The 71232-nt window shown below is 41.7% G+C and overlaps 6 protein-coding genes, 1 long non-coding RNA gene and 1 pseudogene across 7 annotated transcripts; 3 read left to right on the top strand and 5 right to left on the bottom strand.

The window, feature by feature from the left end:
* The first annotated feature begins 4735 nt into the window (after positions 1-4735).
* On the top strand, positions 4736-6108 carry LOC115680492 (cytosolic sulfotransferase 12-like). The gene has a single exon (XM_056316048.1). It carries the CDS (start codon positions 4849-4851, stop codon positions 5452-5454), a length of 606 nt encoding a protein of 201 aa, XP_056172023.1. The 5' UTR covers positions 4736-4848; the 3' UTR covers positions 5455-6108.
* LOC130139310 (cytosolic sulfotransferase 8-like) lies at positions 5521-6108 on the top strand. Its single transcript, XM_056316047.1, has one exon. It carries the CDS (start codon positions 5521-5523, stop codon positions 5851-5853), a length of 333 nt encoding a protein of 110 aa, XP_056172022.1. The 3' UTR covers positions 5854-6108.
* A 6305-nt stretch (positions 6109-12413) lies between these two features.
* LOC115680488 (pentatricopeptide repeat-containing protein At5g04780, mitochondrial-like) lies at positions 12414-15603 on the top strand. The gene has a single exon (XM_030604292.2). It carries the CDS (start codon positions 12701-12703, stop codon positions 15485-15487), a length of 2787 nt encoding a protein of 928 aa, XP_030460152.1. The 5' UTR covers positions 12414-12700; the 3' UTR covers positions 15488-15603.
* A 149-nt stretch (positions 15604-15752) lies between these two features.
* On the bottom strand, positions 15753-21130 carry LOC115680491 (MACPF domain-containing protein NSL1-like). Its single transcript, XM_030604294.2, has 7 exons — positions 20410-21130; positions 19126-19364; positions 18804-19008; positions 18174-18248; positions 17887-18070; positions 17360-17526; positions 15753-16594 (listed from the first exon to the last, which is right to left on the bottom strand). The coding sequence occupies exons 1-7, from the start codon at positions 20671-20673 to the stop codon at positions 15896-15898; spliced, it is 1833 nt and encodes a 610-aa protein (XP_030460154.1). The 5' UTR covers positions 20674-21130; the 3' UTR covers positions 15753-15895.
* A 13358-nt stretch (positions 21131-34488) lies between these two features.
* On the bottom strand, positions 34489-47682 carry LOC115680489 (MACPF domain-containing protein NSL1-like). The gene is made up of 8 exons (XM_030604293.2): positions 47533-47682; positions 40455-40776; positions 39208-39446; positions 38844-39048; positions 38171-38245; positions 37864-38047; positions 37349-37515; positions 34489-35381 (listed from the first exon to the last, which is right to left on the bottom strand). The coding sequence occupies exons 2-8, from the start codon at positions 40701-40703 to the stop codon at positions 34674-34676; spliced, it is 1827 nt and encodes a 608-aa protein (XP_030460153.1). The 5' UTR covers positions 40704-40776; positions 47533-47682; the 3' UTR covers positions 34489-34673.
* A 1215-nt stretch (positions 47683-48897) lies between these two features.
* On the bottom strand, positions 48898-52498 carry LOC130139312 (uncharacterized). The gene is made up of 2 exons (XR_008817552.1): positions 52465-52498; positions 48898-49462 (listed from the first exon to the last, which is right to left on the bottom strand). It is a non-coding gene; the product is annotated as an uncharacterized LOC130139312 (long non-coding RNA).
* LOC115666121 (uncharacterized) lies at positions 49555-50984 on the bottom strand (annotated as a pseudogene).
* Positions 52499-54436: 1938 nt separating the features above from the next.
* Positions 54437-67088, bottom strand: LOC130139237 (uncharacterized). Its single transcript, XM_056315770.1, has 3 exons — positions 66881-67088; positions 66169-66185; positions 54437-54610 (listed from the first exon to the last, which is right to left on the bottom strand). Exons 1-3 carry the CDS (start codon positions 67086-67088, stop codon positions 54437-54439), a joined length of 399 nt encoding a protein of 132 aa, XP_056171745.1.
* Between the last annotated feature and the right edge of the window lie 4144 nt (positions 67089-71232).

The raw sequence follows: 71232 nt of genomic DNA, 5'->3' as shown, positions 1-71232 counted from the left end.
TCAACTCCCTAAGATCAGGGGACTCAATAGTATTGCCAGGTACGACTGCTTTGTCATTTGGGTCGGTGCTGAAGGGCTTCGTTTGAATCATCACCCTTGGCCATTGAGGAAAGGGGCGGGCCATGGTGAGTTGTTTCAAGCAATCCGACAGATGCGCTGTTTGCCTCGAGAGTTGTTGGAGAATGATAGAGGCTTGCTTCAGGTCCTTCTCGATATTAGCGAGGCGGTTCAGCACTTCACTCTGATTACTTGTTTTCTCTCGTGGCCAGATGGGAACAGCCGGTGGTCGACGATCCATAATCACTTAGCTCGAGTATCAACTTCCTCGCGGTGGTAGCTCACAGCTAGGGGCGTCTCGGCTTGGCGGCTAGCAGACGTATGAGGCTCCGAGAAACAAAGACACTGACGGCGTTTATGTAGAGAAGCCGCAATCACCGCGAGAACAGCAAGTGGTGGACGGAGCTGCGGTTTGTGCCGGGCGGTGAGCTCACGGTGGCGAAGGAGCAACAATGAAGGAACTCGGCGAGGTTGCCCCTTGGCGAGGCTCGAGCGACGGATCGATAACTGTGGATGATCCGTAGTCACCTAATTCAAGAGAAATGAACCAAATAAGCACATGGTCAAGACAAGGTTGGTCCATGACACGCTTTCTAGTCTTTTTCATTCTTCGTTTATTCATAAAAATACTCGTATATGAACGAGACTTTATGGAAAAGTGCTCTAAGCAAAGAAATATAAATAACACTCTAGACACAACCTAGGAAATAGACACATCGAAATCCCCAATCATAAAATTAGGAAAACCAAAAATTAAGACTCCCTAAAAACTATGAACTGAAAACAAATTCTCTGAAGTTTTTTTTTTTTCGCCATTTTTGTTATAAAAACGATAACAACCTCTTGTGAAAATAATTACCTATGACACACCCAGGAAATAAATTCTCTAAAAAAAAAGGCTTTCTTTCTTTCTTTCTTTTTTCTTTTCAAAGGACTCAATGATTATGGCTTTCAAATTAAAACCTACCTAGACCTGTCATGGACCACCCAAAAAAATACGAGAAAATAAGTAAACTGCAAGATAAAGGCTCAGAAGACTTACTTCACCTGTTAGGACCATGGCAACCACATAGACATGCGCATGAAATGTGAGGTTCGATTTCTATCTAGACTCTGGCTTGCAAAGTGGAGACGCGAGGATTACCGAGCTAAACCAGTCATGGTGGTGGTTAGGCTGGGATTCCCCTGACTCCGGCTTAGTCAAGGAGCCGACCCGGGTTGCAAATGGTGCAACCGTGGTGGGAACTTAATGACACCGTGAAAGAACTTTCGGGACCAAGGAGGGCGACCCGTACCACGCGGGTGTGGTCGGGGTGTCCGCTGTCTCAGTACCATCCTAAACCTGTGCCGCCCAGGTCCGGCAGCGGGTAGTGTGTGCGGTGTAGTGTAAATGCAAGGCATGCACAACATGTTATATCAAACAGCGCTTCGTGCATAAAATAAACCATACATCCAAACACCTCCCTGCAAAACAAGGGCTAACAATCACGCCTCCCCTTATACCTCCCATTCTGCAAAAACATTTAACACCTAAAATGTTAGGGACGTACCTGGGATCCTCGCTGCCAAACAAAAATATTTTTTGAAAAGAAAAACTGGCCTAAGTCCACTAAGAGTTTTAACTCAAGTCCCCAGCGGAGTCGCCAAGCTGTCGCGACCTAAAATTTCTCTCAGGCTAATGGATTGTTAAGGCTAAGCCTAACTCGGGCCCTCCCAAGCCCTACCAATTCGCAACTTAGAGTTTAAGTTTTTAACATGCAAAAGTTTTTATGCTCGGAGTCGCCACTAATCTATTTATGGTAGGTCGATTAGAAACCTAAATAAAACATAGGGAGATATGTTTTATTCCTACGAACCAGAGATTCTAAGCCCAGGGACTTGATTACGCTAGATCTGGTCTAACGCCCTTTCGGTACCTTTTCTTTTCAAAAATGTTTTGACAGGCAGTTTGGATCCATTTCAACTTAGTTACTAACATGTGAGGTGTTCATGCGAGTGCGCAAACCACCAATTTAACACCCAGAAAGCATTAAATAAATTGCAAGTTTGGAAGAATTACTTACCTGGAAGCAACGTAAGCATCTGCATTGTTAGCTAGAAAATCACATTGACACCCTAATATGATTTCTAAGTAACAAGCAATTCACTCAATTTCTTTTTTTGGATTTTCACTTATTTAAATGAAATCTAGCCTATATGCAATGACATGCGAAAATGACATGCGATTAATGCAACCTAGCATGCAAACTATATGTCGTGCGACGACGTGACCTATTTCTAATGACAGGGACGAATGATTATTTTTGGTATTTTCTCAATTTAAATTCGGAATAATAAAAATGCCTAAATTAACATGCAAACTATGATGACTTAATCTACCCTAGCATGATTTCTTTTTAGGATTTTTTGTTAAAATTCGAAATAATGAATTACTTAAATTAAGAATACAATCTATCCTAATCTATCCTAAAACAATTCATTCTTCTTTTCTTGGGATTTTCATGGAAACTCGAAATAATAAAATAACTTGAATAATCTATTAAGATTAGAATATTACTTAATTTAAACTAGGAAATGAATCATCTCAAGTCCTAATTTAAATTAAATAACTACTCTATCTTCTAGATATATTTAGGATTCCTAGACATGCAAAAACTCTAATTCAAATCTAATTAATATTTTTTTTTGAATTTTCTGTTTATTTGAAAAAGGAAAGCAATTAAATAAACAAGGATAGCAACCACATTCAAAACGTCCACGGGATCCGCCATATTTGTTTCAAACTCGGATTAGGCACAAAAATCAAACTATCGGTCATATCTATAGGGTTATAGATATCGACGGAAAGCCGATTATTCAAATTTGGAAAGCGGATAAAAATCATTATCGTACCCAAGTGGTTATGGATACGATAATGATTTTCCGTATCGCCGCGTATCGAACCTTAGGGATAAGGTCGGATAGTCGTCCAGATACGTTGCTACATTAGGAAGTTTTCCTAATTTTGAATATTTAAAAATATTGCGGATATATCGAACATTATCCTAAGATTTCTAAATATCCACATGCTATTCACGAAATATTCAAACACCCGAAAGATTAGGAAATTGAATATTCTAAGACTGTAGATGAGAATCTTACCTAATTTGTGGATATTTCCAATTCGAACTTGGATCGGACTCGGGCTTGCGGATTGGGACGGTGACCGACGGCCGATGGCCGACGGCGGCACAGGGGCAGCTCGGCTAGGCGCTGGGCTCACGGACGACTGCAGCAACGACGACGTCGATTTGGGGGCGTAACCGCTGGAGTTGTCGTGGACGTTGCTGTAGTCGGCGAGGCTTGCGGCTCGGCAAGGCTCACGGCGGTATCTTGGAATTGGACTCCTTGACTTTAGTGGTCAGCAAAGCAAAGGAGTGGTGGAACGTGGATAACCTGCAAGAAAGAAAAAAAAAACAATCTTTTTCTGCCGTCTTTTATTGCTCCTTTATGCCCCTCCCTGTCTTCGTATCTTGCATGGACTAATGGCCGGACTACACGCCAAAGGAACTTCAAGGACGCTTGTGGAATTTTGGGCACGTTGCAACAAAACAAGCACACCAGGAGGAACATAGGGATTGGACTGGAAACTCGTTGGCTTGACTAGTGCAGGGCTGGACTGGAGACTTGACGACAAAGAAGAGTCCAGCTACAGCGGCACGGGACCGTCAAGGGCAGCGGCTCAACTACTTCGTCGATGGCATCAAAGGATCCCAGTCTCGGGGGCAGCAGATCGTGTGGAGCTTCGCGGCTTCGTCGTCGATGAGAAGGCGCTGAGTTGGGTCACTGTTTTATGGCAGCAGCAGCGGCAGGGATCGTCGTTGAGCCACGGCGACAGCAAGCTACTCACAGCCACAGGTATGGCTGTGAGCGGGCAGTGCGGACGCGAGCACGAGGCAGCGTGGCGATGAGGCGGCGCTTTCTCACTCTTGCTCTTTAGTTTCGCTATTTCCTCACGTGTATCTCGTGCTCTCTCTGAAGTTTTCAGATCTTGAAAATTATGAGAGCTCTCCTCCCTTGAGTGGGGGTATAATCACATATTTATATCGCAACCCTAGGTTAATTGGCCAGGCTTCCTAGTCCTAATGGGCTTTGGTTTAGGCTTTATCCTTTAATTTTTATTTAATTCCAAATTGACTGAATTAATTTGGGCTTTTCTTTAATTAAGCTTAATGGGCTGATTTAAGCTCAAATTAAGACAATCAAGGCCTTTTAGACTTGTGATTTTCGGCCCCCGTCTTCTGAGTGAGCCGAGTTTCGTTCAGTGCTCGAGCTCGGTTTGCGCGATGGATTTTCAGTTCACTTGCCACCGCCGGTTCGATGTGGAATGCAGTTAATCTATATAAACCTAAACTATATGTTTATGCAATTTAAATATTTTTTTTTAGGGGTTAAAAATTTAATCCCTAATTTTCTATGCAAATTACACTAAATGATACGCCAAAATTTAGGTGTCAACACTTGTCATGTGTCCCTTATGTTGACAACTATCTTTGGTACAAACACTTGTCGACCATCTTTGATTCTATGTCATTATTACTGAACCATCACCATGCACTAAAATGGATATCTGCGACGTGTAATTAATGTCTCCGTCATGCGTGTTGATAACTTGGCCAAATTTTGGTGTAAACAGTTTCAAGTTTCTGACCTTAACTCCCCAGCGATCTTTCTCATACGAGAAGCCTAGGTCATTGTCCCACTAAATCAACTAACTCTTCGCTCCAATTCTCCACCACCACCACCACCACCATGCGAGCCTCTCAACCTCCTCCTCCACCCCATTTGAGGTACTTGCGAGATGACGACATGCCGCTAGCATTCAAGGACTTGCTCTCCTCCCTCCCTTCGGAAGAAGACTGGGTCACCACCTCTCTCCGCTTGTACCAGGGCTTCTGGTTCCCCTCTTGGCTCTTGAATGGCGTCCTCACTTGCCAAAACCACTTCCAAGCTCACCCCTCTGACATCCTCCTCGTCACCAGCCCAAAACCCGGCACCACTTGGCTAAAGGCCATCCTCTTCGCTCTTTTGAACCGTGCCAAGTACTCCAACTCCGACTCACAACGAAGCCACCCTCTCCTAACCCAAAACCCTCACGACCTCGTGCCCATCTTGGAGATCAGGCTCTATCTCGAGCAAGAAAATCCCGATCTCACTGCTTTAGCGTCCCCGAGGCTCTTCGCCACCCACGTCCCTTATTCCTCACTTCCACAGTCGGTGAGGGACTCAAACTGCAAGCTGGTTTACCTGTGCAGGAACCCCAAGGACACCTTCGTCTCAATGAGGCACTATGCCAACAAGCTGAGGCCGGAAGAGAAGGGCCAGATTCCAATCCAGGACTGCCTCGACAAGTTCTGACGAGGGCTGAGCCCTTATGGGCCTTACTGGGACCATGTGCTGGGTTACCACAAGGTGAGCTTGGAGATGCCCGTGAAGGTGTTCTTCGTGATGTACGAACAGCTGAAAGTCGACCCGCATGTTCATGTGAGGAGGTTGGCTGATTTCTTGGGGTGTCCATTCAGCAAAGAAGAACTGAGAGACGGAACAGTGGAGGGGATACTGAGGATGTGTAGCTTCGATAATTTGAGCGCATTGGAGGTGAATAAGTGCGGGAAGTTGTTGACTGGTATGGAGAACGAGTGGTTCATCAGGAGAGGTGAGGTTGGAGATTGGGTAAATTGCATGAGTGCTGAGATGGGGGAGAGAATTGACGGTGTCATGGAAGAGAAGTTGCATGGTTCTGGTTTGAAGCTTTGAAGTTCGGTTAAATAGAAAAGGTATCTGCAGGCCATTGATGAAGCTTTGTATTTCTCCTGCTATAGGATGAAAGGGCTACGGTGGCATTGTCAATCGTGGCTTCGTCTACAAAGAGAGATGCTTCAAGGTTGTGATTCTAGTCTTCATTTATGTTGTACTATTGGCGCTTGCAGATGTCATTTGGCCAACACGTAGTTGGCTAATAAAAAGCTGCCATCCTTCTCACTGGGAGCTTATGGATTTTATCTTCTGTTATTCTGTACAATTCCTTTTTTCCTTTTTGCTGAGTGAAGCTTCGGGGTATATGGTCTTCTATATGTGTTGCATTCTAGTTTTTATTTGTTGGGTGGTCTTAGATCTCTCTCAAACCCTAAAAGCTAGCTCAAAGGATGAAAATTTTCCTCGTACTAATAAATTGACTATCAGGCCCTTTCACAACCGATGTGAAATAACCCCAACAATCTCGCTCTCACATCGGGCCCTAGGTCAAAGCAGTAACAATTCATACCTCCCATGTGACTGTTAGGTCCAGACTTGTTGGTAACCTAGGCTCTGAAACCAGTGTTAGGGAGAATCGGGCAACAATTCACCAAGAACTAACCCAATTCAAAATCAATTTCTTCCCCAAAAACTATACCGACCAAAATCGACTTGACCCCAACAACAACAAGTGGTATATTCTAGCAATATAACCTCAGAATTGTTAAAGACACAAGGCAACAACAATATAAAGATTTTTATGGGGAAAACCCAACACAGGAAAAACCATTGACCACTCAAAAACTTTCACTAATCACAAAGAATAGTAGGATACACAAAAGTTCTTCTCTAATCACACGCTAGATGCTCAATATCAATAATATAGCAGTATTGGGAAAAGTGTTAAAAAAATCATAAACCTTTTACATGGGTGCCAATTCAGTCCTAAATCTTTTTTTTGTGCCAATTCAGTCCTAAACCTTTTAATATAGCGTCAACTTAGTCCTTCCGGCTAATTTTGGCGTGATATTGTTGACGTGGAAGCCGACTGGATTATGCAGCACCGCTGACGCTAATGTGGATAATTTTTAATAATATTTTAATATTTTTCGAATTTTTTATTTCTTTTTTCTTTTTTCTTTTTCTTTTTTCTTTTTATCTTTTTATCTTTTTTTCCTTTCTTCTTCTTCTTCTTCTTCTTCTTCTTCCTTTTCCGGTGACCGGCCACCAGCCATGGCCAGGCGGGTTGGCCTTGCCTGAGCGAGGTCGCCGTCGTCTGGCCAGCTCAGGCGAGGGCCAACCCCGATGAGGGTTTCCCTTGCCAGATCTGGAGAGGCCGGGCCTCGCCAGGCCAAGGCAACCTCGCCGGGCGTCACCCAGGCGAAGGAAAAGCCCGACGAGGCCGCCTTGGCCTGGGTGAGGGCCGGCCTCGCCAAATCTAGCTTGGGCGACAAGCAACGGCAAAGGCAACTGGGTTGGCTGTGCAATGGTGTTGGGCGAGAGGGACGATAACGCAGCAAGTAGCGAACAGGAGACTGGATTGGCTATGCAACGTGAAGACTAGTGAACATGGACCGGATGAAGGTGGCGCGATGAGCGGCATGGCTAAACAGGCCCGGCGAGTGTCAGCCTCGCCAGATCTGGCGAGGGGAGCCCTCGCCGGGCAAGGCCTCGCCCTCGCCTAGCCGAGCAACGGCAACCCTCGCTCAGGCGAGGCCATCCTACACGGCCATGGCCGGTGGCTAGCCATCGCCAACCGGTCATCGGAAAAGGAAGAAGAAGAATATAGGAAAAAATAAATAAATAAATAAATAACTCAAAAAAGTATTAAAATATTATTAAAAATTATCTATGTCAGCGCCGGCGGTGCCACGTAAGCCGGTCGACATCCACGTCACCAATATATGGTCAAAATTAGCCAAAATGACTGAATTGGCACTATATTAAAAGGTTTAGGACTAAATTGGCACCAATGTAAAAGGTTTAGGACTTTTTTGACACTTTTCCCCAGCAGTATTTCATCACCAAGAAGGTAAATTAACACAAATGGAGCAGGTTTTCAACGAACAATACTGATCAACTTGTAGGTCTCATTTTCACGAATAACATATTGAAATTTGAGCCAATTTTGATAACATATGGCCGTAATCTTCGTCGGAAGTTGCTGCCTTTTTTTTTCTTCTCTGCATGCGTTCCAAATTGTGAAAACGCTCTCACTTCTCTCTCTCTCTCTCATGTACACTCCAAGAACAGCCCCTTCTTTTCTTTTTTTTTGCTTTTTGAATTTTTTACTCTTTTTTTTAATTAATTATGTTTGTTGGGTCCCACAATGAGGTGGACCCGGCCAACAAATCTCCCCTTTCATCTCACATGGGAAGCTCCAATACGTCCGCTTTGTTTCTATAAGAGTCAAGTTTCACCATGAGCAAAGCTTTTCGAAACCATTGTCATCGGTGGGAACTTTCTCAATTATGAAGAGTTTCTCTTCTAATTTCTCTCGGATCCAATAATATTTCATATCAAAATGTTTCAACTGAGGATACAACACTAGATTGTCCTCACTGTTCATCTTCCTAGAAAGAGCCAGCGAGGGTCGTCAGGGCCTTGGTGATGACCAGCGACCCTCGCCTTTGGTCGGCGAGGGCGTCATGGCAGCAAGGGTCTCGTTTAGCCAAACAATCAATGGTGCACAAGCTTGAGGGATCGAAAGAAAAATAAGTACCTGTGGCTCAAACATTGGTTTACCCTACACGAGCTGAGAAATCTGGTCATCGACATTGCCATGTGATTTCAAAGGAACCAAATCCAAGCTCATCTTCTTCTACTTCAACTCCCCCAACCTCAGATTTACAGATCGCCCCATGAAACTTCCCACCAAAACTTGTTTTCTTCGGCCAGAGTGAGGGTCGCAATGCCCTCGTCGGCCACAGTGAGAGTCGCCGGTTATCGCTGAGGTCTCGACGACCCTCGTTAGCTCTTGCCAAGAAGAAGAACAGTGAGAAATAGGAAAGACAGAAAAGGAAATAATTATATCTCAAAACGACGTTTTGAGTGAAGTCGGACATATCAAATCGCCGACCATGCCACGTAGAATGGTCGATACTTATTGGACGACCACATCAGCGATTTTCAATCTAAATTGGCCAAATGAACTACATAGAAAAATCATCAAAAGGTTTAGGACTACATTAGCCAAATTGGAAAGTTAAAATTGAATTTGCTGCCGTATAATTAGATGTGAAACTTTTTGGACAATTTTCCCTATGTTGTGGTGGACAAAATTAATTAAAATATAAATATTGTAAGGAATTTTGTATTTTTAAGTGGGATTTAAGGTGGGTAGAACAAATATTTAAAATGCGATTGGTGTAGTCTAGTAGATATCCATCTATGTGCAATACTTACATCCACTGGACAAGTTTTGTACTAAAAAAAAAATGATACAAATCGCCCTTGAACTTTGGTTCAATTTACAATGTCGTTCCCGGACTTTTACTTTGTTCAATGTAGTCCTTAAACTATTGATCTATGTTTAATCTAATCCCTTGACCATATAAAAATGTTCAATATCGTTCTTCCGTTAATTCAAGTTAACAAAATCTAGTGGCATAACTTCTACTCTGTTATATTTGAACGGTGGACGAAAAAGAGTTACACGTGGGCACTTCAAATTATTTTCTATCCGTCATCTTTTAATCCACCTAAATATACTCGCATAAGGTAAAAACGTTGAATCGGACCACATTTGAGATGAGATTTGCTCGATTTGGAAAAATATGCCTTGCTTAGGCACTTCGGATCCAAGAATTCTTGGAGGAGAGAAAGGGATAATTGGTTGATAAGCTCGCTTGGACAAAGATGGTTTGATGGGTTCAGGCCGATACCGGCGACTGTGCAACTTACATTCTCAAGTGATTTTCTAAGGCTTACTTTCTGCTTCTTCTTGCCCTTATGCAGCTTTTGGGAGACCAGTAACCTAGAAATAGAGAGTGAGAGCATAGTAGAAACTGAGAGAAGGAAGAAAAGAGATTACCTTCTTTTTCTTTTCTTTTTCCTTTTATTTATCGGTAGCCTTTGCTGCTCAGGTTTGAGCTCTTTCATAATAATATCCCCAAGTTAATTCCAAAAAAAGGTTTCAGCTTTAGGTCGAAGGACAATTCTGACTCGAACTTTTTTTTGTCCAGTAAAAAAGCATCAACTTTAGGTCAAGGGACAATTTTGGCCCGAACTTTTTTTTATCCCGTAAAAAGCACTAACTTTAAGTCAAGTGACAATTCTGGCCCCAACTTTTTTTGTCTCGTAAAAAGGTACCAACTTTCACTTAAATCCCAAATCTAGCCCCCATTGACTTAGAACCATTGATTATCTAACTTAACTATTTCATCTTAGTAATAAATCCACGTGGCTTGCTGACTGGATTTAAAGTAATATTCATTGTCTTATTCTCTGAGCCACAATTTGAAGAATAACGGTGAAATTGTTCGTCTCCTTCACTTTACCGACAATTCAAAAATATCTCCAAATTGAATCTCTCTAGCCAAACATAATTTGAAGCTGACCACCGCCTGTCGATAGACGTCATGGACGAGATTCGCCAAGCTCACCACCATAACCTTCTTTCTCAAACAATGGTGAAAGTCAACGAGGGGCCAGATTTGGGATCATGAAGAAAGTTGGTAATTTTTTATGAGACAAAATAAAATTGGAGCCAGAATTGTCACTTGACCTAAAGTTGGTGCTTTTTTATGGGACAAAAAAAAGTTCAGGCCAGAATTGTCCCTCGACCTAAAGTTGGTACTTTTTTATGGGACAAAAAAAAGTTCGGATCAGAATTGTCCCTTGACGTAAGTTGGTGCTTTTTTTTTTTAGTTAAGCCTAATATCCCTTGTCGAAATTTCTTTTCCAAATTAGAGCTAAATATTTTACACAGACAACTCACGTGCAATTTTTTTTTTGTCACCGTTCAAACATAATGGATTAGAAGTCACGTCAGCATATTCGATTGACTTGAATTAACAGAATGACGATATTAAATATTTTCATACAGTCTCAGAATTAAATTGAACATTTAACAATGACCCACGTTATTTCCACTCCCTTGTTGACTCCTGATATTCCATTTTACATTGAATTGACTACATTATCCTTTATGGTCCTACTTTTGATTTAAAATTATTCTTACCTTGTTTGCTTCTTTAAATTTTACTAGAAACCAAACTATTCAATATTTATGCTCCTCTCATATAATCTTTATCAAGTTAAATGCGGGGCCCATTTTTTATTTAAGATTTGCTTTCCCAATTTTCTTCTTTTTTTTTTGGTTTTTTTCCTTTTCTTTCTCCATTTATAAAAAATTTGGTGTGCCTCTTTCCCAAAAATATTTAATTTGGCATATAGCTATCTAATAATTGTGTTTTGGACAAAAAAAAACTAATTATTTAATGAGTTGTATATTTCTTCTTCTTTTTTGTGCTATGAAACTATTATTCAAACATTAACTTAGGCACAAGTAAGAGTGAAAAAAAAAAACCATCTCCCAGTTTTACTACGCATTTCGTTTAATTATAACTTTAATATTTGTCATTCCATTGTAATCCATGTATTTTAACTGCTCAATTTTCATTTTAGTCGATGAATCTAACAGTCCAATTATTATTACTTATTGTGTGATGCATTCTATATCTTGAGTGACCGTGATCCTTTCTTCTTTTTATAGCAAAGCACTTCAAAAAGATAGTCAAACGAAATCATATCTTTCTTCTTTGACGTGCAATAGAAATATTATGTCGATCACGTTTATTACTTCCCATATCACAAATAAGATGAATATATTTGTCTCTCTTTGACCTTTTTATAGAGACAAAATAAGCTTGAGCAAGAAGATAGGTCTGCACACTACTCAAAAGATCCTCTCGCGTTAGAAAATTACTTGATAAAGTTTCAAATGAACTTATTGAGATGATTGATTATTATTTTCTCCATTCGCAGTTTCATCATCAATTGATACATATAAGAAAACAATATTATTTTCCATAATGACCGCACTACAAAAAAAAAACACAATCAAAGATGAGTAAATTGTGGATCATGCATACGTTAACAACAGTATTCAATTGTTTAGTAAATTCTCGTAAATTTGCATCAAAAATCAAAGTCAAAAAATTCACAATCATGAAAATAATCTAGAAAAATAAAGTAAACAATTCGCAGATAAAACTAACCTTTCTTTACTCCACTATGTGATTAGTGCTTGCTCGGAATATAACAATAGAGAATAAGTACATGAAGAAAATGTAATGGGTGTGGAAGAAGCGGCTAGGCATGTAGGTAGTTTTATCTTTTAGTAAATTGAAAAAAAAAAAGAAGAAAAAAGATAAGAAATAATGTAGTCAATTTAATGTAATAAGGGGTGTGAGGAGTCAATAAGGGGGTGGAAAAAGTGCGAGATTCTACCAATACTTCATAAATCACATTAAACAAATTAAAAATTTATGAACGACATTGTACATTAAACCAAATTTCGAAAAATCATTTTAGATCATTTTCCAATTTATAAGTTTGCATCTTGTGATGCAATGGCTCCATGCATACAGTCTGTCCCCCGCAAAGAGGTTCTTCTACTGCACGTCGGCGGCTGACCTTGATCACCGAAACCGAGGATGGATCTATGGAGGGCCTAAAAGTTGTCCTCGTAACACATGCTTTTGTATGCGAAGTTGCCATGAAAATTAGCTTGAATTACGACGCGTAGGAGTGTTTCGGAGCTCGTTCAAACAGCTCTCTTGCATTTCGAATCGTCCGAGACCGATCGTCGGACGGACATCGCGTGAACCGCCCACCGTCAAACCCCGTGCGCTTGCCCGGACGAATGACCAGATGGGTTCTCTCTCAACGACTTTACCTGCCGTTTGAATCCACTGCTGTCTCAAACCGTTTCCTGAACTTCTCCAAATCCCTCCGCCGTGCATACACGGGATTCGTCCAGAACCTGCAAAACGTGGGCAGTGTCCTGCTCGCCTCCTCGTACTACGCCAAGCTGTTGTCACAATGCTGTGCGTCCAAATCTCTAGTTCAGGGCAAGTTGGCTCATACCCAGTTGACCAAATTCGGTTTGTCCGAGGACCCGAAGCTCCGCATCCATCTGATCACCTTGTACTCGAAATGTCGGGATTTCGGGTATGCCCGGAAGCTGGTCGACGAAAGTCCGGAACCAGATTTGGTTTCTTGGTCTGCTCTGATATCTGGGTTCGCTCAAAATGAGCATGGACAGGAGGCCATCTCGGCCTATCGCGAAATGCATGGAATGGGTCTTATGGGTAATGAGTTCACTTTCCCTACTGTTCTGAAATCATGCTCCATCAGAGAGGATTTGGTGATGGGGAAGCAGGTACATGGGGTTGTGGTTGTGACTGGACATGACTCGGATGAGTTTGTTGCGAATGGCTTGGTTGTCATGTACGCAAAATGTGGAGAGTTTGGGGATTCAAGAAGGGTTTTCTGCTCTATTCAAGTGAAGAATGTTGTTTCGTGGAATGGCTTGATCTCCTCTTACGTACAGAGTGACTTTTTCGGAGAGGCAAAGGAAATGTTTGACAAGATGATCTTAAGTGGGATAAGACCGAGCGAGTTTAGTCTGTCTTCCATATTAAATGCGTGTGCAGGATTGGGGGATCGTAGCCAAGGAAGGAAAGTGCATGGATATTTGATAAAGCTCGGATATGAATCAGACCGGTTCTCGGAAAATGCACTTGTTGATATGTATGCAAAAGCAGGGGATCTTGAAGATGCAATAACTGCCTTTGAGGAGATATCGCAACCTGATATTGTCTCTTGGAATGCTATAATTGCTGGATGCGTCCTCCATGAACAAAACCATCAGGCCTTGAAATTATATATGCAGATGAATAGATCAGGAATATTCCCAAACTTGTTCACCTTGTCAAGTGCTCTTAAAGCTTGTGCAGGTATGGAGCTCAATTATTTGGCCAGACAGTTGCACTCCATTGTGATGAAGCTTGACACAAAGGCAGATAATTTTGTCAGGGCTGGACTCGTTGATATGTATTCTAAATGTAGTTTAATGGAAGATGCAAGAATGGCCTTCGATTTGATGGCACAGAAGGACCTAATTGCATTGAATGCTCTGATTTCTGGATATTCACAAAACGGAGAGGATGTGCAAGCCGTGTCCCTCTTTGCTGAGACATACAAAAGTGAGATAGGTTTTAACCAGACGACTCTATCGGTCATTCTTAAGTCAGCCACCAGCATGCAGGCTATTGATGTTTCTATGCAGGTCCATGCCCTTTCTTCAAAATTGGGTTTTGATAATGACAGTCAGGTGGCAACAAGCCTCATCGATGCATACAGTAAGTGCGGGAACATAGGAGAAGCAGCAAGAGCTTTTGAGTTTTGTGCAGCCGGAGATTTAGTGGCTCTCACATCTATGATTGCTGCTTATGCACAATGTGGACAAGGCGAAGAAGCTGTAAAGCTATACCTAGAAGTTCAACGCAGAGGCCTCAAGCCAGATCCATTTGTTTGCAGTTCTCTTTTAAATGCATCTGCAAATTTATCAGCATATGAGCAGGGGAAACAGGCACATGTTCATGTCCTGAAGTTCGGGTTCATGTCAGACGTTTTTGCAGGGAACTCTCTGGTTAACATGTATGCAAAATGCGGCAGCATAGATGACGCCATTTGTGCTTTTGATGAGATACCCCTGAGAGGAATAGTTTCTTGGTCGGCTATGATTGGAGGATTCGCCCAGCATGGACATGGAAAAGAGGCCTTGCAATTGTTTGATCAAATGCTGGAAGATGGCGTGGCTCCCAATCATATAACTTTGCTCAGCGTCCTCTGTGCATGCAATCACGCAGGCCTGGTAGATAAAGCGGAACGCTTTTTCAAATCCATGGAAGAGTCGTTCGCTATTAGACATACACAAGAACATTATGCTTGCATGATTGATATCCTTGGTCGAGCAGGTAAATTAGAGGAAGCGGTGGATCTCATCGAAACAATGCCATTTCAAGCTACTGGCCATGTTTGGGGGGCAATCCTTGGTGCTGCGAGAATCCATAAGAATGTCGAGCTTGGGAAACGGGCAGCAGAGATGTTATTTGTTGTTGAGCCAGAGAACTCAGGGACCCATGTTCTTCTCTCGAATATATATGCATCCGCTGGCATGTGGGGAAACGTTGCCGAAGTGAGGCGACTCATGAAACGCAGCAAGGTGAAGAAGGAACCAGGAACGAGCTGGGTCGAGTTGAAGGACAAGGTCTACACCTTTATAGTAGGAGATAGAAACCATCCTAGGACCGAGGAGATATATGCAAAGCTTGACGAACTGAGTGAGCTTATGAGTAGAGCCGGGTACGTGCCTATGGTGGAGATAGATCTCCATGATGTAGAAACAAGTGAGAAGGAGAAGCTTCTTTGCCACCATAGCGAGAAACTAGCCGTGGCTTTTGCTTTGATTGCTTCTCCTCCTGGAGCTCCTATTAGGGTGAAGAAGAACCTCCGCATTTGCATCGACTGCCATAACGCTTTTAAGTTCATATGTAAAATAGTCTCGAGGGAGATTATCATAAGAGACACTAACAGATTCCACCATTTTAGGAACGGTTCTTGTTCATGTGGAGATTATTGGTGAAACTAAAATCTTGAGACATGCTTCTCGATCTTGTTCCGGGAAAGCAACATCATTGTATTCTTATGTCCTCAATGGATCATAAGTTGAATCCGAAAGTTCATGGCAGATTCTTTTTAGCTTTGTCTCTGCTACTTCTATGGTTCAAAGCAAAGTGATGGTTGAAATTTCTCTGGTCTCTGCCTGCTCTATCTGGAAGATTTTAGAAGCAAAGTAATTGCTGCTAATCATGAGATTATGTAAATCATCTAAATCGGAACGACAAATCTTCTCGAAACAAGAAAAATGTGATTGCACTAAAGGGCCACTTCATGGCGGACCGCTTCTTTTGCAGCACACCAAATATGTAGTGTACATACAACAAATTTACAATGTTTATAAAAAAAATTATGTTTTGTTCACTCTGTTTAATCACATTAGCATCATCGACTCTTCTGACATTATCGTCAACAAAGAATACTTGGCCTTAACCGAAATCCTTCCGCCTTCTATACACAGCTTGGCTCCGGTCACCACCCAATACCCAGGAGGGTCTTCCGGGCCCCTCACCATTTCTTTCGTGTCAACAAAATTCGTCATTCTCGGCATCTTCCACGGCAATGGTGGACCCCCAGGATAAACTGCCGAGTTCAAATCGACCTTCACTGGCCTGTCCGGTGGGATCGGATTCAGTCCCGCGCTGAACCTCGTGCTGATGAACGACGAAAATAACCCTGATTTTCGAGATATACTTGATGGTCCATCCCATTCGGATCTCCGGATCTTTGCAGACGCCACCATAGAGAATCCTAACCTTAGGAACAGAACCTTCTTCATGCCTAAGACCTTAACTTCGAACCAGGCCTTTGTCACAATAGAGGCCGAATCATCGATCCGCGAGCCATCGTATTGCACAGCAGCTGTGCACACGTGCGAGAAGATGCTCCACTTGACAGGTTCGAAGAAGGCTCGTTCGTCCGGACCGTGGTTAGGCTCATAAGTGTGGTCATCTGAGATCTCAAGGGTGTTGGGGAGATTCGTCAGGTGTTGGAGATGGATGGCTAGATGGTCGCTTTTCTTCCCTTCCAGGTACAAGCGAATACCTGTCACTGGTCGGTTTCCGGTGTCCACCTGCAAGTGGCAAGTTAGAGACACCATTGAGCAAATGTAGTAGTTTACTGTTGCTTGTATTTATTTGAAATCAAAAATATAATATTCACTACGTGTAATCACATAAATTAATAGCAGGACTAATCCAAGTTATTGTCCATGATAAACAATATATCTACACCGCTAAATTAGTGCCCATATCATTTAATCGTAAAAGTTAATAATATAGATAGGATTGCCAAAACTTGCAGTAAGCAGATTCAAAATCAAGATGATGAACTGGTACTGCTATACTAGGATCCTTCTTTTGAAGTGGTGTAAAGTGATACCAGTGATGATTCAAGTATGTGGAATCCCAATCGGCTCAGCGTTACGACCATCATGAGTATAAAGATAATCAAAAACACAAACTAAAGAACTCGCCTCAACATAAACCGAAAGCAAGGTAGGTGGACGAATATAAGGACACTGTAAAGTATTCATTGTTTCAAGAAGCTCGAGTTGGAGAAGGAATAAAAAGTGACATCTTCATCGGGCTTCTCATCAAGACTTATATGCAACGGACCAAATTGAAAAATCTAAGGAAACTACGTTAAATATCCATAAAAGGAGGCACAGAGCAACACATGATATTGTGCAATGCTATGTCATCATGTACAGGCTTAACTAGTCTCTACTCTCACAACGTATGCTTCTATTATGAAGAGGCATCCTGCATGCATGAAACTCCAATTCTTGGAATTTAGGCATGCGCCACATTTGTATACTTTTTGCAGAATGAATTACCCGAAAAGTATTAACATAGAGCTTAGGACCCATAAAAGTGAATTGAAGCGATGGAGATGGGTGCTTTCTCCTTCTTGGTCCAAGGGGAAGATCAGCATATACAGGGGCCCATTGCCGAGGCAACTGGAACTCTAGAAATTGATGGAGCTCCTCTATGGGCGGCTTGTCTGAACGATTTAGCAAAAGTAAAACAATTATTCAGTTGAAACTGACCAGAACCACTGTGGAGCAACATCGGCGGTAGATGATGTAGCATGTGAAAGACTTTCTCAGGCACACAATTAAAAAAATCAAGCAAATACGACTTTCTGAAAGACCATAATAAGATTGACAACACCACCATAGAAGTAAATAGGATGAAACCAAACACAATGAATGGCAGCAGATGAACAATACTGTAATTCAGCTCAAAATCAGTTGAATAGTTCAGTTGCCAATTGACACCAGGTCAAGGACATGACTAAACATGGGTCTATTAATCTTTAAAGATATAGTGATAGGGTAAGGATACGGAGAACTATACACACATCGGAGGTACAGATTGACCGCATGGCCTAGAAATCCATTTCCTCGTACGCCGCTCAGCAGCGAAGTTATAGGCACAAAGGACATTGATATAACGTTGGGAGACTGAGATATTGTTGAGAGCCACTGGTTATGACTTTGACCCCAATCATTCCCGCCCTTCCTGACACATATACTCACAATATCCTACATGAGAATTAGAGATGTTAATGAACACGAGAACAACAGAAACCTTATTCTTTTCAAGGCAAACTGTTGAGTGAGTGCAGCTCAAGACAGAAATGCTTACATTGTTTTTTGAGGGTTCAACAATAGCCGACCTAACATATACTCCATGGAAATTCCCAGGCATGAGGTTTTCACACTGCAAAAACATACATGAACATCAAGCTAGGATATGGTTGGATTACCACCTAGAATTTCTCTCTGACAAGACAAGCCCTTAACTCAGAATAGCGAACCATGATACTGCACAAAGCATTCCGGTGAAGCTTTTAGCAACAAAATTAGGTCAATGACGCATATTACATGTAATTATCCAGAACTTGCCACGTCAATCAATATGCTTTAAGAGAGCACTATAGGTCCAGAAAAGTAAGGCGAAGATTATGTCTTGCACTGCGCTACCTCAGTGCAATCAAATGCAGAGGAAATTTAGGAAAACAACGTAGTCTGATATTAAAGCAACTCAATGTCTAAGCAACAACTTGCTCACAAACGTCCTTTTTCACATACGTAAACTTAAGCTAATGAAAAACATCATCATAGTCCCAAAGTGAAGAAGTTCAATTATACGATATTTTGGTCGATTTCTCACAGAAGGCCAACATTGCATATGAAAGCAGTTGCATCCTTCTGGTATCACTTCATAATGGAAATACTTAAAGACGGATGTGTTGATTCAAAAGTTTCTGTGTACCTTCAATTTGGCTGATACTTGAGCAGGATCTGTTAACAAAGTTCCGTTAGTATCTTCAGAAAATCTCTGATCAGCTAATTGCTTCAGGTAGTTCTGAACGTCAGTGGGCTGAAGATGTGAGTTCTGCAACTGCTTCACGTGAACTACGTCTTTACCTCCCATCTTTACCCCGACCACAATATGAGTACCGTATCTCTCAATAAACCTGGAAAATAATGTCGTCAAACACCGGCACTATCTATGAGATGAGAAATATCATAAGGTCTTTTGATACTTTAGACTTAAAGGGCAACAAAGCAATCTCGTGCGGTTTAGAACTTACTCGGCAAGGGCAAGGGGGTCCCACGAATTGGGCACTTCTTGTTTTACTTGCTCAGAAAGCGTTAACTGAGATCTTTCCAACTCAATGCTGTAGAGGCTCATGAACCAACCATCAAAAGCGAGGCTTTTTACGGCAGATGCATCCTTCTGCCAGCAGTTCTTAAAGTCGAACATGGAATTGAAGATGCCTGACGGTATTTTACCAGATAAAGAAAGTTCCTGATTGAAATGCTCCGACATCTGCAATTTATAGAGAAGGTGAAGTGCTTGGGAAACAGAATGCAACAGCCAACCTAAGGGCACTACCTTAATGCAACAGCATAGCAAGGTTAGAAATCAACATAAAAGTGAAATGCTGCTCATGCTTCAATGGTAGTGGTGCTAAAATCGGTGTCCTCCACCACTGCGTTACTCTTACTATAGTTTTACACCACGAGAGTAAAATGCAAAACGATAAGTCAATAACAAGGTCGTCGTTCTTAATGGTTCTCACTAGGAGATTCATCACAGCAAGCTTAACAGTACTAGTAAGTAATATAAAGAAAATTGCACCGTCGTTAAGCAATGACCTCGGGCAGGACATAAATTAGGTGATTTGCAGAGTGAGTTAATCAGCTGGCCTGCGACAGTTGTTAACATTTGTCCCGGAAATTCAGTTTTTTGGTTATTCCTCATTCCGCAAGCAACACTTGTTCACAATCAATTGCAACCTCTCAAGATCAAAAGGCATCCTCTTGTGAAATGACATTAAGGCAGGCAAAATTTTTCTTCTTTGCAGGCCAATTAAAACCTCTCAAAACAGGACCAGATTACTTAATCACATTTTTAGCCAAAAAAAAAAAAGACTACTTAATCACATTTCTTTCGAGAGAATGCTCTTTCTTTATCGTTAATTTCGAAAGCTAGAAGTGTTAGAAACGATCAGATGATCAACAAGTTGACTTGCCCCAACTAAAAGCTAATTCTACTATATTCGAACAAATAACAATCGATTCATATGCACCCCAAATATCAGTCATCACTTCAGTAGGCACTATCCCCGGCCAACGTTCGTAAATCAAGTTTGCGCTCCGGTCAAAGGCCGGCCATCCCAATCATGGTTCTTCAACATGACAAAATGTGAGCAGAAGGAAGTGTCTGCACTTCTCACGCAAAATCAAGAACTCGACAAGTTTAAATCTTCACTGAAACTCAAATATTCATCACTTCACCAGCAAAGTCATGCAGAACAAAAAAAAAAAACACGAAAAAAGAAACACAAAGACCACTTCTTCTTTTGCTTCACCTGATTAAACGAGAGCACGTCGGAGCGAAACCTGGTGCGCTCGCCCTTATCGCACCTGATGCAGGTGGGCACGTCGTTGACGACCGCCCCACCAGGGACCACGAGGTCCCTGTCCTCCCTCGCCTCGAGCTCGATCAATCTCGACCCGGAACGACCCGATTTGCAGGCATTCAACCGGAGGTCGCTCGCGAGGTCGTACCCGAACCCGATCACCGACACCGCCTTCTCGGCGGCCGATTGCGGGTCCATCGCCGGAGCCATCATGAAAAAAAAAAAAAAAAAAAAAGAAAAGAAAAGAAAAGAAGGGAAGCTCCCTTTCTTCCTTGTTTTCTTCCCCTTCAGCTTCGCATCATTCGGCACTCCCTTTTGAACGGCTTCCCGATGAAGTGTTTCTGGGTTTTGACTCAAGAATCCAGACAGAGACAGAGACAGAGAGAGAGAGAGAGAGAGAATTTGAGCAAAGATAGTCTTCGTAGCGTTTCTTTTATGCTAAGCCCGTGAGAGGGATTCGATCCAACTGTTTCCAAAAAGCCTCCCCATACGAACCCAACAAACAAGAACCGCAAAAGCTCCTCAACTTTTCAAAGTTCAAAGATCGGTGGGACTCCGCGAAACCTCTGAGCAAAGAGCAGGGAGTCGTTCACACTCCAAACTCCACGACTTTCCCATTTTTCTTATGCGACTCCAACGACCGAGAGACTCGTTTATGGGGGCTTTTGACATTTCCGCTCGCTGTTTTGCTCGTTCAACCGAGGCGAAGGCAGGATTGACGTTTTCTTCGGGTGGTTCTTTAACGGCAAGAGATGAGAGAGGGAACAAAAGAGACATCAAAAGATAAAACAGAGTTAGGACAAGACCACGTAGCCTTTCGGCTGGCGGCTGTGGCCCTTTCGGCTGACACGTGGCGGCTCGCGGTGGAGAGTTTCCTTTTTTGTTCCATTGGCATGTTGGTCGGCAGAGTTCGGTTAAAGGGCCAATGTACAAAGGTACATCTGCCGAGCACGTTGGCGGAACGGCGACGTATTGGTAGCGTTCGGCTTTGCTTGCGTAAGTGGCCCGGAACGAGAAAGATCCACTCGCAGTTCTCTTTTTCTTACGAGGATTTTGCCTTAATTTATGTTAACTTAGGCTAAGAGAGCGGTCGGAAAAATGTACTCGTGACGAGATCGGGGATCGACGTGATGGGTAGGACAGAATTAAGCCGATGTCCGAGCGACATCTGATTGGCTGATGCCCCTAACACGTGGCAATCATTCGTTAGTTTAAGGGATAAGTATATCGGAAGTCTTAAAACTTGTTACGAAAGCGCAATTAAGTATTAAAATTTTCAAAAAGTGCAATCAAGTCCTGAAATTTGTCAAATTGATCAGATCAAATCCTTCCGTTAATTACACTTCTTGAGAGTTTTAATATTCGATTACACTTTCGCGACAAGTTTTAAGACTCAATTACACTTTTTGAAAATTTTAGTACTCAATTATATTTTCGTGACAAGTGAATTCCTTTTTGGAAGACCTCTGCCTTTTCTATCTCTATCGATGCTTTCTTCCTTTGTCCATACACCTTTTATCTCTCCATCAATGCTTTCTTCCTTTGTCCGCACATACCTTTTTCCCTCTCTTTTCCCCTTTTTGACAAGCGAAAAATTAGGCACGAAGACGAAGAGTTATCAATGAGACGAAACCCGCTTGCTAAAGGAATAGAGATGACGTGCATATAATTTGATTTCTCAGAAGATGAGGCCGCCTACACCTCCCTCTTTGACAGGCCTTTAGCCTCTATATGCACATCGCCTCTGTCCCTTGAGTCCGTGAGTTTTGCCTTGTCGATAATTCCATGTTTTCCGTGCCTAACAAATCGCCATATTGAAAAGAAAAAAAAATAAGTGACTGGCTGGTGCCAAGACGAGAGCTAGACTTCATCCTAATGGATAAGATGAGCTTCTAAGATTCTATTCGGTTCAAGACTTTTCTTTTTTTCAGTTTATGCAACCGAGAAAAGGTTTCTGAGTTTGAGCAATCCAAACAAGATCACTAATCCTAGTTCTTAACAGTTAAGAGGGGGACTTAGATCGTGATTTGCTTATTATTGAATCCGATTGACTTAGGCTTAAGCTCATATTCGGCATGCTAATCGCACATATCTGTTGATAAATGTCAACATATATCGTCATGAATCATGCAAACGCGAAATTGAGCATACTCATGACCTAATTCATAAATGTTAAAAGACTAGGGGCTCGTTTGATCGAACTAAAAAATAAGTGTCGTAAATATAAGTACTGAACAATACATGCCGGAAGCCTTAAGTAGATGTTGTGCAGGTTATCAAATGCACTTATTAAAATGTTCAACTCTTAGCACGATTGTTAAGCACAACCTAAATTTGATGGTATAGAGAACAAAAACATAGCAAGAAATAGAAAGAGAAGTTCTTTGTCATAGTTACGTAGACAAAAAGGCTTCGATTTTTTCTTGAAAATTTTGAATGTTACAACTTTCTCCACACATTTTATATCTCTAAATTATGACGCGAAAGATATTTTAGATATAAAAGGAAGAAACAATTAGAAAGGATAAATGACTTTGGTAAAATACAGTGGCTTGAAGTGTGTACGATATGTGTTTGTATCAACACCGTCGTCATTGATGTAGCTATTGGAGCGTTAGAGGATTTCCAACTAAGACAATAAAGTTATATGCAAACTACTCTCTGTCAGGCCCACCTGCGTAAATAAAGGCCAAGACTTCACCCGTTTATGGGATTGTAAAGTATTCTATAGATCTTTAAGCAGTCGAGCCTCTTTACCCGTATATAAGAAACATACATATTTGTATTTAGTCCTTTCGGTAGCTAAGAAATGGTTCAAAATTCTACATTTTTTTTTGTTTGGAACCTACAAAAAGAATTGGATGCCATGATGATGTCAGCCATAATTGATTTATCTTCCGAGAATTTCTCTTGTAAATTCAAAGAGAAAGAAGTCAATGATGTACCTAGTGAGCTCCTAGTCAAAGAAATTGAAGCTATGGAGATCCCGAATGATGATGATCATGATCCCGAAGTGGTTGAATCTCCACCTGTTGAAGAATATGAAGAGATTATTTCAGACACTTGAAAGGGCCCGTTTGCGTAATCATGCCAATAGTGAAAATTTACATTCTTTTGTTCGAAATAGTTTGGGAGCAATGCGTTTAGTAAACTTTTTGTTCCTCGGCACATTTTTGCAAAAATTTGTGCCGAGAAACGTTTTGGAAGAGAAACAAGAGTAAAAAAAGTTGTTTCTTGTTTCTCGCACAATTTTGAGAATCGAGTTTTTTCTTCTTTTTCTTTTTTTTCTTTTCTTATTTTGTGGTGTTGTTCTTGGTGAGCTGGCCGCCGCGACCGGCGGCCGGCGATCGGCACGGCACGAGGCCGCGAGGGCGTCACGGCCCTTGGCCGCCGCGGCGGAGGCAAGGGTCGCCTCGCCGGGGCGAGGGCGGACCCTCGCCTCTGGGCGAGCGGCCTCGCCTAGATCGAGCGAGGCCGAGCCTCGCCGTAGGTCAGCGACAGGCGAGGTCGGCCTCGCCCGGAGACGGCGAGGCTCGGCCTCGCCGGATCTGGCGAGGCCGAGCCTCGCCGTCTCGGGCCGAGCCGCCTCGCCCGGGCGGCGAGGCGACCCTCGCCTCCGCCGGCGGCCGGCGAGGTCCGTGACGCCCTCGCCGCCCTGGGGTGTGGCCGGTCGCCGGCGATCGGCGACCGGCCATGGCCAAAGAAAAAGTAAAAGAAAAAAAAAAATTTAAACAATTCAAAATATTATTAAAATATTATTTGGGAACAGAAATTTTGTGTAGTTCTAACGCATTTCTGTTCTTTTCTACTCTAGGAATAGAAATTTTGGACATTTATCAAACGCCTTCAAATACTCGAGAAATTGTTTCGGGCACGAATAAAAAAAATCATTTCGTTCGAGAAATAGCGCTTGAAGCACAAAATGGTATTCATGCGCACCCCGATTCTGAATCCGATATTTGAAGAATTCGTTGGAATTATGAGTTTATTAAATCCTTACGTGAAAAAGGAGAAGTAGTTGATATTATCAAACACCATAAAGCCAATTTTTTCAACTTGTTTTCAGCACCAACACACACCAGAAAATGGCTTGGCTTCTTTGAAATTGAATATCCTGAAAATATTTTCCAGCGACAAAAAATTTTCAGTAAAACAAATGGATCCTAATGTTTATATATACTTGCCTTTTTTTTATCCTTTTTCTTTTTTGGCTTACAATAGAGCGTTCATAACTTTTTGAGCATACCACTAATCGCTACCAGGTGTGGCAATACTGACGTCTCACACAAGTCGTAACTATCGAAGATACACGTGTCGTGTTGTTTATCAATGACCTGAAAAGAAAGCTCCTCTTGCCGTGCTTCAAAACCAACTCGAGGCCACACTTTTGCTTGGACTCGGTACGACATCCCTTAAGATCAAACAAGACAAGAGCCAAGATTGTAAAGACAAAGCCCCTTCAGTTGCGACATCTACCACCAGTCAAACACGCATAGGAAGGCTCTAATTATATCATACTCTGAAACCCTTGTTCCCTCCCTTCTGTAGTTTTATTAGTCTTCTATTCTAAACCGAGTCCAAGCAGAAAGTAAAAGAAAAAGATGAGGGAAATATTGAATATGATGATGTTGAAGGTCAAGGTCAACACACGCGGGGAGAGATGAGAAGAGGGTACGTGGGTCTCATGCTGTTCGGCGTCCCTTGACTGTAATTTGGCCGCGTACCGCAGCAGCCATTTGGGGCGTACCGTTCACACCTGCGACCCGCCAGATCAAATTGACCGGACTCGAGGCCCATTTGTAGTAATTTTTAAGTAATCGAGTGAGCAAGCAAGAAAGAGCATGGGGATTAGCCAAGCTTGGGGTTTGAGTTTGGATTGTCATTTGACATATTGATAGTCCCTTAGAACATTTAACTGAGGTTTGAACTTCGGTCCGCTGAAATATCATCTCACCAAATCGTATTAGTGCCCTGCCTTCATCTAACAGCTTAAGTTTTTAGAACAGTTTGATCATAATCTCACAAAATCTCGCATAGTATCGAATCCAGTGTTATCCCTATTAACCTTTTTTTGCCGGTTTTTTCTGGTGCTTTTCAGTTACTTACGCGATTTCCAATACGCAATTTGGATAGGAAAAGATAAGGCAAAATGAATTATTTTTTCGAAGACCTCTACTTTTTCTATCTCTATCAATATTTTCTTTCTTTGTCCATATATACCTTTTATATCTCTATTGATGTTTTCTTCCTTTGTCCGCATATACCTTTTCCCTCTCTCTTTTTCTCTTTGGCACGAAGAGTTGTCAATGAGACGAAACTTGCTTGCTTGAGGAACAAAGATGATGTGCATATAATTATTTTCCCGGAAGATGAGGCCACCTAGACCTCCCTCTTTGACACACCTTGAACCTCTATATGCACGTCGCCTCAGTCCCTCGAGTCCGTGATTTTCGCCTTGTCGATAACTCCGGGTTTTTTGCGCCTAACGTATCACTTTTCAAAAAGAAAAATAAATGATTGGCTGGTACCAAGAGATCACTTTAGTCTGCGAACTTTTTTCGGATCACTTTGGTGTCAAGTCGGAGGAAAATAGATCACTTTAGTGATTCCGGCCAAAAAGCGACTGGCATTTATATTAAAAAAAATGGTCGACTTGTACACGTGGAAATTATGTGACTTTTTTTGAATTTTTTAATTTAAAAAAAAAGGTTGCGGCGGCGGCGAGGAGCCCTCGCCCTTGCTGCCTGCCAACCCACCACCGCGGAAGGGCCGGCGGTGGTGGGCGCAATGGTCGGCGAGGCCGGATCCGCGGCGAGACCTCGCCGTCGCACGGGTCGCAACGGCGAGGTCTCGCCTCGCCGGATCCGGCCCTCGCTAGGAGTCGGCGAGGGTCGCGGGCCCCGACCGAGGTCGGTGACCCTCGCCGACCAGCTGCGCCCACCACCGCCGGCCCTTCCGGCGGTGGTGGATGGCGGCGGCAGGGCTCCTCGCCGGCTAGGCTGCGAGCTTTTTTTTAATATAATTTAATTTTTTTAAAAAAAAAGTACACGTCAGCGGGCTAAACGGCGTCGTTTTTGATTTTTAATGCTAACTGGACCTCTCCGGCGAGCCGTGTCGGCGCCGACATCGGATTTCCGGCGAGCCACGTCAGCATTGGCACTAAAATGATCGTTTTTCAAAAAAGTTGGCACCAAAATGATCCGAAAAAAAGTTATGGCACCAAAGTGATCGATGTACACAAGTTATGGCACTTCTAGGCTGCACATGACAACTTGCCAAATAGTGTTTGATTACATTCTTTTGTTCCAGAATCGGTTTGGGAACAATCCGTTTGTTTAATTTTTTGATTAAGGCACAAATTCTTGCAAATTTGTGTCGAGAATCGATTTTGAAAGCGAGAATCGAGAATAAAAAAAGTAGCTTCTTGATTAAGGAACAAAAATGAGAATCAATTTTTTTTCTTCTTCTTTTTCTTTGTTTTTAATGTAGCTTCTAATGTCCGGCATGAGGGCCACCCTCGCCATATCTGGCGAGATTAAAATATTTTAATAAAAAAATATTATTAATTAAAAATTTTACCGGCCATGGCCAGCGACCAGGCCATGGCGAAAAAAATATAAAAAATATTATTAATAAAAAAAAAATTTACCGGCCATTGCGAAAAAAATAAAAAAAATATTATTAATAAAAAAAAATTTTACCGGCCATGGCCAGCGACCAGGCCATGGCGAAAAAAATAAAAAAAATATTTTCAATAAAATTTTTTTTATTAAAATATTATTAATAAAAAAAATATTTTACCGGCCATGGTGAAAAAAAAAATAAAAAAATATTTTCAATAAAAATATTTTTAGTAAAATATTTTTAAAAAAATTATTAATAAAAAAATTATTTATAAGAAAATTTTTTACCTGCCATGGCCAAAAAAATAAAAAAATTATTTTTAATAAAAGTATTATTAATTAAAAAAATTTTACCGGCCATGGCCAAGGAGGAGGAGAAGACAAAAAGAAAAGAAAGAAATATTAAAATATTTAAAATGTTATTAAAATATTATTAATAAAAAGAAATTTTATCTTGATTCTAAACGCATTTTACGTTCACTGGCGCGAGAATTTTGGTAGCCTTCTGCAACGCGAATCTTAGAATCGGTTCAGAGCACGAGAATCAAAAAGAATCATTTCGACAGGAATGCAATTGCAGCGCTGAGAATGGTTCTTGTCTGCTGACCTAGTGTACTTTTGCCGAAAAATAAATGATTGGCTGGTACCGAGAGAAGAGCCAGACTTCATCCTAATGGATAAGATGAGCTTCTAAGATTCTATTCGGCTCAAGACTTTTCTCTTTTCAGTTTATGCAACCAAGAAAATTAAGGTTTCCGAGTTTTTTTTTTTTTTGGTCAAGCAGGTTTCCGAGTTTGAGCAATCTAAACAAGATCACTAATCCTAGTTCTTCACGGTTAAAATGGGACTTAGATGGTGATTTGCTTATTATTCAATCCGATTGACTTAGGCTTAAGCCTGAATTTGGCCCGTTAATTGCCCATATCAGTGGATAAATGTCAATATATCATCGTAAATCATGCAAATGCAAAATTGAGCATACTCATAACCTAATTCATAAATGTTAAAAGACTAAGGGCTCGTTTGATCGAACTGAAAAATAAGTGTTCTAAATATAAGTACTGAACATTACATGCTGAAGGCCTTAAGTAGTGAATAGGAAAATAAAAAGTTTGTCATAATAGATGAAAATTAAATGATAAATTTTTTGGGTTTTTTCCAAACATGAAATAGAGAGTTTCGACAATATAATTGGTAAGATTTTAATTTCAATTAATATTTTATTACTTAACCAATTAATTAAGCACTTCCTTTAGAAACTGCATTTAGTGATTTTTCACTTAAAACAATCAATGAAGTAGATGTTGCAGAGGTTATCAAATGCACTTAATAACATTAAGTATTAAAATGTTCAACTTTTAGCACGATTATTAAGCACAAACTAATTTTTACTTGATTATTATTAGCTTTAAGGAGTTGAAGAAATATAAAAAAAGTCGATGGTATAGAGAACAAAAATCTAGTAAGAAATAGAAGAGAAATTATTTGTCATAGTTATGTAGGCAAAAAGGCTTTGATTTTTTCTTAAAAATTTTGAATGTTTCGAGTTTCTCTGCACATTTTATATATCTAAATTATGACGCGAACGATATTTTAGATATAAAAGGAAGAAAAGATTAGGAAGGATAAATGACTTGGTAGAATACAGTGGCTTGAAGTGTGTACAATGTGTATTTGTATCAACACCATCATCATTGATGTTGCTATTGGAGCATCGGAGGATTTCCAACTGCGACAATAAGGGTGCGCATGGAATGCATTCCGGAATAAAAATTCTGTTCCGGAATGCATTCCGGAACAGAATGACGTTTGTTAAAAAATTTCGAATGCATTACTGGAGCGATTTTGTATTCGGAATAAAAATGCGTTTGTTAAAAATACTTGATTTCGAATACATTCTTGATTCGAATGAGTTTTTGGCAAGAAAAGAGAGAAGCTACTTTTTAGCTTCTGATTCGAACGCATTCTCCTATTTTCTCACAATTTTTTTTCAGAAAATGCATAAAAATTGAAAAATTCTAGAAAAATTCATAAAAATTTCCAGAAAATAAAAAAAAGTCAGATTTCGGGAAAATATGAAATTTGGTGAATTTTTTTTATAAAATATCAAAAAAATCAAAAATTTCAAAACTTCACAGAATAGCTTAAAACACATGTGGCCACCCACTTTGAGTGAAATTTAAATTTTTTGAGGTGCCCAAAAAAATCAAAAATTTCAAAACTTCACAAAATGGCTTAAAATACCTGTGGCACCTACTTTGAGTGAAATTTAAATTTTTTAGGTGCCCAAAAAAAGAAAAATAATAAAAAAATAAAAATTTTCAAAACTTCACAAAATGGCTTAAAATACGTGCCCCACTTTGAATGAAATTTAAATTTTTGAGGTGCCAAAAAAATAAAAATAATAAAAAATTTCAAAACTTCACAGAATAGCTTAGAATACCTGTAGCCACCCACTTTGAGTAAAATTTAAATTTTTTGAGGTGCCCAAAAAAATAAAAAACTTCACAAAATGGCTTAGAATACCTGTGGCCACCCACTTTGAGTGAAATTTAATTTTTTTAGGTGCCCAAAAAAAATTAAAAAAATCAAAAATTTCAAAACTTTACAGAATGGCTTATAATACCTATGGCCACCCACTTTGAGTAAAATTTAAATATTTTTAGGTGCAAAAAAAATCAACAAATCAAAACAGATTTCTGTTCCAGAAATCAATTTCTAGAGCAGAATTAATCATGTTTTACCAAACAGATTTCTCCTCCAGAAATCAATTTCTGGCAAGAATTCCATAAATCAATTTCTGGCAAGAATTTGATTTTTTGAGCAGAATGGTTACCATTCGCACCCTAAAGGTCCATCCCTCAAAATCCTGTCAGTTATATGCAAACTACTCTCTGGCAGGCCCACTTGCATAGAAAAAAGCCAAGACTTCACTGATTTGTCGGATTTGTAAAGTGTTTTATAGACCTTTCAGTAGTCGAGTCTCTTTACCCTTATAAAAGAAATATACATATTTGTATTTAGTCCATTCGGTAGCTAAGAAATGGTTCAAAATTCAACATTTTTTTGGAACCTACAAAATCTAATGGTGGTTTTTACGATTTCTTTTTTAGAGAGATTTTTAAAGTTATTTTAGAACAAATTATGTTGTGATACAGCTAAATTAATTACATTTCACATAGTAATAACATTTTAAAGCAAACTAAGAAATTTCATAATACTTGACAGTTGATGATCGATAAGACATCGTGTTTGAGGAATACCTAACACTTGTTTACTTTCTTAAGTAAGATTAGAGAGATAGATCATATGAATTTTATAACTCAAGGGGACTTACACCGGCCGTCACCTCTTGACAGTCGAATATTCCACAAAGACCATGTCATATTTTAGCTTCTGCGATTCGATTATGCTATATTTAGTAGAAATTCAGTTTTCGTACCTACACCCATCAAACTGGTGGGTCGGGTTAGGTAAAAAATAGTCCGACCCAAATTGATCCGTTTAACCTATTTTGACCCATTTCCGTGCAATGCAAATCTAGTAACTCATATCCGACCCGACCCATACCCAAGACATACCCAACCCGACTCATATTCCTAAAACACTTTCATATTTAACCCAATTTACGAAAACTTATACCCAAACTGAGGTGAAAATGCAGAGTGAGTGAGCACCAAATCGAGTAAGAGGGAGAGAATGCAAAGAGAATCACAGAAGTGAGTTTGGGTCTAAGTAAATTATAAACCCATTTATGACCCATTCAACATATATATGTTTAAATCTTTTTGTGACACATTTATTGAGTTTAACTAATACATATAACAAGTCAGCCCATTGTATATGGGTCAAGAAATGGGTTCATGATCCATTTTGACAGGTTTAATCATACCTAAGTTATTCCGCCCATATTAAGATATCATGAGAATCTGTATAAGAAAATCTCCAAATACAATAAACGGGATACAAATTCTTTATCGCACATGGTGCCTCCATTGATATCTTATGGGTCGGTTTGTTTGATAAAAAACCATTTTCGGAAAAATTATTTTTGGATTTTTTAGCGTTTGGTTCATGGAAAATTAGTCCTTCAGTGAAAATAGAAAACATTTTCCATGGACTTAAAGCAACAAGCTTAGATTAGGAAAAACGAATTCTCCTTCTGACAAAAAGGAAATCATTTTCCCAATGCTCATGTTGAGCGTCCAAGTGAGAAGGATGGGTCCGTTTATGTCTATGTCATATCTCTCATCGATTTGTTTCTTTTTTTCGACAAGTCTCATCTGTTTTTTCATAAATCTTGTCCACCATCTCTTAAATATGTTTCATTAGTGTTCATGTTTTTCTACATTCCCAAAAGGCACCATCATATATAATATTTACAAATGTGATTTCCTGATTTTTTTTCCAATGTCTTTGTAATTCTTGTTATTTTAATGAATTACATAATAAAGAAAGAAGATGTTGATTTTGCTTTGTCAGTCATCACATGCCATTTTTAATAATACAAAATGCCTTTAGTGAATGCACTTATTATCAAACACCATAAAGCCAATTCTTCCAACTTGTTTTCAGCACCCACAAACACCAGAAAATGGCTTGGTTTCTCTGAAATTGAATTTCCTGAAAACATTGTCCAACAACTAGAAGTTTTCAGTGAAACAAAAGGACCCTAATATTTGTATATATATACTTGCCTTTTTGTTTTATCCTTTTTCTTTTTTGGCATATAATAGAGCTTTCATAACTTTTTGAGCATACCACTAATCGCTACCGGGTATGGCAATACTGACATCTCACACAAGGCGTAATTATTGAAGATACACATGTCCATGTTTTTTATCAATGACTTGAAAAGAAAGCTCCTCTTGCCGTGCTTCAAAACCAACTCAAGGCCACACTTTTACTTGGACTCGGTACAACATCCTTTAGGATCAAACAAGACGAGCCAAGATTGTAAAGACAAAGCCCCTTCAGTTGCGACATCTACCGCCAGTCAAACACGCATAGGAAGGCTCTAATTATATTATACTCTGAAACCCTTGTTCCCTCCCTTCTGTAGTTTTATTAGTCTTATATTCTAAACCGAGTCTAAGCAGAAAGAAAAAGAAAAAGATGAGGGAAATATTGAATATGATGATGTTGAAGGTCAAGGTCAACACACGCGGAGAGAGAGGAGGAGAAGAGGGTACGTGGGTCTCATGCTGTTCGGCGTCCCTTGACTGTAATTTGGCCGCGTACCGCAGCAGCCATTTAGGGCGTACCGTTCACACCTGCGACACGCCAGATCAAATTGACCGGACCCGAGGCCCATTTGCAGTAATTTTTAAGTAATTGAGCGAGCAAGCAAGAAAGAGCATGGGGATTAGCCAAGCTCGAGATTTGAATTTGGATTGCCATTTGGCAAATTGATAGTCCCTTAGAACATTAAACCGAGGTTTGAATTTCGGTCCGGTGAAATATTGTCCCACAAAATTATACGTGGTATCAGAGCCACGTCTTCATCTAACAGCTTAAACTTTTAAAACGATTTAGTTGTGATCCTGCAAGAATTCGCATGGTATCGGAGCCACTGCTATCCCTTTCATGAATGTGCGTCCATCCCCCGGTAGTCAAACTCCACGTGCCGCTCGTAATCTGGCTTACATGTGAGAGGGGTCGTTGAAATATTGTCCCACTAGATTTTACATGGTCAGTCCGAATATCCAAAAGCTTCCTTCTTTTCTGACAATCTTGCGCGCAAAAAGCCGATTAAGCTCGACCTTGAGTAATTGCACTTATTGACAATACAAGTGTTACGGAAGCTAAGTTCGATCGCGAGTAATCACCGATCCAAGCCCCGAGTTACACGCAAGTAGCTTGACTCAGTTTCGCCCCGTGACCGCGTAAGACCATTTTCTTCGAAACTCCAAAGTATTTCGGTTAGGGGCGTGCAAAAGAACCGCGAACCGCCCGGAACTGGACCAGAACCAGTGGTTCCTAAGGGAACCGGTCCGGTTCCTGGTTCCAATTTTTGGGAACCGGTGGGTACCGGTCCGGTTCCCGATTCCAGGTGTGAAACCACCCACCCGGACCAGACCGGTAATATAATATATTTATTTAAATTTTTATTTTTAACAAAAAAAATCATAAATCCCTAAACTAAACCTAACTCGCTCGACGCTCCCAGCCTCACATTGAGGTGAGAAACATCTTTTTTCGCTTTCGTCTCACGCTCACGCTCACTCTTACTCTCTCGCTCTTCTTGGTCGATGCTCACCTCACCGTCTCCGACTCTTCATCTCCGTCCCCGTCTCCATCTTTTCGTCTCCGTCCTTGGCTAGTGGGACCGATTCCATGGACCCACTCAGGAACCGAGCCAATTCCCGGGTGGATCCATGGAACCAACGGGCGGTTCTCAGTTTCAATTTTTCGGAACCGCCCATCTGGACTATGCTCACCCCAAATTTCGGTCATTGAAAGTAGGAGTCCCCCCTTTCTTTGGCCAAACAGCATGAGTCCCTTTGAAAAAGAAAAAGGGAAAATACGACCAAAAATCCCAAACTATGTCACTTATGATAAATTTACCCAGAACTTTTTTTTGTGATACAAAAAATCCCAAACTATGCCACTCATGACAAATTTACCCTGAACTTTTTTTGGTAACACGAAAAACCCTAAATTATGCCACTTGTGACACATTTACCCCGTAATACTTTGGTCCATGAGCATTTTCGTCTTTTTCCTTTTTCTGTTTTTCTTTTCTTTTCTTCTCTCTTCCCTCCGCCGGCCATGGCGGAGGGAAGCCGGCAAAGCGGCCCTTGCCGGCACTGGGCGAGGGCTGTCCTCGCCGGATCTAGCGAGGGTCGCCCACCCAGGCGAGGGCAGCCCTCGTCCAACTCAGGCGAGAGCTGCCCTCGCCAGCATCGAGCGAGGGCTATCCTCGCCCGCCCAGGCAAGGGCGACTCTCGCCCGACGCCGACGAGGGTCGCCCTCGCTAGATCTGGCGAGGGCAGCCCTCGCCCAGCGCCGGCGAGGGCCGCCCTAGCCAGCTTCCCTCCGCCATGGCCGGCGGAGGGAAGAGAGAAGAAAAGAAAAAAAAAAAAAAAGACGAAAATACTCATAAGCCAAAGTATTATGGGGTAAATGTGTCACAAAAAAAAATTCAGGGTAAATTTGTCACAAGTGACATAATTTGGGAATTTTTCATGTCACAAAAAAAAAATTCATGATAAATTTATCACAAGTGACATAATTTGAAATTTTTGGTGCTATTTTTCCAAAGAAAAAACACTTTTTTCGTTAGGGGAAGCCCAAACGGATCTTGGAAGTATTAAATCACCTTTTTCGTTCTTTGAGAGTCAGAGTCCACGTCGTTGTTTCTGGTCTGCACCTGCTCCATCTGGAAGATTTTAAAGCAAAGTAATTACGGCTAAACATGAGACTACGTAAATCATCAAAATAGGAACAACAGATCTTCTCGAAACAAGAAGAATCTGGTTGCCCTGAAGGACAACTTCGCGCTGGACTGCTGCTCCTCCAGCACATCTAATGTGTAGTGTACATACAACAAATTTACAATGGGTATGAAAAGAGCTGGATACTGTTCCCTCAGTTTAATGACATTAGCATCATCGACTCTTCTGACATTATCGTCAACAAAGAATACTTGACCTTAACCGCAATCCTTCCACCTTCTATACACAGCTTGGCTCCGGTGACCACCCAATACCCAGGAGGGTCTTCCGGGCCCCTCACCATTTCTTTCGTGTTGACGAAATTTGCGATTCTCGGCATCTTCAACGGCAATGGAGGTCCCCCAGGATAAACTGCCGAGTTCAAATCCACCTTCACTGGCCTCTCTGGCGGGATCGGATTCAGTCCCATGCTGAAGCTCGTGCTGATGAACGATGAAAATAACCCCGATTTTCGAGATAGACTCGACGGTCCATCCCATTCGGATCTCCGGATCGTTGCAGACGCCACCACAGAGAATCCTAACCTTAGGAACAGAACCTTCTTCATGCCTGAGACCTTAACTTCGAATGAGGCCTTCGTCACGATAGAGGCCGAGTCATTGATCTGCGAGCCATTGTATTGCACGGCAGCTGTGCACACGTGCGAGAAGATGCTACACTTGACAGGTTCGAAGAAGGCTCGTTCGTCTGGACCGTGGATAGGCTCATAAGTGTGGTCATCCGAGATCTCGAGGGTGTCGGGGATACTCATCAGATGTTGGAGATGGATGGCTAGATGGTCACTTTTCTTCTCTTCTAGGTACAGGCGAATACCTGTCACCGGTCGGTTCCCAGTGTCCACCTGCGAGTTGCAAGTTAAAGCAGGCATTGAGCATATGCAGTAGTTTACCGTTGGTTTTATTTATTTGAAATCATCACGGGAGGCGCTATTTCCACCCAATTTGTTACTAAAAGGGAGAATGGCAAATAATCCCTAAAGTTTGATCTAATGTACAATGTCATCCCTGAACTTTTAATTTGTTCAATATAATTCCTGAACTTTAGCCCAATGTACAATGTCATCCCTGAACTTTTAATTTATTCAATGTGGTCCCTAAACTTTAGCCCAATGTGTCAAAAGTTCAAAGACCATATTGAACAAAATAAAAGTTCAAATACGACATTGCACGTTGGGCGAAAGTTCAGGGACTACATTAAATAAATTAAAAATTCATGGATAATATTGCACATTTGACAAAAGTTCAGAAATCATTTGTGTAAATATCCCATACTAAAACCAACCCTTTACAAATAGTCGACCAAAATACCCTTCAATTAAAATTTTAACTTTTTAATTCCTCTCCCCTTATCTCTTTGTGGTTGAACCTCACTCTCCCACCTCCATTAAGGTTATGCATATTTTGCAACTTTAAGTTTTTTTTTTTTTCAGGACCAAGAGGAGCAAAAAGGTGCATTAGAGAAAATATATCCTAAAACAATTATCCGACTCTATTGATGCCACAAAGATTCAAACAGACTCGTCCTCGCCCCTACCCCCATGCCGAGCCCACCACTGTAAGCCTCTACCATCCCGGACTTTCACACACCATCACAATCGCATGCGTCACACTATGGATTTGAGGGAGAAGAACAATGGTCATGTTGCGACGGTAGAGGCAAGAAGAAGAGCAACGGTTGTGCTGTGACAACATGAGAGGCGAGTGACCGAAGCGCGACACATTGCAATGTCGACGGCGTGCGAAAGTTGAGGATAGAGGTGGCATGCGATAGTGCGCTTGACGTGAGGGCAGGGGCAAGGACGAGTCTGTTTGAAACTTTGAGGAATAAGAGACTCCAATAATAATTTTAAGAGACATTTTCTCTTATGCACCTCTTTACTAAATTCATCGAGGAAAAAACAATACACTACAAGATGCAACCAAAGCATCGACTTAAAGCCACAAGAAGATAAAGGGAGAAAAATTAAAAAGTGGAAATTTTAACTGAAAGGTATTTTGATCCACTACTTACAAATGGGGTGGTTTTAACAATAAATGAGATGAAAATAGTGCCAACCATCACAATACAATGTTCACTGCATGCAATCACATAAACTGATAGCAGGACGAATCCAAGTTATTGTCCACGATACTAAAGAGTAAATTAGGATATGGACTGTACCATTACTTTGTTAGACGATATGTCTACACCACTAGATTGGTGCCCATATCATTTAACTGTAAAAATTTATAAAACAGATGGGATTGCCAAAATTTGCAGTCTGAGAGTAAGCAGATTCAAAATCAAGATGATGAACTGGTATTGCTATACTAAGATCCTTCTTTTTGCAATGGTGTAAAGCGATGCCAATGATGATTCAAGTACGTTAAAACCAAATCAGATCAGCATTACTACCTTCATGAAGTATAAACATAATCCAAAGCATTTACTGAAGAACAAGCCTCAACATAAGCTGAAAACAAGGTAGGTGGAGGAACATAACGACATTCTGTAAAGTGATTCATTGTTTTAAGAAGCTCGAGTTGGAGAAGGAATTAAAATCGACATCTTGATGAGGCTTCTCATCAAGACTTATATGGAATGGACCAAAATGAAAAATTCAAGAATACTACGTTATATATCCACAAAAGGAGGCATAGAGCAACACATGACACTGCGCAATGCTATGTCATCATGTACAGGCTAAACTAGTCTCTACTCTCAAAATGTATGCTCCTATTATGAAGAGGCATCCCGCATGCATGAAACTCCGATCCTTGGAATTTTAGACATGAGCCATATGAGTATACTTTTCGCAGAATGAATTACCTGACAGGTATTAACATAGAGCTTAGGACCCATAAAAGTGAACCGAAGTGATGGAAATGCGTAGATTGTCTGTGTTGGTCCAAGGGGAAGATCAGCATATACCGGGGCCCACTGGCGAGGCAACTGGAACTGTAGAAATTGATGGAGCTCCTCTATGAGCGGCTTGTCTGAACGATTTAGCAAAAGCAAAACAACGATTCAGTTGAAACTGACCAGAAGCACTGTCGAGCAACATCAGTGGTAGATGATGTAGCATGTGAAAGACTTTCTCAGGCACACAATTAGAAAAATCAAGCAAATAAGACATTCTTCAATACCCATAGATATCATGATAGAAGAAAATATGACGAAACCAAAAACAATGAATGGCAGCAGACGAACATTACTGTAATTCAGCTCAAAATCAGCTGAATAGTTCAGTTTCTTGCCACCGGGTCAAGCACATGACTAAACATGATTCCATTACTCTTTAAAAGATATAGTGATAGGGTAAGAATACGGAGAACTATACACACATCGGAGGTACAGATTGACCGCATGGCCTAGAAATCCAATTCCTTGTACGCCGCTCAGCAGTGAAGTTATAGGCACAAAGGACATTGATATAACGTCGGGAGACTGAGATACTGTCGAGAGCCACCGGTTATGACTTTGACCCCAATCATTCCCGCCCTTCCTGACACATATACTCACAATATCCTACATGAGAATTAGAAATGTTAATTAACGCGAGAACAACAGAAACCTTATTCTTTTCAAGGCAAACCGTTGAGTGAGTGCAGCTCAAGACGTGATCTTCAACGAAAGTACAGAAATGCTTACATTGTTTTTTGAGGGAGTAACGCTAGCCGACCTAACATATACTCCATGGAAATTCCCAGGCATGAGGTTTTCACCCTGCAAAAACATACATGATCATTAAGCTAGGATATGGTTGGATTACCACCTAGAATTTCTCTCTGACTAGACAAGTCCTTTTCCTGGAGATATATGCAAAGAACTCAGAATAGCGAACCATTATACTGCACAAAGCATTCCAGTGAACCTTCTAGCAACAAAATGAGGTAAATGACACATATTACATATAAGTAACAATAACTAGCCATGTCAACCAATATGCTTCAAGAGAGAACTAGTGGTCCAGAAAAAGTTAGGTAGAGATTATGTCTTGCACTGCAATGCCTCAGTGCAATCAAATTCAGAGGAAATTAAAGAAAACTAGGAAGTCTGATATTAAAGCAACTCGATGTCTAAGCAACAACTTGCTCACAAACATCCTTCTTCATGTACGTACACTTACGCTAATGAAAAACATCATCATAGTCCCAAAGTGAAGAATTTCAATTATACAATAATGGTCGATTTCTCAGAGAGGGCCAACATTCCATATGAAAGCAGCTGCATCCTTCTGGTGCTTTTCAGGAGATGCATTTAACATCACTTCATAATGGAAATACTTAAAGACGGACATGTTGATTCAAAAGTTTCTGTGTACCTTCAATTTGGGGGACAATTGAGCAGGATCTGATAACAAAGTTCCATTAGTATCTTCAGAAAATCTCTGATCAGCTAATTGCTTCAGGTAGTTCCGAACGTCAGTGGGCTGAAGATGGGAGTTCTGCAACTGCTGCACATGAACTACGTCTTTACCTCCCATCTTTACCCCGACCACAATATGAGTACCATATTTCTCAATAAACCTGGAAAATAATGTCGTCAAATACTGGCAATATCTATGAGATGATAAATATCATAAGGACTTTTGATACTTTAGACTTCTTTTGTTTCAGGTCAAGTGATACTTTAGATACTTTAGACTTAAAGGGCAACAAAGCAATCCCATGCGGTTTAGAACTTACTCGGCAATGGCAAGGGGATCCCATGAATTGGGCACTTCTTGTTTGACTTGCTCAGAAAGCGTTAACTGAGATCTTTCCAACTCGATGCTGTAGAGGGTCATGAACCAACCATCAACAGCGAGGCTTTTTACGGCAGTTGCATCCTTCTGCCAGCAGCTCTTAAAGTCGAACATCGAATTGAAGATGCCTGACGGTATTTTACCAGATAAAGAAAGTTCCTGATTGAAATGCTCCGACATCTGCAATTTATAGAGAAGGTGAAGTGCTTAGGAAACAGAATGCAGCAGGCAACCTAAGGGCACTACCTTAATGCAACAGCATAGCGAGGTCAGAAATCAACATGAAAGTGAAATACTGCTCATGCTTCAATGGTAGTGGTGCTAAAATCAGTTTCCTCCACCACTGCGTTACCCTTACTATACTTTTACACAACAAGAGTAACCAAAATGGGATATGATAAGTCAATAACAAGGTCGTCATTCTTAATGGTGCTCATTATGAGATTCGTGACAGCAAGTTTAACAGTATTACTAAGTAATATAAAGAAAATTGCACCGTTGATACATTAAGCAATGACCTTGGGCAGGACATTAATTTAGTGATTGGCAGATTGAGTTAATCAGCTGGCGTACGACAGTTGTTAACATTTGTCCCGGAAATTCATTTTTTTGGTTTCTCCAAGCAATACTTATTCACAATCAATTGCAACCCCTCAAGATCAAAAGGCACCCTCTTGTGAAAACCAGACTTAATGGTAGTCATGGTCCCGAAATTGACATGAAGGCAAGCAAAACTTTTCTTCTTTCCATGCCAATTAAAATTCCATTGCAGGACCTGACTACTTAACCACATTTCTTTCGCGAGATTGCTCCTGCACTATCATTAATTCAAAAGCTGCAAGTATTGGAAATGGTCAGATGATCAACCTGGTGACTAACCCCAACTAAAAGCTAATTCTAGTCAATTCGAACTGATGACAATCGATGGCATCACCCCAATATCAGCATCAGTTCGACAGGCGCTATCCCGGGCCAACCTTCGTCTGGTCAAAGTCCGGCCATCCCACCCATGATTTTCCAATATGACAAATTATGAGCAAAAGGAAGTGAATGCACTTCTCACGAAAAATCAAGAACTCAACAAGTTTAAATCTTCCCCGAAACTCAAGATTCATCACTTCACCAGCAAAGTCATAAAGAATTATAAAAAGAAAAAAACAAAAACAAAGACCACTTCTACTTTTTCACCTGATTGAACGAGAGCACGTCGGAGCAAAACCTGATGCGCTCGCCCTTATCGCACCTGATGCAGGTGGGCACGTCGTTGACGACCACCCCACCAGGGACCACGAGGTCTCTGGCCTCCCTCGCCTCGAGCTCGATCAATCTCGACCCGGAACGACCCGATTTGCAGGAATTCAACCGGAGGTCGCTCACGAGGTCGTACCCGAACCCGATCACCGACACCGCCTTCTCGGCGGCCGATTGCGGGTCCATGTTCCGAGCTATGAAAACGAAGAAAGAAAGAAAGCTCCTCTTGTCTCCAGTGAAGGGTCTCTCCAACGTCAAACTCAAGAAAGTTTTTTCTATTCGATTCAACTTCCACAAAGTTTCCCTGAAATGTCTTCACAAGAAGAAGACAGATCATCAGCTTTGAAAGTTCAAAGCCTGGTGGGAGCCGCGCGACCGTGAGAGCTGAGCGGAGTGGACGACTCCAATGTATGATTTTCCGGGGTTCTTCTGCTTTTCCATAATTCGAACGACAGCTACTCCTTGTGGTACTCGACATCTCCGCTGATCATTTGACAAAGACGAACTTCTAACGTTTTTACTTTTTTCCCTCCCGGTGATTTTACACGACCAGAATGAGAATAGCGCAACGCAGGAGGGTGGCGGCTGTCGTCTCTCGGATGACACGTGGTGGCTCGGGGCCGAGAAGTTGCCTTCTTCGTTCCGCGGGACATGTTGGTTGGCCATGATGAGCGCCCCCGCAATTAAGGATGAGCAGTTTCAGGTTCCTTACAGATTTTATCTAAAACCTGAAACTTACCCTTAGCACAGATTCCTCATTTTTTTGAATTTGGAACCTAAAGAACCTACCTTGTCACTGGTTCCAAGATAGGTTTCAGGGTCTAACATGTTCTTTTTTTTTTTTTAGTTAAACGAAACAAAAATGAACGCAATAATACAGAACAAGCTTGTCATACATCAAAAAAAATATAAAAAAACCAGTTTTACTAGCATTACGGTTCAAATAACTACAATTAAACTGAGAAGTTATTGTGTAAATCGATATTAAGAGTGAACAGTTCCATGTTCGTACAGGTTCCACTTGGAATCTGCCCATGAGAATAGGTTCCTCATTTTTTGGAACCTGGAACCTATCATATCACATGTTCAAAGGTCATTTCCAAAGTCTATCTAGGTTTCACCTGTATTATTAATTGAACATTTATAATAAATCATCATATTCAATGATCACCACTTGCGACTATGATTCACTAACTACAACTTATATTTAGACACACGAAAAATATGAAACATTAACAAGTCATAAAATAAAAGCTCAAACTAGTGGTTCCAGATTATATATCCATCATCTAATGCCATGAAACATCGCAGAATTACGTGAAGACATAGACCAAGAAAAAACATAAAAAACTTATTTAGGTTTCAGGTTCCAGATTCCAGGTTCCAAGTTCTAGTTTTCGCCTACCTACAACCTACCCGTAGAAACAGGTTCCTTAATTTTTGGAATCTGGAACCTATCCTACATACCTTGGAACCTACAGGTTCCCACCGATCAGATTCTCAGGTTAGGTTCCAGGTTCAAGGTTCTACCCTGGAACCATGCTCACCCCTACCCGCAATCTATTTCGTGCAATGCGAAGTTCGTTAAGAAGGGGCAAAAGCATAAACAAAGAACATCTGCCAAGTCATTTTCCGGTGAAACAACGTCGTTTGAATAGCCCGATTTGGTTCGGCTTCGCGTAATCGGCCCTGAACAAGAAAGGTTATTCGCAGTTACTTTTCTATGACGATAAAGCTCACCTTAATCGACTGAACTCTGGCTCAGAGAGTGATCGCAAGAATATACGCTTGTATAATCTTTGATTGAATTAGAGATTCGATACGATGGATAAGATAGACCACAACTGCCCCTGTACAAGCAATATTCAATTGGCCGTTGCCCCGACCGGACTCACAGGATCTAGGGAGATAGATGACGTGCTTTATTACTAAACCCGATTGACTTAGGCTTAAGCTCGAATATTTTGGCCTGACAATTGCAAACACAAAATTGAGCATACTCATAACCTAACTCCTCGTTGTCGAAAGATTAAGGGCTCTTTTTAGGTACTGAACATTACATGCTGAAAGCCCTTAAGTAGTGAATAGGAAAATAAAAAGTATGTGATGATAGATGAAAATTGAATGATAAATTTTCATTGGTTTCTTCCACACTTGAAATGGTGACGTTATCGGAAGTTTCAACGATATAATTGGCAAGATTTTTAGTTTCGATTGAATATTATAGCACTTAACCAATTAAGTAAGCACTTCCATACCGTGCTTAGTGATTTCAGGGAAAAGTATCCGAAAATCCTAAATATATTATGTTTTGTGCCAATATACTCCTAAATATTTTCACATTTTTTCAGTTGAGTCCATCCGGCCAATTTAGGCCAGAAATTACTGACATGGACTCTGGGCATTCTATGTAGAACAACTGACGCTGACGTGAATATTTTTTAAATAATTATTTATTTAATTATGATTTTTTCCTTTCTTTTTCATCTTTCTCATTTCTTTTTGTCAGTGGCCAATTGCCAGCGAGGGTTGGCCTCGCCTTGGTGAGGGCGAGCAGGGCCCTAGCCTAGGCCACGGCGGCCTTGCCGGGCATTGCGTGGGCAAGGGTTGGCCTCATTAGGCCTCACCCTGGCCTAGGCGAGGGTCGGCCTTGCCAAATCTAGTGAGGGGGGCCCTCACCGGCGCTTGCCCTCACCCAAACCAATGCGGCCTCTGGCGAGGCCAGCCCTCGCCAGCCATGGCCTGTGGTCAGGGGCCGACAACAGGCCAACTGTAGAAAGAGAAGAGAAAGAAAAGGAAAAAAAATCAAATAAAATTATTTAGAAATGATAAAAACAAAATGTCCACATCAGGACCAGCCATGGCACGTAGGACCGTCGGCATCCACGTCAACGCTTTCCTGCCTAAATTGATTAGATGGCCTCTATTAGCGAATGTGAAAAGGTTTAGAACTAAATTGGCACAATTCAATGAATTAAGACTGAATTGGTACAAATGAAATAGGTTTTGATTTTTTTGTACTTTTCTCATGATTTTCACCTTGAAACAATGAATTAAGTAGATATTGTTAGATGTTATCACATCACTTAACAACGTTCAAATGTTGAAAAGTTTAATGGTTAGCATAGTTATCAAACACACCCCCAATTTTAATTGATTATTAGCTTTAAGAGTTATATAAGACAAAAAATTTGATTGTATGGAGAAGTAAATACAGCGGTAAAAAGAGAAGGGAAATTCTTTGTCGTAGTTATGTAGACAAAATGGTTTTGATTTTTTTCTGGAGAATTTATAAATCTTAACACTTTTTCCACAGATTTTACATATCGCAAATATAAGGTTAATGAAATTTTAGGTACAAAAAGGAGAAACAAGTAGAAAGAGCGATATATACTGTCCACATCCTCATGGTAGATGTAGTCAGCTAAGATAGTGGAGGTCATACTTTAAAATCTCGCTAGCTGTTATAAACTATTCCGTGTCTACTCTACTTGCACGGATCAAAAGACTCAGCTTAATCAGTTTATAAGACTTGCAAGGTATTTTTTGGACTTTCAGGTATCTTGACCTTTAAAGCCCATAAAAGAATATACATATATCTACTTAGTTCGGAAAAGTGTCAAAAAAGTCATAAACCTTTGGCATTGGTGCCAATTTAGTCATAAACTTTTTTCTTGTGCCAATTTAGTCCTAAACCTAAATTGGCCTGAAGGACTGAATTGGCACAAAGACAAAAGGTTTAGGACTGAATTGGAATCAATGCAAAAGGTTTAAGATTGAATTGGTATCAATGCAAAAAGTTTAGGACTGAATTGACACCAAAAAAGGTTTAAAACTGAATTGGCACTAATGCAAAAGGTTTAGGACTGAATTGAGACAAAAAAAATGTTTAGGACTAAATTGGCACAAATGCAAAATGTTTAGGACTTTTTTGATACTTTTCCCCTACTTGGTCCTTTTAGTAGGTAAGAGATGGTTTAAAATTCAACATTTGTTGTGTTTGCAACCAAACCAAATCTAATGGTGATTTTTAAGATTGCCTTTTTATAGAGATTTTTAGAGCTCTTTTAGACTGTTGGTTTCGCAAAAAATAAATGATTTGAAAAATATCTTTTTCTAAAAATGATCACTTGTATCGCTTAAAATAATTATTCAATGAAAAATATTTTCATTATCGATACCAATTTATCTCTAAATGCTTTCGTGAATGATAAAAATATTTTTCGTTCATCCGTTTTCATAAGCGATACAATAGATCATTTTCAGGAAAATATTTTCCAAATCATTCATTTTCCGCGAAACAAACGGATCCTTAGAAGAAAACATTTTCACACACCTAAATCAATAATATTGCACATAGTACTATCATATTAAAGTAAAAAGAAGAAACTTTATGATACTTGACAGTTGACGACTGATTTGGATCGATCAGACATTGTGTTCGAGCAATACCTAACGATTGTTTACTTTCTTAAGTAAGATTAGGGTTACCCAGGGGGATCTGACAACGTCTGTCTCTTCACAGTCAGCTTCAAGCATTCCTCAAAGACCATGGCGACCATGCATATTTTAGCTTCTGCGGTTTTATCACAATGAATGGAGATATAGATTCTCTATCCCACAGGGTACTTCCATGGACATCTTAACTTATCTATATAGAGGAGAGAGGAATATATATGGAGTTATTACGAACTCTTTTTAGGTGTATGTATTTACAAGTTCTAGGTTCCAGGTGTAACTTGTTTCAGGTTCCATACAGGTTCTATCTAAAACATAAAACCAACCCGTCGGAATAAGTTCCCTATTTTTTGGAATCTGGAACCTACCCTGCAAACCGTAGAACCTACCATGTCATGGGTATCAGGGTCTACACAGTTCCACCTATATTCATAATTAAACGATTGTAACGAATCATCAACTCTAATTATCATCATTTATTGCTACAATCTACTGACCACAACTTATATTTAGACACACGAAAAATATAAAAACATTAACAAAGTAAAAGTCTCAATCATTGATATCACCGGAAATAAAAGCTCAGACTATTGGTTCCAGATTACACACTCATCATCAGACGCCATGAAATATCGTAAGATTGCGTGAAAACATAGAACAATAAAAACACAAAGACTTGTTCTAGATTTCAGGTTCCATGTTCTAGATCCTAGAATCTACCATGCATATCTTGGAACCATGCTCATGCTTACTATATATACCTGCTCTTTTATTTTATCCTTTTCTTTTCTTTCTCTTTTTTTTCGGCTTATAATAGTGTTCATAGCTTTCCGAGCATTCCACTAATCTCCACCGGGCACTAAGAGTGAATGGTTCCAAGGTGGGTAGTTTCTAGACCTGAAACTTAGAACCTACCATGTTAGAACAGGTTTCTATTTATTGGAACTTGGAACCTACCATGTTTGTCTTTGAACCTATCCTATTTGTCCAAATCAATTCCAAGGTTTACCCGAGAACCTGTTTTTCTTTTGTTCCTTTTTTTACTTTCTTTTTTTACAGCAAAATAATATGAGTAATAAAATAGTTCAAAGTGAAAGGATGAACGAGGGAGAGCGAGCAAAGGCAAGTCAGGAACGAGCGAGGGCTGTGAAACTCGAACGAGCGAGGGCAAACCGAAAATGAACAAGGAGGAGGATGAGTCGCGAGAGAGAGAGAGAGAGAGAGAGAGAGTCGTGAAGTGTTTTAGTGAAGTTGGAGACAACAGAGAAAAAGAGAGAATTGAAGAAAAAGATATCTAGAAAAAAATTAAGGTTTTTAGGTTTTATGAAACCGGTTCCAAATTCGACCAGGTTGGTCTGGTTCCATGGTAGATCTTCACTCGGAACTGTGGAACCGGACTTATTTTCAAGGTGATCCAGTCCGGTTCCCGAGTAGAATCAGTCCGGTTGCACAACCCTACCTGTGCTCCAACCCTAACTTCTCACACATTTCATTATTATCATAGACGCACATGTCCATGTTTCCGATCGATAGCCCAAAAAGAAAGCTCCTCTTGCTATGCTTCAAACCCAACAAGACTAATACAAAACTAACGCGAGGCCCACTTCTACTTGGGCTCAGCACCCCATCCCTAAAGACCAAACAAGACAAAAGCTAAGACTGTATAGACAAAGCCCCATTAGCTGCAAGATCTACCACCAGTCAACAAGACACATAGGAACCATTCTAGGGTTTCCACGAAAGAAGGCTCCAATCATGGCTATATACTCTCGAAACCCTTGTCCTTCTGAAGTTTCCTTAGTCTGATGTTCCAAACCGAGTCCAACCGAACAAGAAAAGGGGAAAAAAGAAAGAGATGGGGAAGCATTGAATACGGTGATGTTGAAGGTCAAGGTCAACACACGCAGAAACAGAAAGAGGAGTAGACAGTCCGTGACTCTCGTGCTGTTTCGCGTACCTTGACTTTATTCGGCCGCGTAACAGAGCAGCCATTCATGGCGTCACCGTTCACACCTGCGGCACGCCAGATCGTTGCACGTATGTAAGGATCAGAGGAGTGTACTGGAGCGAGTGATCAAGAGCATGTGGATTGTAGCTAAAACTAGGGTTTGAATTGGGTCCTCCCAAAGATCCGAAGCTTCCCTCTTTTCAGATGGTCCGGCGCAGCAAAGAGCCGGTAAAGCTCGATCTCGAGATTTCCCATGTCGGTGTTGCAGAAGCTCGATTAAGTTCGATCACGAGTGATCGTTGAAGGGTGCAAGTCTCCCTTTGTATGAGAACTTTAACATACTGAGCTACAGAAGCAGGTAGCAAGAAATTTGAACCAAACAAACATGCGTTTGAGTGTGCTTAGGAATGGACTTGCGAACAAATTCTCAATGTTGGGGACATTGAACCGATGCCCAAAATGTCAAGTGCTCCAACAAGATGAATTGCCGAAGATATTTAAATACCATTTTTAAAGTTCTTGAGACTTAAAAGTGATTAATCGTTCGAAAGTATGGGACTCTGGTAATTCTAGGAAGCATGCTCAGTGAAGGGTCTCTCCAACGTCAACCCAAGAAAGTGTTTCTCTTCAGTTCAACTTCCACAAAGTTTCCCTGAAATGTCTCTGCAAAGAAGAAGATAAAGATCTTCAGCTTGGAAAGTTCAAAGCCTGGTGGGAGCCGCACGACCGTGAGAGCTGAGCGGAGTGGACGACTCCAGTATATAAGACTACGAATGATAACCATTATGTTCTAGAGATCAATTTCTGGCCAGAAATTGATTTTTCTATTTCTGTTTCTGGACGAGTTCCTGAGCAAAAAAATACATTTGATAACGACACAAAATTTCTGTTTCAGGAACAGAAATTCGTTTGATAACCACATAAAATTTCAATTTCTTAGAACATAAATTCATTTGATAACATAGTCCTCAAATACCATATCACCTTACAAGAGCCAACTTGTCAGACTAAAGATGCCTCCAAAATAATGTCATGGAGAATAATTGTTGTAGCAGAAGACTTGCAACCATGGAAATTCCAAGAAGGAAAAGGCAACATAATGGAAATACATTACATAAGTCGAAAATACAATTTCATGGAATCTCCTGCATATAATGATCCCTTGCCATTTTATTGGCAATACTTTTCCTAAGCATGTTCATCTCGGTTCCTTCCCCGATCGATGTATCGTCTGTAACCTCATCTTGTGTAGGTTCAAACTTATAATTCGAATATCCATATAGGGAAAAGTTCTTATCCATCTTGTCTTGATCACGGATGTAATGATGAATAGCACAACATGCAATTACAATACCTGCTTGCTTTCGAATTGTAAATGAAGGCATATGTCTTAAGATGAAAAAGCGATTCTTTAATGCTCTAAATGATCTCTCAATGACATTCCTTAGTGAAGAATGCCTATAGTTGAACAATTCTCTTACTGTTCTTGGCCGTCTTGCTCTACCCCTATAATCATTTAGATGATACCGTCCACCTTGGAAAGGAGTTAAAAATCCCGGAGTTGCTACATAACCAGAATCTACTACGTAGTATTTGCCTATAACAAGGTATTCATTTATTGGTCATGATTTGCAATCGCAATCTAATCATAAAGAAAATTACTACTTAAAGAACAAGCAAGTACCTGGTGGTGGTCAAGGAAATTCCAAGCAAGGAGTCTCGAGTGCTGCCGAGAGCACCCGACAATCGTTGGCAGAGCCTTCCCAACCAACATACACAAAAGTAAATTTCATATCAAACGAACAAACACACAACATATTCTGAGTGGTAATTCCTTTCCTTCCTCTAAATGGAATTTGCTTCTCCACAGGTACAGAAGCATGAACATGGGTGCCATCAATAGCGCCTACGCAACCCTATCATTTTATCAAAAACTAGTATTATGCATTATTATCAACAAAATAAAACCGATGGTGTAAAGGAAGGAATGTGTGAGAATCCTACCTTAAAATAACGTTTATGGTTAGGATCCATAAAAATCTCCTCTATGACGATATCAAAGGAAGGGGGTACAATAACCTCTCTTGCCAGTTTGAGAACTGCTTTCAACACTATTGTAAAGTACTTACTGATAGTTTGTCCCGAATGTTGGAATCTCTCACATAAATCTCTATTCGAGTTCTTATGACAAATCATAGATAAGAAAATCCCAACTTATTCATCTACCCTAATATATCGACTATCTTTCAACCAACCTTTTACTTTCATCAATTCACAAAGGTTGAGAAGGACATGTCTCTCCATTCTAAAAGCTTCATATACTCTATCTGAATGTCCATATAAAACCTCTCTTACCTATTCGGGTCCTGACAATACGCTGTCTCTAATAGGTTCTCTCGTGTGCATGGACATATCCACCGTAAAGTGCACAACCAGGATATCAGTATATCAAGATCAAAATCATCAAAGTCTTGTTCAACTGATTCGACCGATGCTACTTCATCATTATAATTGCTACTTTCACCCCCCTCCATATTACCTATGCCATCACACGAAATAAAAACATAAACACATCAGATAAGGATTCCAATAACAATCAACAATAGCCACAATATCATCATAATTGCATCATAAGAAAAAACCAAACAATAGCCACAATGTCATTGTAGTTGCATCATAAAAAAATCAAAGTCTCAAGTACATAAGTCATACATGAAATTAAGCCAAATATAAATTCATAGCATATTTCTCAACAACTACTTAAAGAGATTCAAGAAGTCCACGCCTCCTTTCAGGTAGAGATATGATGAAAGCTTCTCTCCAAGTGGCATTAAGGCATGCCTAGTTCACAGCTTTGTTGTAAAGATCCTGCTCCAAGTTAGGCATGCCATTTAGGACGGCAACCACAACTCCAATGGAGTAGGGGTCTACAGGTGGTGGGGCATATGAGGTGACGAAGCCACTTGTTGATTGACCCGTCCTGAATTTGATCATATCTTGAATGGCTTTGCATGTGCCATTAACATCATATGTATTGCTCTTTCTCTTCCTCTTGGAATTTGGAGTCCTATCCAACTTGTGCTTCTCACGAACTAGGGTGGCAGTCATGTCAGGTGTAAAGACTCCCTCATTAATATGGTGTTCATTAAATTCCTCTGAATCACCTACCCCCCCCCCCCCCCACCACCGCCGCCGCCGCCGCCGCCGCCACCACCACCACCACCACCACCATTGTCTTCTCCCTCACACATTAACAAGTCTTCTACATTTCCTGCTGCATACTCCCCAGTAGCATATGTATTACCAAACACAATACACAGCTGGGGATACAAAGGAAATCCATCATTCTTGAATTTAGCCCATTCGCTATTATCCTACAATTTTCACAATAATGACATACGTCAGCAACATAATTGAAGCTTACATCCTTAATAAAAACAAAATGACCCAAATAAAGTAATACCTTGATGTAAGACTCCCATACACTTGCATCGTCTACAGTAACCTTTTTGTTTACATTATCCCATCCAAATCCAGATTGTGAAATAAGCTTCTTAAAACTACCATACTGTCTCTTGAGTTTGTTTACCCTGTTCTTCAACTGAATTACACTAAATTAGAGTCCTGCTTGTTTATTGAATTCAGCATGTATGTTATTTCACCCTACTTTGTTGAAAGTACAGGTGGTGCGGTTTCCTTTTTTTACCTCTTGTACCAACAAACTTACAAGCATATTGATCAAAGACTCGGTCCATTTTGCCATAACAACATCTTTGTTGGATGCCATTTAACCTTAACTGGTTGAGCATCATATGAGCCACATTAGATAATGTACTAATTCAAGTGCAGAAGCTTTGATATCAAGATCACAATAATATGTAATGACTGTTAATAAACCAAAATACACGAAGAAATTGAAAGAGAACATCCTCCTATCAAATCAAGCAAACATATATCACACCAGTCAAATTGAAAGAGAACATCCTCCTACCAATTCAACTTCGTAGCTAATGTCTAGTTGGATTTTTTCTGTTGTAATCATTTAAGTAGGTTGAAATTTCCTTTTCTTTACTGTTTTCTGAATCACATGCCAACTTGTCCAGTAGGTTTTTTTTTAATGTAATCATCCGAGTTCTCCAAGAAAAGAGGTTTTTAGACCTCGTTTGAAGCATATAATTGGTGATTGTTGTTCTATTTGTAGATGCATGGTTGTTCTGTTCTTTTCTTTTTTCGTCTCCAAGCAAATCCACCATAGTTTTGAAAAGTTTAAGAACTTAAATCCTTTATCGTGTGACATAATAACATGATAGTATTACTACAAATTTGAAATAAGACATCTTTCATTGCAGACAATTAAACACAGTTGAGCTTGGATTTGCTAACACAGTTGAATACAGTTTCACTTTTTTTGCATCATAACATTGGTCTTGCCTAGCATCTACCCCTACTTATACATGCCGAATCGCAATAGAAAATTGACTAAACAGGAATATTTGATAGAGGAACAATTCGTCCTCTTAGGTGTGATTATTAAAAAAAAATAAAAAATCCAAATTCTGCTTAAAATGAAACCTTAAACCCAAAAGCCTGAAAACCCATCAAAACGACTCTGAAACGCAAAAAAACGACGTCGATCACGGCAAAGCCGAGTGTATTGATCAGCGGCCCGTTTCCACACAGCCAACCAAATTTCAGCCCATTCCAAGTTCGCCAATCTAAGTGTATCACTTATGCTATCCAGAAGCAAAAGAGATAGACAACCATCACCACCATACCCAATCCAAACTAGCAAGAGAGGTTATTGATCAATCCAAAAATCACTTCTCCTCAGATACTTTCAACTGACTTCCATACTTTCCAATGATTTCTTTTCATTGATCAATCTAAAAATCACTTCTCTGTCATGTAATGAGGACTTAGGATCAATCCTTTTGAAAAACCCGCAATCATCGACCAATCCAAGACAAGCAAGCAATTCACATTCCACAGCATATGAAAAAAGATTGACTTATTGGAAACACTAGAAATTATGTGAAACAGAGGCATTCAAACACAGCACAACAAATTCAAATTCAACAATGCACAATGAACGACACATAACAGTGAACTGGTCATATACTCAACTATCGAATGAACAGGCGCAATTCTCTTCTCTTGAAGCGGAAATTAGCCTTGCAATGAATGTAATCATGCAAAGCTAAGCAAATTGCTCATTCTCTAACAACAACAACATCAACGCAGAACCGGGTCGGTGGTAGGAGATGTGAATCAACCTATCCAACGAATCATCCTTCTTCATTTTCTTCTCAGCTTTCGAGTTCATCAAAAAGAAAACACGAATCCGAAGCATGTCTCCGGCACACTTCCACGGTCACGAGCCAACTAAAGTAATCTAACATATAGCATCATAACACAGCCATCCGCTCCGACAAATTCCACACGACACTCAAACACATTCGACAAGACCGTACCATTCCGCACATAGAGAGCGCAAAGGCAACGGCGCTACGACAGAGTCGAGGAACGAGGAAAGTGGCGCACCTAGAGCGAGACAGAGAGTAGACAAGGCGACAAGAGGCGGAGCGACGGCAGCAACGAGCGCGGCGACAAGAGGAAGAGCAACGGCGGCAACAAGCGCGGCGACGAGAGGCGGAGCAACAGCGGCAACGAGAGGCGAAGCAAGAGCAGCGGCGAGGAAACCAGCGCGCTTGAGGTCCCAAGGGGGAGCTCCGTCTTTGTCTCTTCCCGGCCCTCCTCCTCCTCCTCCCTGCACTCCTGCGATGGCGAGGAAGACGGCGTCAACGGCGAGGAGGACTATGTCGACGGCGGTGAGGAGGACGGCGTCGCGGTGAGGAGGACGACTTAGGGTTTTTGTGGTCTCTCTGTTGAAGAAGTGGAGATTTCGTTCAAAGCCGGTCTTTGTCTTTGGTGGACGTCTTTTAAGGCTGAAGAGATAGAAATTGTTTCTATTTCTGTTTCAGAAATAGAGAAGTAAAAAATTTTAACTTCTGATTTCTATTTCAAATCTATTTCTAGAACAAAAATTTGTTCCAGAAATACAAATTAAAATTGCATTACCAAACGGATTTATGTTCCAAACCTATTTCTTGAACAGAAATAGATAAACATAATGGTTATCATTCGCAGCCTAGTTTTCCGGGTTCTTCTTCTTTTCCATTTCTTCTTTTCCATAACGACAGCGACTCCTTGTGGGACTCGACATCTCCACAAGACACTGGACAAAGACGAACTTCTAACGTTTTACTTTCTCCCTTCTGGTGATTTTACACGACCAGACTAAGAATAGCGCAGGAGGGTCGCGGCTGTCGTCATTCGGATGACACGTGGCGGCTCGCAGTGAGAAGTTGCCTTCACGTTCCCCACGGCATGTTGGTCGGCGGCGAGCGTCCCCGCGCACAACGTTTCATGCGATGCGAAGTTCGTTAAGAAGGCCGAAAGCATCAAAACCAAGAACAGCTGCGAAGTCGTTTTAAGCGAAACGATGTCGTTCGGTAGCCCAATTTGGTTCTGCTTCGCGTAATTGGCCCCGAACAAGAAAGATCATTCGCAAATTCTATGACGATAAAGCTCGCCTTATTCAAGTGAAGTCTTAGCAGTCGCAAGGATATACACTTGTATAATCTCAATTGAATTGGAGATTCGATACAGTGGATGGTACAGATCTTAGCTGCTGTCCGAGCACAATTTAATTGGAGATTGCCCCGCCAAGACTCACAGACTCGAGGGAGATAGATGATGTGGTTTATTATTAAACCCGGTGGACTTTGAGCACGCTCATAACCTAATTGATAAATGTCACAAAGATAAGGGCTGGTTTGATCCAACTGAAAAATAAGTGTTGAAAATTTGGGTACTGAACATTGTATACTGTCACGCCCCGAACCCCATCGAGCGCATAACACCTTTCTTGGTCGATTAATGCAACATCCCAGGGTATCGCCGACCTTACTTATAATTAACAGAGATTTTAAACAATCAGCGGAAACCACAAATACCTGGACAATTTAAAACTGGGGAGAACAGGGAGAATGCAAGCATTCATTTCTCATTATATCAACTTATACAATATTCACAATTTACAAAACCACCACTTATACAAACACACCAAACTACGAACCACCAACATACATATGCACACCGTATTACAACCACCGATATCAAAAAGGACCGATGACCTGGATGTCCTATCCTAAAAAATGGTACACCTCCAAAAAGTCTAATTCCAGCCCCTACGCTAGCCCCTACGCTAGCCCCTACACCCTCTGCTAGGTGTCCACTCTGAGTCTGACTCCTCGCCATCTTAATCTGAGTCTCCCTGGACAGTCTGCTCCTCCGAGGACTCCGGCTCGGCCTCAATCTCGATTGGGTGGTTTATGTCACCCGACTCCGCTGGGGCCTCATCCTTCTCCTCCGAATCGGACTCCTCATCAGACTTGTACTCCGGTACAAACTCAGGGTCAATCCACTGCTCATACGGGGGAATGTACACCGGTTATTCTTCAAGCTCAGTAGGTTCATTCTCAGGTTCCGCCTCGGGTTCCTCCTCTTTTGGTTCTTCTTCTGGAATCGGCTCGAGATCCACGTCCATGGGATCATCTCCCGTTAGAGACTCTTCCGGCTCCGGTTCGTGCTCAGCCCCTGAAGACCCCGGTAATGCAGGCGCTGGCTGCAATCCAGACTGCACCAGACTAGTCTCTACACTAGTCAGCTCGCCATCAGGAGGAAGTATAGCAGACGGGTCCCAGTCCCCAACTCCATCAAAGGGGACGTCAAAACCGCGGACGGATCCAAACTCGTCTATCCCGTCCCTAAAGAACCAGGCGGTATATGTATGGGCCTCACATAGGGGTAGTCCTACATCTACAAACACTACGGTTGTATGCTTAATCCAGGTCATCTGGTCATCTATAGGAAACTCTACTACATTATGCTCAATGTGCATCGGAACTCCAAAACGCTCAGGGGGCGGCGGCGGCCGATTCATGGCTCAGGTCGGGGTTCTGAAAATATTGGTTGAAACAACCATGAGATTACATCTCAATAAGTACACCCCTAAACCCCACCTAGGCTATCACGTACCTCCAGACAATCACAACACACAATCACATTCAACCATAGCATCGCAAGCACACAATTCTACTTACCTAGGCCTTTCCAGCGTGCAACCTGCACGTTAGGCATAACGGCACGATTTCACTCACATGCATGTTATAATTATATTTCGTGCATTTGTTCCAATCTCATCACATCTTTCCACAACTCTCGCCAGTGACCCGCGTTACAGTACACGCCTCAGGTCCACTGCAACCAACTCATCACAACACTCCAGGGCCCGCGTTACAGTACACGCCTCAGGCCATGTCTCTTGCCCGCGTTACGGTACATGCCTCAGGCTCAACACCTACCACCTACGGCACAACCCGTGTTGAAGTACACGCCTCAGGTTGGCAGTCTTCCAGTAATACCGGGCATCGTCCCGCGTTAAAGTACATGCCTCAGGACGGCACAATTCCCCGCGTAATGGTACCGCTTCAGGGATTTCCACAATCACATATGCCACCCCACATACAATCTCTTACTCATTCACGTGCTCAACACTCACTTGTCAATTAATTGGCCAATCACACGTGGCCCGTGCACGCATCAATTCACAGACAATTTCATGCTCAATAAGCATCCAATATGGCCAATTGACAATTAATTCAATTTGGCCCGAGCGTGCACATAGTCAAGCATATTTCCAATCAATCAATTGCACACAAATGCACCCAATTTCATCACCACAATTCAGCCACATCACAAACACACAATCGACATACAATTTCTCATTTTTCCACCTCCAAACTTCGGCGAATCAATTCCAGCCCTTCACGACATTTTCTCACACTTAGTCGCCGAATCCAAATATCCAATTTACGTACCGAACACAACACCACAGCACTCAATTCAGCCACTCACAGCCCACTTTTGACCTCAAAATTTCCACCAAAATTTTCCGAATTCATCTCTAAGGCCCGCTATTCAATTCCGCTTCTTAAATCATACAAATTCGCGCCTAATTAAACCCGATCACACCTCAAATTGTCCGTCGATACCCTACGTCCTAAATAAGGTTTAGGACGCGACTTACCGAAACTCTAGACTAACGCGGCTAGAGCGGAAAGCGGCGGCGATCGGCGGGGACGGTGGCGATCGACAGTGCGGCTTGGCGGCGTGGACGGCGTGCGGCAGCGGCGGCTTCCTGGCCGCTGTTCACGGCCACACGAGCGGAAGGGAGAAAGAGAAAAGGGACGGCGGCGTGATGGGCTGGTGGCTCGGCGGTGGCGCGGCGCGGCACGGCGGGCGGTGGACGGCGATCGGCTGCTCGACGAGGGGAGGGGACGGTCGGCAGTGAAGGGAGGGGAGGGAGCCGAAGGAGAGAGGGGGAGAATGAGGAGAGAGAGAATGGTCTTGGTCTTTTAATGGTCAAACCAATAATTTAAAGGCCAAAATGACGATCATGCCCCTCTCTCACAATCCAAATCGACAGCTCGAATTCGATCTTATCTTGAAACCGACGGCCGAGATCGAATCTTTCCCAAAAATATCCAAGGGCAATTTCGAAATTTCATAAAATTCCAAGGGCAAAAATGTCCAATCAAAAAGTTATGGCAAAATAACCAAAATGCCCTTCCCTCATAAAACTTGCCCTTAACAAATTCCTAGGGGTAAAACGGTCACTTTTCTCATTTCTCGCCAAAATTGAATTTTTCTGAAGGATTCGGGCAAATCCAAAACTGTACGTTCCAACCACAACGTCGTCCTAATGTCCCGTTGTGACTTCCTAATTTTTCGATGTCTAGTTTGGGCTCAAATAAATAATTAAATTTTATTAAACGTAACTCAAGCGTTTCTCAAACTAACGGCCGGCTTTTTAAAGAAATTCGCATATTCAACCCGTGACTGATAATAAATCTAGTCACGTACAAGTCCATTCGATTCGTGACGATTTCGATTGTCATTTAAATTGCGAGGATCGACCGCTAGATCCAAGGGGCACGATCGTTTGGTATAGGTTCAGGATCATCCGTCAATTCATTTCGTGGTCCCGCGGAATCACTCGCAATCCACTACTATGACAGTAGCGAACTGACCCCTGGCTATCCTTGGATCGGCCAACAGTGGCTCAAAATGTCACCTCGGCGATTTTATGGTCGAAAATCAATTCACAATCGAATTTTCTCTTAGTCGCACGAATTTAATTCCTAATTATCATTTCCCTAATGGTTAGTATCCCAGGAATGATCAGTTTCGGACGAGAACTAACTACGAGTACGTTCATAAAACCAAACATTTCATAAATCCCAAATGGACAATTTCAGAATGTCACAACTCTTCCCCCCTTACAAAAATTTCGTCCTCGAAATTTACAAATCCTACTATTACTCAAACAACTGGGGGTATTGATGTTGCATCATCTCTTCACTTTCCCAAGTCGCGCCTTCAGTCCCGTGGTGTTCCCAAATAACCTTGACCATCGGGATCGTCTTGTTCCTTAGAACCCGTTCTTTCCGATCTTCAATCCTTATTGGTCTCTCGACATAGAACACCTTGTCATCGACTTCTATTTCCTCATAATTCAACACATGAGTTGGGTCCGGTTCATATTTCCTCAACATCGATACGTGGAACATATTATGCATTTGCGACAAATTCGGTGGAAGAGCAAGACGATACGCTAAATCCCCGATCCTTTCTAAAACCTCAAAAGGTCCCACGTACCTCGGACTCAACTTACCTTTCTTACCGAACCTAGATAGTCCTCTCATGGGCGATACTTTAAGAAATACGTGATCCCCTACTTGAAACTCCAAAGGCCTTCGCCTTCTGTCTGCATAATTCTTTTGACGGCTTTGCGCTGTTTTCAGCTTTTCGCGAATAACCTTAACTGCCTCAATCGATTGTTCGACTAGCTCTGGCCCGGTTATACTTCTTTCTCCTACTTCGTCCCAACACACGGGCGTTCTACAAGCCCTGCCATATAGCGCTTCAAAGGGCGCCATTCCAATACTCTGCTGAAAACTGTTATTATAAGCAAACTCTACTAAGGGCAATTGCTCTTCCCATTTACCCTGAAAATCCAACACACATGCCCGAAGCATATTCTCTAAAGTCTGAATCGTCCTTTCAGACTGGCCATCTGTTTGAGGATGGTAAGCTATATTGAATTGCAGCTTGGATCCTAATGCCGTCTGCAGACCTTTCCAAAAACTAGCGATAAACCTAAGATCACGATCTGAGGTAATTGTCACTGGCACCCCATGCAAACGTACTATCTGCTGCACATACAGGTCAGCATATCGATCTAATGCGAAATCCTTTCGCACAGCCAAAAAGTGTGCCGACTTGATCAATTTGTCGACAATCACCCAAATAGTGTCATGACCTTTTTGGCTCCTTGGTAATCCCGACACAAAATCCATAGTTACATGTTCCCATTTCCATTCTGGGATTTTCAAAGGTCGCAATAATCCTCCAGACTTACAATATTGTGCCTTCACTTGCTGGCACGTCAGACATTTGGCCACATGTCCGGCTATGTCTGCCTTCATACCATTCCACCAATAATATTGCTTCAAATTCTGATACATTTTAGTACTACCTGGGTGGATGCTATAACTACTACGATGCGCTTCCAATAAAACTTCTTCCCTCAGCTCCACATCGTCAGGCACACACAAATGTCCACGGAACTTCAATACCCCATCTTCGGATATCTGGAAGTCCGGCTTTCTCTTGGTCTCCTCCACCTCTAAAATTCTTTGGATTTCTTGATCCGTAGACTACAACATCTTAATCTTAGCTTGGATCTCTGGTTCAATCCTAAGCATAGCCAGCAAGCTCGAGACTTGACTTACTTCGAATCTAAACTCCGAGTCTCGCACTTTTTCTAACAATGTCCACTCCTTGACCATCAAATGGGCGATGCTCGACTTCCGACTCAACGCATCGGCTACCCGGTTAGCCTTTCCGGGATGATATAATATATCACAATCATAATCGTTCAACAACTCCATCCACCGACGCTGCCTCATATTCAACTCTTTTTGAGAAAACAAATACTTCAAGCTCTGATGATCTGTATAGATCTGAAATTTCTCTCCGCATAAATAATGTCGCCAAATCTTCAGGGCGAATACTATTGCGGCTAATTCCAAGTCATGCGTCGGGTAATTCAACTCATGCGGTCTCAACTGCCTTGACGCGTAGGCCACTACTTGCCCATTTTGCATGAGTACACACCCCAATCCCTTCAACAACGCATCACTATAAATTTCATATCCTCCGGGTCCTGATGGAATAGTCAACACCGGTGCCGTTGTCAATCTATACTTTAATTCCTGAAAACTCCTTTCACATTTATCAGTCCACTCAAATCTCGTTTCCTTTTTCAACAAATGTGTCAACGGTGTTGCTATCGCCGAAAATCCTTCCACGAAACGACGATAATATCCAGCCAAGCCCAAAAAGCTCCGAACTTCTATTACCATCGTTGGTCTCGGCCACTTCATCACAGCCTCAATCTTTGCTGGGTCTACTGAGATTCCTTCCCCAGAGATCACATGTCCAAGAAATGCTACTCGATTGAGCCAGAATTCGCACTTGCTAAACATAGCTTACAGTGCGTTCTCTCTTAAAGTCTGCAACACTCGACTCAAGTGAAATTCATGCTCCTCTAGATTCTTCGAGTATACCAATATGTCATCTATAAAAATGATCACGAACTGATCTAAGAATTCCTTAAACACCCGATTCATTAGATTCATAAAGGCAGCAGGGGCATTCGTCAATCCGAACAGCATTACCGTAAATTCATAATGTCCATATCTCGTCCTAAATGCTGTCTTCGGTATATCCTCCTTCCTAATCCTCAACTGATGATATCCCGTTCTCAAATCAATTTTAGAGAACACCGAAACCCCTTGTAACTGATCAAACAAATCATCAATCATCGGTAAGGGATATTTATTTTTTATCGTCACCTGATTCAGCTGCCTATAATCAATGCATAACCTCAACGATCCATATTTCTTCCTCACAAATAAAATCGGTGCTCCCCACGGAGACGCACTCGGACGAATAAATCCTTTATCTAACAATTCTTGCATTTGCACCTTTAATTCCTTTAACTCCGACAACGACATTCTATAAGGTGCCTTCGAGATTGGCTCAGTTCCAGGTGCCAACTCGATTACAAACTCTACTTCTCTTTCTGGTGGCAATCCCGACAATTCCTGAGGGAACACATCGGGATATTCGCACACCACAGCTATATCCTCAAGCCTCGGCTCCTCAGCCGTCAAATCAACTACAGCCACTAAAAATCCTTGACACCCTTCACTTAACAATTTCGTCATTTCCAGCGACGAAATCCATGGAATCGAGGGTCCTCCTCGATTTCCCACAAATTTGAACTCCGGATGTCCAACGGGATTAAATTGGATCACCCTGCTATTACAATCCATTACGGCCCTCTGCTTAGACAGCCAGTCCATTCCCACTATCACATCAAAATCATACATGGCTAGAACCGATAAATCAATTATTTCCTCCCTATCCCCAATAACAATCTTACAGTTTGGACACCCCAACGAAACCAGCATCTTATCATTCAAGGGAATCGTCACACATAACACAATATCAAGCAATTGCGGTTCTATTCCAACCAACTCAACAAACTGCTCAGATATAAAAGAATGTGATGCCCCAAGGTCGAATAAAGCATACGCAACATGGTTGCACAGAGAAATCGTACCTATGACAACCCCTGGCGCGTTCTCAGCCTCTCTTCTGGCCATAGCATACACTCGTCCTTGTGCCTGTGGCCTATTCTGATTTGCTGTCTGGGCCGCTCCAGTCTGATTCCCATTTCGAGGTGGCGGCAACGCAGGCGGCCTATTCTGCCTGAGATTGGGGCAAGTTCTTATGTGGTGACCAAATCCACCACACCCAAAACATGCTCCGCCCCGGGTTGGACAAGGTCCATTTCCATGCCTTTCCCCACATACCCTACATGGACCATTTTGATTACGGGCCGGCTTCCCAATATTCCTTCTAACGGGAGGGACAAAACGTCGATTACCCGTCATTGGCCTCTTCCCTAACTGACGGTTGTCCCTACCTGGGGTAAACCTCGACCCAGAAGCGGCGGCCCTATCTATCTGATCCCGCTCAAGAACCTGCGCCCTATCAAATATTTCCTCATAAGTCCTCAAATTCACCATTAACAACTGGCTGCGAGTCAGCTTTCAATCCATCCCGAAATCTTCGCGCCTTGTCATCGGGATGCTCTACCATTCTTGGCACAAACTTAGACAATCTAGCAAATTCCGCCTCATATTGATCTACCGTCATTTGACCTTGGCGGAGTCTCATAAACTCTGCTAGTTTTCTTTCCCTAGCGCTTGCCGAGAAGTACTTTTCATAAAAACTTTCGGTAAAAGCAGCCCAAGTCCAAGCTGTACCTTCTGGAAACACCCTATCCCTGGTGGCCTTCCACCAATCATTCGCGTTGTCCTGCAATTGGTATACTGCCAAGGTTACTTTCTCGTTCTCAGTGCACCCCAATAGAGGTGGCCACGGTTCGGAACCGACCGGTTCCGGTTCGGAACCGGCAGTTTCGGTTCGTGGCCAAGTGTGAACCGGAACCGTACGGTTCCGGGCCGATTCCGGTTCGGAACCGGTTCCGGGCAGTTCCTATTTTTTTCTGTTTTTTTTCTTTTCCTTTTCCTTTTCTTTTTTTTTTTCCTCCGCGGCCGGCCATAGCCGGGCCAGTGGGAGGTTGCTGGCCCTCTAGGCGAGGCGGCCCTCGCCGGCGTCGGGCGAGGCCGGCCTCGCCTGGGCCGGGCGAGGCCGGCCGGCCTCGCCGGCGCGCGCGAGGTCGAGCCTCGCCGGAGGGCCGGCCTCGCCCGACGCCGGCGAGGTCGAGCCTCGCCGGTTGCGAGGCGAGGCCGAGCCTCGCCTCGCCGGCGTCGGCGAGGCCGGCCTCGCCCGGCCCGAGGCGAGGCCGGCCTCGCCGACGCCGGCGAGGTCGAGCCTCGCCCGGCCCGAGAGGCGAGGCCGGCCTCGCCCGACGCCCGGCGAGTCGAGCCTCGCCCGGTTGCGAGCGAGGCCGGCCTCGCCCGGCCCAGTGAGGGCCTCGCCCGGCCGGCGACCTCCGCGCCGGCCCGGCCATGGCCGGCCGGCGGCAGCGGAGGAAGAAAAAAATTAAAATATAAATTATAATTTTAAAAAACAGAAACAAGGAAAAAAGACAAAAGAGAAAAAGGAAAAACAGAAAAGGAAAAGGAAAAGAAAAAGAAGAAAAACAGAAAAGGAAAAACAGAAATGAAAATAAAAAAATTAAAAAAAATACTATTCTTGTGATAGAACATTATTCAATATAAATTGTGATTAAAATGTAAATTGTACTCGAATTTGGGGACAAAAAGACAAGAGAGAAAGAGAGGGCTTCAAGCCTTCAACTTAATAAATTATCATTAAGCACATTACAATTCGTTACAATGATCTTAAAAAAAAAGGAGTACAATATATATACCCTAAAATTATCCCAAAACCTAAGCATTCCGTGCGCAGGAGACCAGAGGTCACATATCGTCGGATTATATTTCGGTTTCCCTAAGCTCACGTGGGCGTACCCGGTATGAGAAACAAGAGTTCCCGAAATATTTGCCAACTCCAATAGTTCTTTTACCCTCAATCGTCACTACCCGTTCCAAGATCTGATAGTGGTAGCGGTAGTATCTCCGTCGTTAAAGAATTCGGATTCATTATTCCGATCTATCTCTTGTTGCCGGTATTGAGCCTTCGTCCAATCGCAACACAAGCTTGCATCTCCACCGATTCCGGATATAATCTTGAACGATGTTCGTTCAAAATATTACCTCCGGCACTGAATGCTTGTTCGACCACAACTGTAGAACAAGGGGTTGAAAAAATCTGTTTTGCAATAAGAGAAAGGATTGGGTATTGGCTTGCGTGCCTCTTCCACCAATCCAAAATAAAAAAATCTGTACCACCTTCGGCTTCAGTAAACTCAAATAAAATGGTTAGATAACTCTCTAATTCAGAAATATTTCCTATTACTCTCTTTTGTTTTTTTTGTCTATGTAATAAAAGTTGGTACCCTCTACTAATTTTACCTGTATTGTCATTTTGTATCTCCGTAGATTGAGAAGATCTAATATCACCTAAATTATATTTAGTATAAAATTCATTATATAATTCTATTACTACGTTTTTAACCTCACGTACTATGGTTGTAACATTTGTCACATCATAATGTAAACATTGATAATACGCACGCAAAAAATCATTTAAGCCATCCAATTTGCAACACGGATCAAAAACACAAGCAACTAAATAAATCATGGGAATTTCACTATAATAATGAAGCCATTTCATTTTCATTGCAACTACAGTATGTTGTAATTCAACATCATTTTCATATTCATCAAAAGTTCCGACAATATTAGTACACTCTACTAAAAATAAATATGTAGTAGGATAATAAACACCAGACAAAGTATAAGTTGCATCATTAAAAACCTTTAAAAGATCTAAAATTTTTTGGCAAATATGCCACTCTTGTGGGTATAAATTAATCTCAAGTATATTATTAGAAATGAATGCACATAATAAATCTTTATATGCTAAAGATTCACTAAGTAAGTGGATGGTAGAATTCCAACGAGTTGGAACATCTTTTGGAAATCTTTTTGGCTTTTTGCCATTATCTCTACAAAATCTACCCCATTCTTTCATTTTTTTGGGGTGTTTCCATAAAAATTGAATCGCCGTTTTTATTGGTTGAAGAAAAATATCAAGAGTTTTCAAACCATCTTGTACACATAAATTTAAAACATGACAAGCACATCTAATGTGAAAAAATTTTCCGCCAAAAGCGGGTTTACAAATATTTTCTAACTCGGCAATTGAAGCGGTATTTGCTGCGGCATTATCAAAACCAATTGAAAAAATTTTGTTAAGCAAATAATATTCTTCTAAAACTTGCCTAATTAGTCTATAAATATTATTTGCCGTATGATGATCATCGAAAACTCTAAATGCAATAACTCTTTTTTGAATAGTCAACTCGTCATCTATCCAATGACATGTTATGCCCATGTAAGAATGATTTTGCCAATGATCACTCCAAATATCACTACCTATATGCACGCATCCATTAAATTGCATAAAAAAGTTTTGTAAATCATTTTTTCCATTTTTGTAAAGATCTTTAATTACTCGTTTAGTTGTATTTCTAGAAACACGTTTTGCTTGTGGAGCACATGCTTTTTGTACAAATTCATTAAAACCAAATCTTTCTCCAAAATTAAATGCTAAATGCTCAACGGAAATAAATTTGCCTAATTCTTCCTTATAAGTTTTTTCATTAAAACGAAATAAAGGGGAAGTGTTAGGATTGACGTACCCGGAAATTTGTTGTTGCCCGATATCGATTCCCGTTTCAGTTGGATGTTTGCTCATAAGATGTCGTTTAAATGTTCCATATCCTTGTCCACCTGTATATTTATATATTTTTCCACAATATTTACAAATTATATCATACCTTTTTTGACCGATATCAAACCTTTCCATTTTCGTGAAGTGATTCCAAATGTCGGATGTAAATTCCCGTTCCGCTTCCTTTGTTGTAGATATTTCAGCAGGAGGATGAAAACTTTCTTGCGTCGGGACGCGCTCCACATCGTGAAAAATGTTGATTTCATCATCTTGAAAATCTGTATATTCACGAGGATCAAAAGAATGATGGGATTCCGTCGCGATATTCTTACCTTTGCCAGTTGGCACTCGACTTCCACTTGCCATTTTTCGAATGGATTGAGAGAATTGAGCGGATTAATTGGGAGAATTAAGAAAGAATTGCGTGGATTGAGAAAATTGAGAGAATTTCAGAGAATTTGAGAGAATTTCGAGTATTGAGAAAATTTGAGACTTGAGAGAAGAGAATTTGAGAGAATTTGAGAGAATTGTGTGTGTATTGTGAGAATTTGAGAGAATTTATAGGAAAAAAATAGAAGAAAATTTAGAATTAAAAAAAATAAAACATAACCGTTGCAAAATTGCAACGGTTATGTGTGTTTTTTTTTTTTTAATTATAAAAAATGCCCGTTGGGGCGTAGCCGACCGTTGCCCCAACGGGCCGCACGCCGCAGCCGCAAGGTGCTGCGCCGCAGCAGGGCCTGCACGTCTGCAGGCCCTGCTGCAAATAAATCTATATTTTTTTTTGGTTGGGCCGTTGGCCGTTCTCTCTGCGGGCTGCGAGTGCTGCCAGCTTGCAAACATGGCTCTGCACCGCAGTGTCTTTGTAGCTCGCACCTGCAGCTTCTTTTTTTTTTTTTTTTTTTTGCAGAACCGACGCCCAGGTGGTTCCGGGCCGGTTCAAATTTTCCTGGAACCGGAACTGGGACCGTATGCCACGGGCCGGTTCCGGTTCCGAACCGCGGGCTCGGTCAACGGGCCGGTTCCGATCCGGTTCCGGGCCAAAACCGGCCCGTGGCCACCTCTACACCCCAACACCTCAAAAGCTTTCTCAAGTTCCTCTATCCATCGAGGTGCGGCCTCAGGGTCACCTCTCCCAGAGAATTTAGGTGGTTTCAACTTCATAAACCGCTCGACCAAATTGTGCATTTGTCTATTCACATTCATTTGCCCTTGCCCTTGATTTTCATTATTATTATTAGCAGCGGCGGCCACAGCGGCCTCGGCAGCTTGGGCAATCGTAGCAGCTCATTCCTGAGTCTGTTGTCCTATTATGTTACCAATCTGTTCTAGGGTCCTCGTGACCACTTCCATTCTAGGATCCTCCACAGGTCTAACATCAACTCTTGGGTCCACTGCAACTCCAGCACCAACTCCAAGGTTTTCTATCGCTCTAACACCCATTCCGAGGTCCTCTACAGCTCTAGCTCGAGCACGACCTCCACCTCTTGTTCCTCTTCCTACGCCCCTTCTTAGGACTCTTCCTACACCTCTTCCTTCGCTGCTCATTATATCAGCTTCCTACCACTCTCCTACCTGCTATAATTCCACTTAGGAATTAGTAACCTAGGCCAACTAGATCAGTCTAGCTCTAGGTAGTGAATTAATGCAAGAATTCACTCAGCAGGTAATCCATTACTACAAGCACAAAGCCACAATCAATAAGGTCTGAACACTTACCTCAGGTCCAGACGCACCTGCATTTCAATAATCACCACAATCAATTCACTCAATCAGTCACAACAAACAATCTGGAGGCACGTGTAGCTCATTCCGCCCTATAGCTCACTAAAGTCTCCCTAAATTACTACCCCAGGGTCTCTGCTCCTTATCACTCAAACTTCGACCAGTTTAGATCGAGCTGACCTTACTCTGATACCAATTCAACTAGGATGTCACGCCCGAACCCCATCGAGCGCACGACACCCTTCTTGGTCGATTAATGCGACATCCCAGGGTATCGCCGACCTTACTTATAATTAACAAAGATTTTAAACAATTAGCGGAAACCACAAATACCCGGACAATTTAAAACTGGGGAGAACAGGGAGAATGCACGCATTCATTTCTCATTATATCAACTTATACAATATTCACAATTTACAAAACCACCACTTATACAAACACACCAAACTACGAACTACCAATATACATATGCACACTGTACTACAACCACCGATATCAAAAAGGACCGATGACCTGGATGTCCTATCCTCAAAAATGGTACACCTCCAAAAAGTCTAATTCCAGCCCCTACGCTAGCCCCTACGCCCTCCGTTAGGCGTCCACTCTGAGTCTGACTCCTCGTCATCTGAATCTGAGTCTCCCTGGACAGTCTGCTCCTCCGAAGACTCCGGCTCGGCCTCAATCTTGATTGGGTGGTTTATGTCACCCGACTCCGCTGGGGCCTCGTCCCTCTCCTCCAAATCGGACTCCTCATCAGACCCGTACTCCGGTACAAACTCAGGGTCAATCCACTGCTCATACGGGGAAATGTACACCGGTTCTTCTTCAGGCTCAGCAGGTTCATTCTCAGGTTCCGCCTCAGGTTCCTCCTCTTCTGGTTCTTCCTCTGGAATCGGCTCGAGATCCACATCCATGGGATCATCTCCCACCAGAGACTCTTCCGGCTCCGGTTCGTGCTCAGCCCCTGAAGACCCCGGTGCTGCAGGCGTTGGCTGCAATCCAGACTGCGCCAGACTAGTCTCTACACTAGTCAGCTCGCCATCAGGAGGAGGTATAGTAGACGGGTCCCAGTCCCCAACTCCATCAAAGGGGATGTCAAAACCACGGACGGGTCCAAACTCGTCTATCCCGTCCCTAAAGAACCAGGCGGTATATGTATGGGCCTCCCATAGGGGTAATCCTACATCTACAAACACTACGGTTGTATGCTTAATCCAGGTCATCTGGTCATCTACAAGAAACTCTAGTACATTATGCTCGGTGTGCATCGGAACTCCAAAACGCTCAGGGGGCGGCGGCGGCGGATTCATGGCTCAGGTCGGAGTTCTGAAAATATTGGTTGAAATAACTATGAGATTACATCTCAATAAGTACACCCCTAAACCCCACCTAGGCTATCACGTACCTCCAGACAATCACAACACACAATCACATTCAACCATAGCATCGCAAGCACACAATTCTACTTACCTAGGCCTTTCCAGCGTGCAACCTGCACGTTAGCCATAACGGCACGATTTCACTTACATGCATGTTATAATTATATTTCGTGCATTTGTTCCGATCTCATCACATCTTTCCACAACTCTCGCCAGTGACCCGAGTTACAGTATACGCCTCAGGTCCACTGCGACCAACTCATCACAACACTCCAGGGCCCGCGTTATAGTACACGCCTCAGGCTCAACACCTACCACCTACGGCACAACCCGCGTTGAAGTACACGCCTCAGGTTGCCAGTCTTCCGATAATACCGGGCATCGTCCCCCGTTAAAGTACACGCCTCAGGACGGCACAATTCCCCGCGTAATGGTACCGCTTCAGGGATTTCCATAATCACACATGCCACCCCACACACAATCTCTTACTCATTCACGTGCTCAACACTCACTTGTCAATTAATTGGCCAATCACACGTGGCCCGTGCACGCATCAATTCACAGACAATTTCATGCTCAATAAGCATCCAATATGGCCAATTGACAATTAATTCAATTTGGCCCGAGCGTGCACATAGTCAAGCATATTTCCAATCAATCAATTGCACACAAATGAACCCAATTTCATCACCACAATTCAGCCACATCACAAACACACAATCGACATACAATTTCTCATTTTTCCACCTCCAAACTTCGGCGAATCAATTCCAGCCCTTCACGACATTTTCTCACACTTAGTCGCCGAATCCAAATATCCAATTTACGTACCGAACACAACACCACAGCACTCAATTCAGCCACCCACAGCCCACTTTTGACCTCAAAATTTCCACCAAAATTTTCCGAATTCATCTCTAAGGCCCGCTATTCAATTCTGCTTCTTAAATCATACAAATTCGCGCCTAATTAAACCCGATCACACCTCAAATTGTCCGTCGATACCCTACGTCCTAAATAAGGTGTAGGGCGCGATTTACCGAAACTCTAGACTAACGCGGCTAGAGCGGAAAGCGGCGGCGATCGGCGGGGACGGTGGCGATCGACGGTGCGGCTTGGCGGCGTGGACGGCGTGCGGCGGTGGCGGCTTCCTTGCCGCGGCTCACGGCCACACGAGCGGAAGGGAGAGAGAGAGAAAAGGGACGGTGGCGTGAGCGGCTTGTGGCTCGGCGGTGGAGCGGCGCGGCGCGGCACGGCACGGCGGGCGGTGGACGGCGATCGGCTGCTTGGCGAGGGGAGGGGACGGTCGGCGGTGAGGGGAGGGGAGGGAGCCGAAGGAGAGAGGGGGAGAATGAGGAGAGAGAGAGAATGGTCTTGGTCTTTTAATGGTCAAACCAATAATTTAGAGGCCAAAATGACGATCATGCCCCTCTCTCACAATCCAAATCGACGGCTCAGATTCAATCTTATCTTGAAACCGACGGCCGAGATCGAATCTTTCCCAAAAATATCCAAGGGCAATTTCGAAATTTCATAAAATTCCAAGGGCAAAAATGTCCAATCAAAAAGTTATGGCAAAATAACCAAAATGCCCTTCCCTCATAAAACTTGCCCTTAACAAATTCCTAGGGGTAAAACGGTCACTTTTCTCATTTCTCGTCAAAATTGAATTTTTCTGAAGGATTCGGGCAAATCCAAAACTGTACATTCCAACCACAACGTCGTCCTAATGTCCCGTTGTGACTTCCTAATTTTTCGATGTCCAGTTTGGGCTCAAATAAATAATTAAATTTTATTAAACGTAACTCAAGCGTTTCTCAAACTAACGGCCGGCTTTTTAAGAAAATTCGCATATTCGACCCGTGACTAATAATAAATCGAGTCACGTACAAGTCCATTCGGTTCATGACGATTTTGGTTGTCATTTAAATTGCGAGGATCGACCGCTAGATCCGAGGGGCACGATCGTTTGGTATAGGTTCAGGATCATCCGTCAATTCATTTCGTGGTCCCGCGGAATCACCCGCAATCCACTACTATGACAGTGGCGAACTGACCCCTAGCTATCCTTAGATCGGCCAACAGTGGCTCAAAATGTCACCTCGGCGATTTTATGGTCGAAAATCAATTCACGATCGAATTTTCTCTTAGTCACACGAATTTAATTCCTAATTAGCATTTCCCTAATGGTTAGTATCCCAGGAATGATCAGTTCCAGGCGAAAACTAACTACGAGTACGTTCATAAAACCAAACATTTCATAAATCCCAAATGGACAATTTCAGGATGTCACACGTACCGAAGGCCTTAAGTAGTAAATAGGAGTAATAGGTTCCCCGATTCCGAAATCGAGAATTGGACCATCTGATCCTGAAATCAAAAAATCTCTCTCTCTCTCTCTCTCTCTCTCTCTCTCTCTCTCTCTCTCTCTCTCTCTCTCTCTCTCTCTCTCTCTCTCTCTCTCTCTCGGGGTTCAATCAAGAAGAAGGAACGAAGGTAGCCTCAACACGTTCGGCTAGCAATGGAAACGAACTAGTCCTTCTCATCAGAGCGGGGCAACGCAACGGATTTGTCAAGCGAGGCGAGAAGATCAGCGAAGGAGGAGGACGAGGCATGAGTGAGAGGGATTAGGGTTTTGTTTCAGATTTGGGAAAGACTAAGGAGGCAGGAAAAAGTTGTGAAGAGATTAGGGATTTTTCACATTGTAAAAAATAAAAATTAAAAAAAAATCAATCTAGTCAGGTTGGCGATTTCACACCTGAAATTGAGAACTGGACCGTAATTCACCGGCTCCAATTGCATAGAATCGGGAACCAGACTCATGCCCCCGTAAAATGCCAAGAACCAGCTAGTTTGATTCTGTCTGGGCAGTTCCTTTTGCTTATCCCTGATACTGAATCAAAAAATAAAAAGTTTGTGATGATAGATGAAAATTGAATAATAAACTTCCATTGGTTTCTTCCAAACATGAAATGGTGACATTCTCAGGAGTTTCAACAATATAATGAGCAAGATCCTATTTTCAATTGAATATTTTATCGATTAACCAATTCAGTAGGCACTTCCATACTGCGCTTAGCGATTTTCGCCTTGAAACAATGAATTGAGTAATTGTTGTTAGATGTCATCACATGCACTTAATAACGTTTAAGTGTTGAAAAAGTTTAATTCTTAGCATAGTTATCAAACACACCCCTAATTTTAATTGATTATTAGCTTTAAAGGTTTTTTAAGACATAAAATTTGGTTGTATAGAGAATAAAATACAGCGGAGAAAGAGAAGGGAAATTCTTTATCGTAGTTATGTAGACAAAAATCAGTTTTGATTTTTTTTTCTTATGAATTTTAAAACTTAACACTTTCTCCACAGATTTTATATATTGAAAACATGAGTCGATCCACATCCTTATCGTTGATGTAATCAGCTGAGATAGTGGAGGTCATCCCTTAAAATCTGACAAGCTTTGTAAATTACTCTGTGTATATGCCACTTGCACAAACCAAAAGACTCGGCTTAAACGGTTTATGAGACTTGCAAGGTATTTCATAGACTTTTAGGTAGCTGGACCTTTAAAGCCTGTAAACGAATGCATAGATATCTACTTAGTACTTTCAGTAGGTAAGAGATGGTTCAACATTCAACATTGTTTTGTTTGGAACCTAACCAAATCTAACGGTG

Source organism: Syzygium oleosum, unplaced genomic scaffold (assembly GCF_021117445.2).
Source record: "Syzygium oleosum isolate NSW1041296 unplaced genomic scaffold, Sole_v2.1 Sole_v2.11, whole genome shotgun sequence".
NCBI classification, from domain to species: domain Eukaryota; kingdom Viridiplantae; phylum Streptophyta; class Magnoliopsida; order Myrtales; family Myrtaceae; genus Syzygium; species Syzygium oleosum.
This window is presented reverse-complemented; position numbering and strand designations above follow the sequence as displayed.

What these genes read in the sequence shown, in the direction of transcription:
- LOC115680492 (XM_056316048.1), top strand. Translation starts at nt 4,849, where the DNA reads ATGCGAGCCTCTCAACCTCCTCCTCCACCCCATTTGAGGTACTTGCGA.
- LOC130139310 (XM_056316047.1), top strand. Translation starts at nt 5,521, where the DNA reads ATGCCCGTGAAGGTGTTCTTCGTGATGTACGAACAGCTGAAAGTCGAC.
- LOC115680488 (XM_030604292.2), top strand. Translation starts at nt 12,701, where the DNA reads ATGACCAGATGGGTTCTCTCTCAACGACTTTACCTGCCGTTTGAATCC.
- LOC115680489 (XM_030604293.2), bottom strand. Translation starts at nt 40,703, where the DNA reads ATGGACCCGCAATCGGCCGCCGAGAAGGCGGTGTCGGTGATCGGGTTC. An exon ending in GGTCAATCTGTACCTCCGAT is followed by an intron (nt 37,516 to 37,863) that starts GTGTGTATAGTT and finishes TAAATCGTTCAG; the next exon opens with ACAAGCCGCTCATAGAGGAG. An exon ending in TCTATGTTAATACCTGTCAG is followed by an intron (nt 35,382 to 37,348) that starts GTAATTCATTCT and finishes TGCAACTCGCAG; the next exon opens with GTGGACACTGGGAACCGACC.
- LOC130139237 (XM_056315770.1), bottom strand. Translation starts at nt 67,088, where the DNA reads ATGGATGTGGATCTCGAGCCGATTCCAGAGGAAGAACCAGAAGAGGAG.
- LOC115680491 (XM_030604294.2), bottom strand. Translation starts at nt 20,673, where the DNA reads ATGATGGCTCCGGCGATGGACCCGCAATCGGCCGCCGAGAAGGCGGTG. An exon ending in GACCCCCTTGCCCTTGCCGA is followed by an intron (nt 19,009 to 19,125) that starts GTAAGTTCTAAA and finishes ATTATTTTCCAG; the next exon opens with GTTTATTGAGAGATACGGTA. An exon ending in TCTATGTTAATACTTTTCGG is followed by an intron (nt 16,595 to 17,359) that starts GTAATTCATTCT and finishes TGCCACTTGCAG; the next exon opens with GTGGACACCGGAAACCGACC.